This window comes from Perognathus longimembris, chromosome 3 (genome assembly GCF_023159225.1).
Source record: "Perognathus longimembris pacificus isolate PPM17 chromosome 3, ASM2315922v1, whole genome shotgun sequence".
NCBI classification, from domain to species: domain Eukaryota; kingdom Metazoa; phylum Chordata; class Mammalia; order Rodentia; family Heteromyidae; genus Perognathus; species Perognathus longimembris.
This window is the reverse complement of record NC_063163.1, coordinates 112,172,158-112,244,246: the sequence shown is the minus strand read 5'-3', so window position 1 is coordinate 112,244,246 and position 72,089 is coordinate 112,172,158. Positions and strand designations below refer to the sequence as shown.

General features: G+C 42.0%; 1 protein-coding gene across 1 annotated transcript; it reads left to right on the top strand.

Annotated features, from left to right (window-relative positions):
* The first annotated feature begins 16,139 nt into the window (after positions 1-16,139).
* Arhgap20 (Rho GTPase activating protein 20) lies at positions 16,140-71,630 on the top strand. The gene is made up of 15 exons (XM_048343804.1): positions 16,140-16,455; positions 29,592-29,674; positions 42,136-42,300; positions 46,021-46,170; positions 49,054-49,095; positions 50,096-50,180; positions 53,159-53,236; positions 55,059-55,125; positions 58,122-58,310; positions 60,068-60,246; positions 60,653-60,814; positions 63,731-63,840; positions 66,062-66,251; positions 68,225-68,339; positions 69,662-71,630. Exons 1-15 carry the CDS (start codon positions 16,351-16,353, stop codon positions 71,470-71,472), a joined length of 3,531 nt encoding a protein of 1,176 aa, XP_048199761.1. The 5' UTR covers positions 16,140-16,350; the 3' UTR covers positions 71,473-71,630.
* Positions 71,631-72,089: the final 459 nt, after the last annotated feature.

The following is a 72,089-nucleotide window of genomic DNA, read 5'->3' as shown; positions in this document are numbered from 1 at the left end:
ACAGATCCTATGCTTTCATTAGGAGCAAATATTATTTTAATTCCAAGAGGCAGCATCTCATTTAATTATAAAAGGCACCATAATTTTTTTTTAATGGATCTCCTTTACCTAGCCCAGTGCCCTTGAAGACTATAAACACTTAAGAGTCCAGGGGCCTTGCTTGCATGAGACTGGGTTAGAACACTAGGTGTGAGTGAAATATTCCTCATGGATAAAAGACTGGACTTGTGCCAGGGGATGGTGGCTTTCGATTGTAATCCTAGCTACTCAGGAGGCCGAGATCTGAGGATTGTGATTTGAAGCCAGACTGGGCAGGAAGATCTTATTCCCAATAAGTACCAAGATGTCAGAAGTGGAGCTATGGCTCACATGGTAGAACCCTGGCCTTGAGCAAAAGAAGCTCAGGGACAGTGCATATGTCTTGAGATCTGAACATTAGGACCTACACACATATAAAAAACAAAAAACTGGACTTAGTTACAATAAAAAGCAGCTCTGTAACCATGGTAACCAAATCAGATGCACCTACTAATGGTAAGCAAAAACAATTGGCTGTTTGCCTAGGAATCACTTAGAAGCATTAGCTTTTCCTGAGGTGAGTGCTGGGAATCAAACGCCTGCAGAATGGCCATTCAAGAATGCTTATGTTCAGATGCATTTCCTTGTTCTCCCTGAGAAAAACCACATCCCTGACAGGGGACAGATGCCCCCTGGGACTTATTGGTGTGGAAGGATATTATGAGGTCAAGGTCCAGAACCCTGGGACTAATTTCTGAGATGTCATACCTCGTTCTCATTCATTGTTATAAGAATAAAAGTATAAGCCGGGTACCAGTGGCTCCCATCTGTAATCCTCCCTCTTTGGGAGACTGTTCATTATTGAGAGGATTAGATTCCCAGTCTGTCTCAGGCACCGAAGTTCTCCGTCCATAGCTGGGCATTGTGGCATAGGCCTGTCATGTGACATGGGAGGCTGAAATTGGGAGAATAGTGAAATAGTAAAATTCACATCTCCATCTCCATGGAGAAAAACTAAATGTGGTGGGCATCTGTGATTCCAGAAACTACAAGAAGCCTAAAGCAGGTGGATCACGGCTCAAGCAACCCCAGGTGGGAAGCAAGACTTTACCTCAAACATAACCAGCAGAAAAACAGAACTGGGGGTGTGACTGAAGTGGCAGAGAATCGCCAGCCAAAAAAGTACGAGATTCTGGGTTTAAACCTACTCCGAGCTTAAAACTGTAGCATGGCTCCAGTTACCTCTTGCCCCTCCCTTTTAACTGAAGGAATTTGCAGACATGGACAGGTCTTGGAGCCAGAAGCTCCATCCATGTGTCAGAACATCAGGGCAGAGTGAAAGTGTTCTGCAGGCTCATCGTCCCATCCCAGGGGCTCTGAACCACTCATTAGTGAGATGTTTGCCTGCTTCCTGCCAATCATACCAGCAAGCAGAGGGAAAATCGAAATCAAGTCCCTTTGGGCATTTCTAGGGGTTAAATCTTCTTGACTTTGCAATTGTGTCATGCTTCATTATCTCCCATGAGTATTGCTTTTGTGGCCAGCGTGGCTGCAGGTATTACAGTGCTCCTGGCCCAAAGTAAGTCCTGGAGTGATGACTGTGTCTTCTGAAATGGCAGGTTAATCGTAGCTGCTCTTATGTACTTTGCACTACAAAATGTGAGCAATTCAATCTTTTAAAAACAGGGGTCACAAAGGAACATGGACTCTATGGTCTCCCTCATAGGGAATAAGTAGCACAGATTTAGGCAAGTCACAGCAGAGGATCACAAGAGCCCAATAGCTATACCCTTATGAACACATAAGATGATGCTAAGTGAAATGAACTCCATGTTATGGAAACGATTGTTATATCACTGTTGTAACTACTTTCAACGTGTTATGTGTAACTGTAGCTTCTATTATTGATGATCTTCTCGTATCACCTTCCTGTGGTTGTACCTACACTATCTCTGTATCTTATATGAATATATTGGAAACCGTGTATACTGTTATTAGAACTAGGAAATTGAAAGGGAATACCAAAATTGAGAGACACAGGGTAAAAAAGACAAACAACTACAAAAGCAATACTTGCAAAACTGTCTGGTGTAAATGAACTGAACAACTCATGGGGGAAAGGGTAAGGGGGAGGGGGGGGAATGAGGGATGAAGTAACAAACAGTACAAGAAATGTATCCAATGCCTAACATATGAAACTGTAACCTCTCTGTACATCAGTTTGATAATAAAAACTTAAAAATAAAAACAAGAGTCATAATATTAGCAAACATCCCTAAAAACTCTTGTGGTATGAAGCACCATTCCAATCTATTTCAATGTCATGAATTTTTAGTTCATTCACTCACTAGCTCTGCAAGCTAGGTGCTTGTGATACACTATTTAAATAACTTATTCAAAATCATGTGTCTTTGTAGCAGAGCCACCAGCATCTAAATCCAGGTAGTAAGTCTGGTTATATGCTCTTAATTAATTATTAGACTATTGTTATAAAGGGACAACACACACAAATTCCCAGATCTTATTATTTGCGAATGATTTCACACATTTTCTTCTCCTTCATGATGAAAAGTTTCACTACCTAGATTTCTTTTCTCCTTCCATCTCAGGAATAGTCAACAGTCAAATGATTAACAGAGGGAAATAGAATTCTCCTCCCTCCCTTCTTATACATATTCCATGCTTATTTGCTAGGAATTGACCTCAAAGTACAATAGGAACATAAAAACATTGCCATGTAGTTCACAACCTACAGAGGGAAACAGACATATATAACTATCAGTTTTAAGTATTTTAACTAGCAGTTCTAAATATTCTAATAGAAGAGTGAACTTGTTCAAAGAATACTGGGTGCATTTATAGGATGATCACAGTGAAATCCCCTGGTACTATTAAGGTATACTAGAAAAATAGCATTGAATAAAGGAAAAGAATTTCCTCCGTTCCACCTTCCACAGGATCTTTAACGAAGTATCATCAATTTTGACCAGGAAGACAGAAAAAGACAATTTGGGAAAAGGATTTGGGAAAAGTACAGAATTTAGTTACTAATGAATTCCCAGTGAGTGAAAGTCATTTCAATAGCTTTTTATAGAGAATATACAGTGCGTTTAAGCATTATATTAAGGGCCCAAAGTAGATGCATACAATCAAGAAGCATACAATCTCATTAAGAAAATGAAATTTGCCAGGCGCGAGTGGCTACTACTAACCACTACTAGGGAGGCTGAGATCTGAGGATCACAGCTCGAAGCCAGCCCAGGCTGGAAAGTCTATCTATGAGACTCTTATCTCTAACAAATCAGCAAAATGCCAGAAATGGAGGGGTGGCTCAAGTGGTAGGGCATCAACCCCTCCAGCAAAAAAATTCAAGGACAGCACCCAGTCCAAGAGTCCAAGCCCCAGTACTGGCACAAAACAAATTTAAAATTTGTACCCATAAAATCATTAGAGATGTGTGATAAAATATGTGATAGAAGAAAATGACATCTGTACCCATAAAATTATTAGAAATGTGTGATAAAATATATGAGCTACTTCATAAATCATACATGGAGGCCTCCGTTTCCTCATTTGTCAGTTGATATTTCCTGGGTTTTCCTTATGCATATTTCTACTCACACCACACTTTTTTTTTTCTCTTTTGTAGCTTAAGTGTATATTAGCTTTTTGCCAGCCAGATCAATCTTTGGCTAAAAGAAAGTTTCTAGCCAACTAAAACTTCCAGACATTTTTTCCAACATAAATCATTATTTATTTAAGGACTCAATCTCGTGCTGTGCAATTCAATTTTAATGTTTTTTTATTTATTTTATAGGCTAAACATTCCTAACTTTTTGAGCACCAGTACAATATCACAAATAGAAAGTTCCACACCGATCCCATTCAGTCAAAACACAAGCACACCAAAATAGTGCATAAAATTAACTTCAGAAAGGCTTGCATAAGGGGTATAGGAGACATAAATTTGGTATTTTGACATGGGGTCTGTGGCTAAAAATATGAGAATATTCTAAAAAAAAAATCTAAACTCTGAAACACTTCTTGTCTCAAGCACCTCAAGTAAGGGCTACTCAATCTGTATTTCAAAGCACTTGCATGAAGCTCAGCATCCCAATGTGGTAGCATTGCTTTAAATCTTAAGTACCAGATGCACATAGCTATTGAGCCTTTGTGATCCTCTCCTAAGAATATCTTCCTTTGGTCTCTGTGTGTGTGAGTGCCAAGAGACTTGTATAATTAATCATGTCCCTATGTATTCTTTTTTTCTTTTACCATCCAGTATATTTACTTGTAGATTTATAGGAACATTCTAGCTACCACAAATGAGGGAAAACAAAATAATATTTGTCAAAACGAACTCCAGAAAATGGAAACAAGAGTTCTTTTTTCTTCTTTGTTTCTGTTTTCTTTTCCTTTTGTCTTATTTGTTCATTTATCTGTCTTTGGGGAGATAAGGAGAACACAGAGATGGTGGGACAAGGGGTGAACAATGCAGCAGTGGTGCTCACTAGACACGATGTTGAAAATGAACTATCCAACTTGTGTGTAGGGATGGGGGTGAGGAACTGGGGAAGAGCTAAGGAAACAGAGACATTATCCATAAGGAAATGTACTCTTTATCTGACTTATGTAACTATAACCCCTCTGTACATCACCATTACAATAAAAACAAGCAACAACTTTTTTAAAATGTCTTAAGTATCATCTCTAGCCCTCCGTTTCCTCCCAATGTTTGATACATTTGTAAATTCGGTGGCCATGCCTTCCACATTTTCACCAAGGACTGGTCCTCATACCACCCCAAAACACATCCATTCGTGTTATGATTTAGGAAATTATCACCATTTTGTTATTTAACCAACTGAAACTTTTATTTCATAGTCATATTTCAGCTTTTCAGCTTTGCTGACCAGACATTTTACAAGGGTATCACCTTCGGTAATGAGAGACTATATTGTTTTGTTAAAAATCAAGATGTATTCCCCTAGATCTATTAAACACACAGCTGGATCAAAGACTGGAATTAAATCCTTTTGAAATTTTAATTCCTAACAACCACCTTGTGTGCCCTACGACTACCCCACCTGTTCAACTTCTCCACTACCGACCTCATGGGCTCCACCAGGTCAGACACGTAACTTGATGTCTATACTTCCTGGAATGTGACAGAGGATCAATACATTTTCATGGAACAAATGAATGGAACCATCTGTTCTATTTGGTTTAGAGTCAAACTTTATATGAAACATTCTTTTGCAAAGTGTAGTAACAATTCCAGGCCAACTATGTGATCACACTTTGGAATGTATGGACTTAGGGGTTATGTTATTAATACTAGTAATTGTTGGTATTCATGTAAGGATGGTGGCATCATATAAATGGTTAACAAAGAGAAAACAGAGCTCTATTTCTGCTTTACTTCTACTCATTCATGGAAAGTTAACAGCTGTGTTGAAAGGAGGTAAAAATAAAATGGGTGAGATCCATAGAGAAATCACCTGTCTGCTCTTAACAAGCTCAGGTTTCTCCATAGATTAAAACTGGGGAATTTAGAAATACTGCAAAGAAAACCATTGTATCCATCACAGTGGTTTGTAATACGATGTTGACAAGAGGGTCTTAGAAAACTAGAATGAGTAAAGTTTAAGCAGCATTGGAGTTTTCTAAAGGAAGTAATTCTGTAACCGGAAGTGATCCAAGGACTGTTGAACACCTAGAATAGATGGGATGATGTCCAGAGAGCCTCCATCAATTCCTCTCATTTTTTCTCTGATGGTGTCACTGGACTGACCTGACTGTTGTTCAGCAATTGCTGAACTGAATTCTGTGTCAGACACTGTCAACTGCTGGGACTTCAACTGTCAGCAGGGCAAGGCGACCCTTCCCACCCCATCTTGACAGCAAGGATTCTGACATTGACTCACAAGCCATTAGTACCAAGAAAACATTAGGCTGATAGAGTAGTTGTATTCAGTTGCCACATTAAGTTGGAATTTACTGTGATCATCTAGATTCCTTGCTTATTTTAAGGTAAAGGGAAAGCTAAAGACTATAACCTCAAAGAAATGGACTTTCTTAAACAGTTATCTGTTCAGGCTTCAAAGGTACCATCAATCCGTTCAGTGATTTAAATGGCACCAGCCTAAGAACTGTCTAGAAAACCTCCCCAGGGAGCAGTGCCTCAGGCCTGTAATCCCAGCCATGTGGAGCTATATATAGAATTGCGGTGTGGCTCACATAGTACAGCAGCTGCCTCACAAGCGCCAAGCTCTGAATTCAAAACTCAATATTGACAAATAAATAACAAAGATAAATCTCAGCCAGGCACCAGTGGCTCACGCCTGTAATTCCAGCTATTCAGGAGGCTAAGCTCTGAGGATTGTGGTTCAAAGCCAGCCCAGGCAGGAAAGCCCATGAGTCTTTTATCTCCAATTAGCCACCAGAAAACCACAAGTGGCTCTTGTGGCTCAAGTGGTAGAGCACTAGCTGAAGAGCTCAGAAACAGCACCCAGAGCCAGAGTTCAAGCCCCATAACCATTGAGAGAGAGGGGGGGGGGGAGAGAGAGAAAGAGAGAGATCACAATAATTTCAGTGACTCCATGCAGCCTCAGAGGAAAGGAGAAATTTCTGATTCAAGCTTCCTCATCAGGCAGGGGATAAATAATTCTGTCCCCAAGGGACTATGTGAATGCCAAGAATGTTCTAAGCATGGTGATGAGTTCTTGATTGATCATACCCTTATAACAAGTTCACTTCTCAGCCTCAGCAACTGTTGACTGCTCTATTTAATAAGTATACTTCTTTTTAAAAATTTTATTGTAGGGGTGGTGTTCAGAGGGATTACAGTTACGTAAGTAGGGTAATGAGTACATTTCTTGTGGAACATTGTGACCCCCTCCCTTGCTTTCTCCCACTTTCCCTCCCCCTGACTCCCTCCCTCCAAGTTGTAAAGTTCATTTCCAACCTAGTGTCTTGTGAGTATTGCTGTTGCATTGGTTCACCCTTTGTCCTTTGTCCTTTGTTTCACCATTTTGTGATTCTGCTTCCCTTCCCCAAATCATATACATGTATATACAAGACCTAGGGTACCAAAATCAAAAACAGTGACAATAGGGGATAAACCAAAGGGGAAAAAAGAAAGAACTTCACACAGTATGCCTAGGACAGTCTGAGCAGAAGATCACAATAGTTCAATAGCCATGTACACATGACCATATAAAAGGATGCTAATTGAAATGAACACCAAGATATGCAAACAAGAGGGGTTTTGTTTTTGTTTTGTTTGTTTAATAAGCATACTTCTGAACATCCAAAGTTATACCAGGCGTGGTATGAGATGCCTTTAGGGACACAAGATGAACAAGTCACCCTGCCTGGGAGCAAGCTAAATGAAACATCTTCCCCATTAGGGGCTTTGATGCCTGCGGGGAGGGCAGCAGTTCTTGAGACATCCAGCCCCAAATGAGCTCATGAGCACTGACATTTCTGAGCACCGCAGGCCTAGGTGAGTCTCTTGCGAAGACCTCAGCAGAGCGAGGGGAGCAGTGCCCTGGAGCGTTTCTTCGGCTCTATTTGCCAATGTGTCTATGGCCAAAGTTCCCACGTCACAAACGCATCGCCACCGCTACCACCACCACCACCACAACCGATGGCAATTTGTGGGAGATTCTGAATCTGAAGAAGAAAGCAAATATACACAGTAGAAAAGTGAAGATCCATTCTTCCCAAATAGCAAAAGTCCCAAGATATCCATACATGTTTTGTTATTATTTGACTATGTTACCTTTATACTAGTCTGTTTGTTTGATTGTTGAAATAATTCTTTGTTTTAAAACCCTATGAGAGGCTTCTGGTATGACAGTAGTTGCCACGGTTTGGGGGAGAAGAGAATGGGGGTTTATCATAGAATATGTGCAGAGTTCAAGTTTTGCGAGATGAGAAGAGTTCTGAGGAAAGGTAGTGGTGGCACAGTGATATGAATGTACTTGTACCACTGAACTGTACACTTAAATTTTTCCTTGAGTGTGATTATGTCGTTTGTGATAAATTACCCTGAAGGGATAATAGCATATGAATATTTGGGGGATGGGCTATTTATTCAGCTTGGTTTAATGCCTTACCCCCTTTCTTATTATATATATTAAATTATACACTATTCGTAGATTTCATGGTGACAATTTCATATGTGCCTGGTAGCCTGGTACGTACGTGGATTCTATTCATCGCTATCATCTTACCTCCTTACCCGACTGCCGCCTGATCCCCATCCTGGTCCCTATAGCCCCCTTTTACTTTCATGCTCCCCCCACCCCCCGAATCCACACAAGAGACTCTTGTCCACTAAATTTGGAATTCATCTGCTCAATTCACTTAACATGATGATCTTCAGTTCCATCCACTTTCCTATAAAATTGGACATGATTTTATTCTTTTTTTGCTAATACTCCATTTCCTTGAATAATACTCCATTGTGCATCTATCTACACCGCATTTCATTTATCCATTCATGCATTGATGGCAACCGAGGCTGATTCCATAGCTCGGCTACTGTGAAGGGTGTCACAGTAAACATGGATATGCAGGTATCTGTTATATTCGGACTTTGATTCTTATGGGTATTTACCAAGTAACAGTATACTTGCATTATATGTTCTGTTTTTTAGGGTTTTTTTCTGATGATGATGATTATTATTATTATTATTATTTTTGCTGGTCCTGGGGCTTGAACTCAGGGCTTGGGCACTGTCTCTGAACCTCTTTGTGCTTAAGGTTAGGGCTCTACCACTTAGCCACAGTGTCACTTCTGGCTTTTCTCTGAGTAGTTTATTGGAGATAAGAATTTCACAGACTTTCCTGTGCCAGCTGGCTTTGAACTGTGATTCTCAGAACTCAGCCTTCTGAGTAGCTAGGATTACAGGCGTGAGCCACTGATGCCCAGCTAGTTTGGGTTGTTGTTGTTGTTTTTCAATGAACCACCATACTATTTCCATAGTTACTGCATTAATTTATATCCCCATCAAATGTGTATAATAATTCCATCACCCCACAGATTCACCAAGATTTGTTGGTGTTATATTGTTGTTGTTGTTTGCTTTCTTGGTTATAGACATTCTGACTGGGCTGAGATGCCTTCTCAGTGCAGTTTTGATTTGCATTTCTTTTATGGCTACAGATGCCATTTTTCACATTGTAGTTGAATATAAAGCAAGAGAGAGGAAGATGTTGCCCAAGTTTACACCTCTGAGTGATTGACAGAAAGGGCAGATGAGAGAAAGAAAAGCACTCTAGTGAGAATGAGGAAGTGCTCTGTGGACATTTTTGTATCTTTTAAGGGAATGATATACACCTGGAGGAAATGTGATTGCTAAAATATGTAGTGGAAAATACCTGAGTGGCTTACATCAGTGGCCCAACCCTCCTTGAGAACTGACTTTGCTTATGCAAGGCCTATGTAGAGGTGAGCAGCACTAGGCCACAGTGGAAGGACAATACAAAACTAAACTTACTTCTCATCGTTCCCACTTCCAGACCCGAGGTCTGCTTGAAGAAAAGCTCTGAGAAACAATCAAACATTACAACATGCTTTTCAAGAAATAAAATGGACCAGAAATTAGATTATACAATATACCAGATAGACTTGTAAAGCAAATAGGGCAATCTTGTACAGACCAGACCACAATTTCAAGAGTGATATGTCAATGTATTTCTCTGAAGTGAAGGCAGAGTATCATTCTTTTCCAGATATGGTGATAAGTAATTTTTAATAGCAGAGATCTATCAGAGGCATTCAAATCCTATCAGTCCATATGATAAAGACTCTAGGAGACAATCTTATGGACAGGGCTTCTTCTGTTATATATTCCATCTGTAGTGGGGGAAAACTCTGTGGTTTTTTTTTTTAAATTTAATTATGAGGAGCCTCTCTCTTGGGCTCTTTTAAGCCATTAAGCAATTTGTCTGCTATAGATTTCCTTTTTTAGGAAAAGGTGGCCACAGGAGTTACAAAGGGTATTGCAATCAAATTGCACAATGTACTAACAGAAGAAGGTTTAAAGCAGTTGATCATGTTACTTCTCTACTATAGGCTGTTAGCCATACAATTGAAGGTCTGTTTTCTACCTTGCAGCCTTAGGCCAAGCCTTGGCAAGTTTGGCAAACCAGTGCTTTAATCTAATTCCTTCCCTTTCTTCCTTCCTTGCTTCCTTCCTTTTTTTCTCCTTACATATATTTCCCCTTCTCTTCCTTCTTTTCCTCATTCCTCTTTCTTCTACTCCCCACTTCCTTCCTCCCTCTTCCCCTTCTCCTAGCTCCCCTCCATTTCTAAATACAGATCTAAAGTTTTAAAAGACAGCACCTTGACAATGACAGTTCATGAGACATCATCCCGTGGAGACTCAATCTTGTGTTCTAGCACAGACCAAGATATTTGTGTAAAGCCTCAGTCAGTGAAATAGTTAAATTCCTATTTCCTCAGTTGCTCTCCTTGGGTTTTATTAACATCGAGGATGAATGCTAATATTTGGTTAAGTGAAGACCTGCCGATGCTCTTTTCAAAGGAATATAAAAAAGGTAATACCTACTGTAATTTTACCTAATCTTCTCTGAACATCCCTGCACAGAGCAGTAATGTGGCCATATCCATAGTCCATGAGGCAGTGGGTATGTCTTCGTTTGCTATTCTCTTTCTACCAAGCATCATCCTTTTCACTTTGTTCTTGGGTTCACTGGAGATAACACCTAATAATTCTTCCTCACCAAAAGACTCAGAAGATGATGTATTATTGCTTTAATGTACCCGCCCAAAACAAATCTGCATTTCTTTCCCTTCCCTGCCACACACAGTGATGCACACCAGAGGTTTCGCCTGATCGCCTGACTGAGGTTTCTGGCTAGCCCTTAAGCAATGCCATTTGCCTAAGCACATTTCTGTGGAATTTAATTTGCTAAAAACCCCATTAAAGATTCATGTAGAGCCTATTTCCTTCCATTCTTTGATGACTACTAAAGCATTTCTGGCTATCAACATAAGCACTTTCTTTTCTCATCTGTCGCCTCTTTCTGCTCTGTTCTTTGAATTATGAAAGCACTCAGCACGCACTGAATGGCGCGCTATCTCAGCATCATTGGAGATGGCCTCCTGTGTCTTAATGATCAGCTGACACAGGAAAGGAATGTATGCTAGGGTTTCATGACTGGGGAAGTGATTTCTTACCGTTTCATCCTGATTTCATATTCTGATTTTGGAAGGCCCCTATGCATTGCTTAGGAAAGATGCACATGCAAGGGCCTGTCTTTTCTCTCTTCTTCCTTCTCTCCTCTCATTATTCCTTCCTCTTTCCAGAACATAGATTGTGCCTGTTCCCAGGACTTGGGAACAAACTTGTAAAGCTCTAGGACAACCACTAAAATTCTTGAGAAGGACATGGTGGTACACTTCTATAATCCTAGCTACTCCCGTAGAAATAGGGAGGACTGTGGTTCAAGGTCAGCCTGGGAGGGGAGAGAGGGGCTAGTGAGATCCCTATCTCAACAAAGAAATTGGTCCTGGTAGTATGTGATTATAATTCAAGCTATGTAAAAGGCATAGGTAGGAAGACCACAATCCAAGGCCAGCCAGAGCAAAAGGGGTGAGGCCCTATCTTAAAAAGAACAAAAAGGACTGGGTGCCAGTGGCTCACACCTGTAATCCTAGCTACTCAGGAGGTGGAGATCTAAAGTTCTCCGTGGGAAGCTAACCTGGGCAGGCAAGTCCATGAGATTCTAATCTCCAGTTAACCACCAGAAAACCAGGAGTGGTGCTGTGGCTCAAAGTACTAGCCTTGAGCAAAAAAGCTCAGGGACAGCACGAAGGCCCTGAGTTCAAGCCCATAACCACCAAAAAAACCAAGAGGAGTAAGGGGTCTATCTCAAGTAGTTAAGCATTGGCCTAGCAAGCTCAAGGTCCTAAGTTCAACCCCTAGTATAATAAATAAATAAAAGCTATATAGCAAAAGATATGCTAAGAGAGAGAGAGAGACAGAGACAGAGAGAGACAGAGAGAGAACAAATAAAATCATATGAAATGCTCATTTAAAACCAAACAAGTCAGAAAAAAGAGTCAAAGACAAAAAATGAGGACCAAAGTAATAAATAGAAAATACATAGTCTGGAACTTAATCCAATGATAGCAATAATCTTTTTCAACAATTGTGCAGATGCACCAGTTGAAAAGACAACTAGAAAGCAAGGAATCCATCTTAACAAACTTGTGAGAATGAGCACCAGACACATGTCTATTCTCAGACCCACAGTATAGTTAAACAAGAACTCAATAACAGAAGAATGAGCAGAAAAATAATCATATTCTCCCAGAATAGGATGAAATAATGCACAAGTCAAAGAAGAACTCTCAAGAGAACTTTTCAAATATTTTAAGCTAAAGACAAATGTAAAAGAATGTCAAAATTTGTGAGATACAACAAAAACAGCTCTAGCATTGCTGCAAGCAAATAACTGAATATAATAAAAATATTCACTACTTAGCACTGTCAGTTGATATTGAATACAAATATTTAGAGAAGAGGAACATCTACAATCAACAATAACCCTCTGCCTTAGGAAGCTATACATAGAAGAATAAGTTAATCCAAGTGAAGAAGAAACAGTAAGAATCAGTACAAAAGAAATCAACCAAATTGATGAGGGAAAATTAATTTTAAAAATACTGTAATAACTAATTGATAAATGAGTACTCATTAATTTGGCCTAGGTCAGAGAACAATCTAAACTGGGATGAAAAACATATTTCTCCTCCACCCTATTTATAGTGGAAATATCAACTTGGCTTTTGTAAAACATATTTTAAGTGAGTAAGTTATTAAGTCAGCCATCAGGTTGACTATAATCTAAGTAGTAATTTGAGGTCCTATCTAGTTTTATCTCATGTGAAAATGGATAGAGCACAATTCACGGAAGTCTCTTGGTATAAGAAATGAAAAGAGGATTGTACCATCAGGGCTTGCGTCTGGCTCCTGCTTTCCACAGCTATATGGTGTGTGCGTGTGTGTGTGCGTGTGCGTGTGTGTGTGTGTTCAAGTTTGAAGTCAGGTCCTTGTGCTATTGCTCAACATTTATGCTTGTCGATGATACTCTACTATTTGAGTCTTACATCCAGCCTGGTATTTTGCTGATGAATTGGAAATGGAATCATACAAGCTTTTCTGCCCAGGCTGTTTCAAGCCAAGCCTGCCTCAGTAGAATAAGTACTTTAATATTTCTCAACACCAAGCTCTTCGTCTATATAGTAAGCACTAAAAAATACAAGCCATTAGGATTGTTTTGAATAGTACAATCGTATGTGAAGTATTTGCCCCAATGACTGGGCCCCAAATCTCGTTTCCATCCCATCCATTCCAATGTCTCTCATTTCTGTGTCACCCCTAATGTCTTCCCTTCCCTTCAGTATTTAAAAAATACTCCTATCTATAGTTCCACCCCGTGGATGTCTTTAAAGTCCCTATGTCTCTCCCCAGTGGCTTCTTTCTCTTTCCTAGCATAATCATACTTCCTAGAGGATTGGGCACAACCCATATTCTCTTCATCTTTGCTCATCAGTTTCCAACCCACTCATTTCCCTCAGCTGTTCTAGATAACATTAATGACTTCCTGGCTGATAAGAACAGTAGTTTTCAGTCTTTGTTTTTTCTTTGCATTATTGATCACTTTCTCTTCTTTGAAACACACTTCTTTCTGTTTGTTGTGTTCTGTTGGTCCACATGAAGATGAACAGCTCTCTCTTGTCCGATCTTTAATAGCTCTGCTTCTTGCTTTAGTAACAAAACAGACCCACTTCCTCTAGTCGAGACTGCTTTTGCTCATCAACGTGTCCAGCTAAGCTTCCTCAGTAGGTAGCCTCAACATTTCCCCTTTCATTTGCACTTTAGTCTCTTTACCAGCTATATCTCTTGTAGCATAAGACCCAATCAACAATTTCTCTTTTCACACACACACGCACACGCACACGCACGTTATTAGGTTGACTCTTTTTGTGAATGTGTGCTGGTCCTGGAACTTGAACTCAGGGCCTAGACACATCCTCTGAGCTTTGGTGTTCAAAGTTAGTGTTCTACCACTTGAGCCACAGCTCCACTTCCAGCTTCTTTTTTTAACTGTTTGCATGGAGATAAGATTCTCTTGGACTTTGCTACCCAGCAGGGTTCAAACCCATATCCTCAGGTCTCAGCCTCCTGAGTAGCTAGCTACACTTACCTGTAATTGCCTGTAATCTTTTAAGTGACAAATATTTATTGTGTCAGACACTGCTTTAGGTATTGGAATTCAACAGTGAATAGAAACAACAACAAAGACAACAGAGCTGGGTGCTGGTGGCTCACACCTGTAATCCTAGCTACTCAGGAAGCTGAGATCAGAGTCTTGGTTCCAAGACAGCCAGAGCAGGAAAGTCTATGAGATTCTTATCTCCTCTGATTAAGCATCAAAAAAGCTGGCGAAGGTGGAGCTGTGGCTGAAAGTGGTGAAGTGCTGGCCTTGAGAAAAAGAGTTCAGGGATCTGCGCCCAGGCCTTGAATTCAAGTCCCACTACAGACAAAAACAAAAACAAAAGACAAAAAAATTCCTGCCCACTTGAAGCTTACATTTCTCTGATATACACATAATAGAGACTAAATATAATAAGTTACCTGAAATGTTGGGAGACAAATATCATTGGAATTAAAATGGAAAACTGGAAGTATCTATTCATGAGGGACCTTAACTTTCAGGTCATAAGACGATGATTTCAACAATAAATAAAAGGCATAGCAGAGCCCTTTTCAGTGTACCATCGTGATAAACTCAGGCCAGTACAAAGTTCCCGGGCCTCACGAGCTGGTCCCATCTGAGAGATGAGTTCCCCTTGAAGAAACGATGTGTGTGGTTGCACAAACTTGTAAACGAAACTCATGAACCCTGCTTTAAAAAAGGTCAAGTGCACCAGGCTTGCAACAAGGAGCGGGAACCCCAGGGTTTGGTGATGGCGGAGCTAGCCCTGCGCTTTGTTTTGGACAGCACCCACTCCCCTGCTTTGGAATGGAGCTGGCCAGAGTCCTATTCGTCTGTGACCTGTCCCAATAACAGCTCACTGGCAGTCCCCTCCACGGATCCCCCCAAACAAACTAACCTCACACGCCCAACCCAGTATCCTAGAGCCGGGGCCTTCCTCATCAATCTGCCTCCTGACTCCAGGGGAAGAATGCCACCTACCGAATCCTGCGCACGCAGCCAGCCCTGCAAAGCGCAGCCATGCGGGGCGATCGCCCCGACTGGCTCCAAATTCCCTCCCCCCCCCACACACCCCCCAAAAGGAAAGAAAAGAAAAGGCCACTATGTGGACAGACAGGAAGTTATGTTCTCCCGGGCAGATATCTGACAAACACTCCCACGTGTTGTAATCTTCTCCAAAGCCAGGCCACATTCAGCGTCCCCTCCCCTCCGCAATGGCCTTCAGTGCTCTTGTTCCCGCGGCTCCCAGCCTCTGCAGCGAGCTGACAGCAGGAAGCTCTGGTGCAAAGGAGCCAGGCAGGGGCTGCTGCCCTCCCCTCCCCGCCCCCCTCCCGCCCCTCCCCCCCGATGGTGGGGGTCACCCAGACCAGCTCGCTAGGTCGCGATTGCACAAGAGGGTCGGGGCTTCCAAATGTGCACAGCCCGGGCTGGGCCAAGTCCAACCCATCCCCAGGCCTCAGGCGAAGGGAAGAGGGGTGTCGCGGATTGGGGGGTGGGGGGGCTCCCCCAGCAATCACAGCCACTCTGGCTTTCTAGCTGTGGTCTCCGTGGGTAGCGCCGGTGCCTCGGCCCCACCCCCTGCGCGCGCGGGCGGGCGCGGGCAAGGGTGCGCGGTGCGGTTGAGGGGGACCCGAGGAGACCCCGTGTGTGACACCGCCCGAGGGCCCTGGTGACCTGGGATCTCGCACGGTGGATCTGCGCTGGAGCCCCGCGGGGCGGGCCCGGGCGGGAGGCGGCGGGCGGCGCGGGGCGCGGGGCGGGCCCGGGCGGCGCGGAGGGGCGGGGCCCGGGGCGGGGCGGACGCCCGGCCGGTGCTGCAGTCGTCCGCTGCAGCCCGCGGGGCGGTGCGGAGTGAGCGGAGCGGAGCCCGGCGCCGGCTGCGGTTCATGGCCCCGACGGGAGGCGCAGCCTCTGCACCCCGTAGCTCGGTTCCGTGCCTGAGCTGAACGCCCCGGGGACCGAGCCTTGCGGCCTCCGATCGCGCGTCCTCGGCCCCGCAGCCTCCGCTCCAGCCGCTGGACATGACCGCGTAGCCCTCTACTGGCTGGGATTTGCTTGCAGATTTTCTTCATGGAAGCGATGTCCCCCCAGCAGGATGCTCTAGGGGGGCAGCCGGGGCGCTCCTCTTCCCTGACGGGCGTATCTCAGCTCGCGGGAGGACCGGGCACCAGGAAGGTGAGGGCGCGGAGCGAGCGGAGGCCTTGTGTCCCCCACCCCACCCCGCATCCCCGCAGGACCCCCGCATCCACGCACGACCCCCCGCCCGACTCCTGCACGACCCCCGCATCCCCGCAAGCCCTCATCCCCGCGGGACTCCCGCATCCCCGCACAGCCCCCGCATCCCCGCACAGCCTCCCGCATCCCCGCACGACCCCTGCCTCCCCGCACGAGCCCCGCATTCCCGCACAATCCGCACAGACCCACACACACACGCACCCCGCACGATCTCCTCCCGACCCCCGCATCCCCACCCGGCCTCCCGCATTCCCACGCTACCCCCCCCCGTCTCCCACGCCCCCTCCCGAGGCCTCCTCCACCACCCACGAGCCCCGCGGGCGAGCACTGGAGGTAACCGTCCTGCCGGGCCCCTCACGTTCCCGCTTTCCCCGCTCCCCCATCCCAAGGGGGCTCCCCATCTTCCTGCTCTCCGGGGTCCCTGGCGTCTGGGCGGGGTGGGGAGGGCGCACCGCCCCCACCCCGCTTCCAGGGTCCCCCAAGGCGGCCTTGGCTGGGGCTGCGGCCGAGCCGCCTCACCTGGCCACTCGCGCGCCCTGATCCAGGGTCCCCGGCGGATGCGGGATTTGGGGAGCGCGGGCGGGGGGCGCTAACGACCCCCGCTCTGGGGCACCGACCAGCCTGGCGCTGGGCTGTGGGGGGGGGGGGGGTGGAGGCGGCGGGGCGCCTTGACCCCAGCTGGTTCCGGGACTCGGTGTGGGTGTGAGCGCGGGGACGGCGCCCCGGGTCCGGGCAGCCGACGGATGAGGATGCAGGGACAACTTGTAGCGTTTGCTGGGGGTCAAGGCGGCCGCGGCGGTGCTGGGAGGAGATGGGGTAGATGGGTGTCCGGTTTCTTTGGCAGGATTCCCAGAGCAAGTGCAGCTAGCCTTGGCTTGGAGTAGTCCTCTTGGGAACTGCTTTGGGGGGTTCTGGCCCCCTTCTGCCGTCCTCTCCTCCTCTCCCTCTGCTCCTGCTCCTCCTTTTCTTCTCCTTCTTCCCCCTCCTCCTCCTCCAGCTCAAGACCTTCGTGATATTTGGCTCATTTTGTTGTTGCTGTTGTTGCTGATTATGGTGGTGGCCTTTCCAGATTCTCTGATAACCAAGTTGGGGTGATTAAAGAATCACCTAGCTCTTCCTTAGGAAATATTTGAAGACGTGGCATTGCTATAGTTAGAGGGTTACACAGGCTCCCTTGCTCGTTCAGATTTTACAGCCTGTCATAAATCTTCCCACCAGGCAGATTGGTGGCTTGGCTGAGGGTCACATGAAGGGAGGCTAGAAAGGTGGGCGGGGGGTGGGGGGGGGGAACGAGGGGCTGGCAAGTGTGCTGGGAGTGTGGAAACGCACACTGCCAGCAGCCCAACAACCTTGACCTTGAGGCAAAGCCATCTAGGAGTGTGTGTGAACTTGATGAATGGGTTGTTGTTCCGGCTCTCAGTGTTTGATGTATTGAGGCTGCTGATGGTCTGTCCCTCCCTTCAGAGATGGGGTGTGTGTGTGTGTGTGTGTGTGTGTGTGTGTGTGTGTGTGTGTGTGTGTGTGTGATATCAGGGGTTCCCAAATAAACCCTGAATTTACCAGGGTGTCATTATCTTTAGGATGGCAAGTGAAGATGCCATAATTGATATTGATTCTTAAAGCATTGTTTATTTAGATCCACTTAAGGAATTGGAAAGAAAAAAAATGAAAGGATTATCTTCCTGAGCAGTAACTAAACATGTAACTAAATGTAACTAAAAAGCATGCAGGCACAAGGAGAAAGCACTGGAGAGCAGCTACATCCTCTGCCACCATAAATGAAGACTTAGGTAGCCTCCTTCCCTTGTCCTTGCTATGAAGAGAGCTCCTGTCTCTAAGATGGCACCACTCATCATAAAGCATAATGGGTTGATGCTTTACCAAACCAGTGCCTACTTTTGCCAAGATGACTGAGTAAAGCAAATGAGAAATTGAAAGGATTAGTATTATTGAAATGGCTTAGGCTAAGCCAAACCACCACCAATGCTGGCTTTGCAGAAATCACTTGTCTCTCTCTCTGACACCTCTCTTGTCCTTCCTATGACCCAGTCCCCATTTAGTTGCACCAATGCAATCTGTGAAAATGGGAATTGAGCTAGTCACGTGGTACACGCATACAATCTCTGCCCTCTGGAGTCGTTTGAAGAGGTTTTGTGTTTTGTTTTGTTTGTTTGAAGTTCAGGCTAACCTGGGCTGCATTGTGAGAACCTGTCTCAAACAAACCAACAACAACCACCACAACAAAATGTAAATTGATCATGTTACTTACCTGCTTAAAATTCTGATGCAACTTGACATCCCATTGATGATAAAATTTAGACTTCTTGGCCCTGTCTCCTGCCCCTTTCCTCCCTTCCCTCCTCCTGTGTATTAGCCAGCCCTATGGACCTTCTTTCTCAGAATCAAGTCATCATATCCCTTCCTGTTTTGAGAGATCAGTGTTTCCAGATACCCCTACACCTGCCCCAGTTGTTGACTCTCTCAGACCTTACAGCCTCTCCCTGGGAAGTTCTTACTTACCTAAAAGGGGGTCACCCAGCCAGTTGTGCCGCCATTCTTACTGTCCTCTAATTGTTGCATGTTACCTGTGGTTTTCTTACTTGTTTCTTATCTGTTACCTGCACCAGAGTATGAGAACCATGAAGAGAGAGGCTCTTTATCCTAGGCTTCCAATTTGTCACCTCAGTGTTTAGGCAATTCATGGGCATTGTCTGGGTTAATTGTAGAGCAGTCACCAGGACAGGTATGGTCTCTGCCCTCAGAATTTATGGTTCACTGCAGGCCTCATGGTCTCAGATGCAGCTATTTTAGCTTTGCCTAAAGCAACAGTAACAAGATGTACATGAATGGGCCTAGCTGTGTACCAATAAAACTTTACTTAGAAAAACACATTGTGGGACCCTGTGGGCAGCTTCCTGACCCCTAGTTTGTAGCAGTGTTGTTGAGGAGGACTTTGATGGTGAAACTTTATCTGCAATGTCTTGTTCAGTAGCCACTAGCTACATGTGCCTGTTGAACTCTTGCATTGTGGCTGGTGCACCTGAAGAGTTGATATTTGTTAATAGCTTCACTGAGGTATAATTGATGTACAATAAACACATATTGAAAGTATATGAATCTTAAGGCCATACCACCCTGAACGCGCCCGATCTCGTCTGAAAATATATGAATCTAGAGGGTTTGATACGAACCTATGAAATCAGATCTGCATTCTGAGGCAATCACTAGCCCAAGGTCTGTCACTGTCGATTACATTTTCAGTTTAAAGACTTTGTGTGGGTATGTGTGCCAGTCCTGGGGCTTGAACTTGAGGCCTGAGCACTGTTCCTGAGCTTTGTTGGGGTTTTTTTGCTCAAGACTGGAGCTCTATCACTTAAGCCAAAGCTACACCTCCAGCCTTTCTCACAGACTCCTTGACTGGCTTTGACCCTCAAGCCTCCGATCTGAGCCTCCTGAGCTAAGATGACAGGTGTGAACCATGGGGCCTGGCCTATAAAGGACTTTTATAAATAGAATCTAGTTTATTTTCTTTTCTGTCTCCCTTCCTGCACTCAATATAATTATTTTGATTTTCACAGTGGATTCGGCAGTGCCCTTGACCATTGAGTAATTGATTTTACTTTATCTACAGTGCTTGGGACTAGAAGAATTTCAGATTTGGAGGTATTTGCCTATGGAGAATGAGATATGTCAGGGATGCCACTCAAGTCATGGCATGAAACTCATTTGCACATCCCCTGGAGGTCATTTTAGACGGTGTTGCCCACTTGCCTATGTTAGGACTGTCACGTGAGATCTGGATTCAAATTTTTCCTTATGACATATCGTCCCTTGGAAAATTTCAGCATCTGGAGCATTTGGGATTTCATGCTTCCAGTTTAGGGATGCTCCACTTGCAGATGACAGTTCATTTATCCATTCACCTCTTGGTGACCATTTGGATTATTTCCAGTTTTTCGGTGCTGTAAACATTCACTTGTACATCTTGAGCAGAAGAGCTCACTGACAGCGCCCAGGCCCATGACTGGAAGAAAGAAAAGACTCTGGGGTGTCCAGAGTGCCCCCTGTTTATCATACATGCATGGTTGAATGAGTGCAATCATCTCGCATGGTCACCATGGGAGAAGGTGTAGGAGGTCTGCCCTGTTGGGGATTATTAGGCAAGGAGCATCCCCTTGGCCCTTGGCCCATGCCCTTGAGTATTATTGAAAGGGAATCATGACCAAATCTTGAGTCTGGTCGCCAGACTGAAGAATAAGATCCAACTAATCCAAAGGTCCATAGGGATAGGGCAGAGATACAGAAAGAGGGACAAAGAAGAATGCAAAAGGGACATTTCAATGGTCTATGCATAGTATGTATAAGTATGTTACATTGTCATAGTGCTTTTCATTCCAGAGACTTCTCATATGCAGTTTTCCCTCGGCTTCCTTCTGGTGGGTAGGGCAGGGATCATAATCACTTTAGGGAGAATCTGAGAAGTTATCCTGCAGAACTGAGGCCCAGTAGTTAGGTCCCACTGTCTGCTAGCCCTGGGGCCACTCTTACACTACATAGTTTTGTATGCTCGTGATTACATTTCAGAGTGATTGTTGTCATGTGGGAAGAGGAAATAGCTACAAGAATCATCTGTTTCTTCTTTAACCTCAGAAGGAATTTGAATCCTCTCTCTGTAGTCTGTATTTTGATAATGCATGTTTTAGGTAGATGCACAAACTGATTCTGGATAGGATGGCTGATGAACAAATAAATGTAAGACTATATTTAGCTGAGCATAGTGGCACCCATCTCTAAACCCAGCACTCGGGAGGCTGATGGAAGAAGACCGTGAGTTCAGGGCCAGCCTTGGCTATATAATGAGTTGAAGACCAGCTCCTAGGCTACATAGTATACCTTCCCAAAAGATTACTTTTATCACAGGCCAAATTGACAATGAGAAGCTTCGGTTTGCTGAGTGGTCCAAATATTGTTATCATAGAACAGAAGTGAGGTAATACTTTTGAATGGTAGAGCTAATATTTTTGAACTAGGACTGTGCAATGGCTTGAGTATAACTCCACAAAAGATTGCTACAGGCCTGAAAGAAAGGTAAGAGAATGAGTACATTTTCACCACAGTGTACCAACTAGCCTCTAAAGGAAGAAGAGTCAAATTTGCAGAAACTGGTTTGTAAATTTGATGATTCGATTCCATATTTCTCTAGCCTTGAAACTATAGATTTCTCTTAAAGTCTTTCCTCAGAGCCCTTATTTTAATGCTCAGCTTATTTCATGTTAAATGCTTGAAAGTCACTTCCGCTCCCATCTCACTTAAATTTGACTGAAGTGTGTAGATTCTGATTCTAGACAAACCATGAAAAATTGCCATTGACCTCTGACTTCAGTCTCCTATCTGTTACTTTGATACACTTTATTTGTCTTTAATTGCTGTGAGAACTAAGGAGGATTTAGGTTCACAATGATTTAGAAGCTGTAAAAAAAACACACAAACAAAAACAAACAAACAAAAAAACCCATGATGGTATGTCTCTGGGTTCTTAAGTTAGAACCTAATTCTATCCTCAGTTTTTATATTAAAAGTTTTTCTCTGAATTGTTAGCAATAAAAACAGAGAGCTTATTTCCTCAGGTTACATGTTTACAACTTCATTCTTCCTACATACTTGCACCTGGGTTGCCTCCTTAAAATACAACATGCTATCCTTTCATTTGCTTACTGCACTATTTTTTAACAATTTTACATAGTTATACAAAGGAATTGCCATTCGCCAAAGCAGTTTATGAACACAGTACATCTTGATCAATGTTATCCCCTTTCAACATTCTCCCCCGCCCTTTCTCTTACTTATCTTAATTTTAGGTCATGAACTGAATTTCTTGCCTGCCACTGAACAAAGCATTTATATGTACGATACTGTTTGATCTATATCTGCTCATGAGAATTTTCCACATGCTACCCTTGAGTAGGGCTGGAAGAGATGGTGCAGGGTAGCCAGGCAGGTAAATCCCTAAAATCTCTGAGGAATTCAACTAAGAGAACAACTGACACATGATGTGATGCAAACATGGGTAGGCAGAAAGCAAAGAAGAGATTCTGCACTTTCCTATGCTATACTTTGTAAGAAAGTATACTTTATAAGGAATAAGGGGACTGGGAATATGGCTTAGTGGTAGAGCCCTGAGTTCGATTCATGAGCACCACATAAACAGAAAAGGCCAGAAGTGGCAAGAAGCCAAGGACAATGCTCAGGCCCTGAGTCCAAGCCCCAAGACTAGCAGAAGAAGGAGAAGGAGAAGGAGAAGGAGAAGGAGAAGGAGAAGGAAAAGGAGGAGGAGAAGGAGGAGGAGGAGGAGGAGGAGGAGGAGGAGGAGGAGGAGGAGGAGGAGGAGGAGGAGGAGGAGGAGGCAGCTTACAACTTATAGTTTGACTATAAACAAGTTTGCTGGAACAGAAGCCAGTGGTTTGGGAGTTAAGTAGTGAAAAATTGTTGTTGTTGTTTTTAGCAGGTATAATTCATATATTAAACAGTTCACTCCCTTACACTTGAATGGGTTTTCGAGTCATTGCAGAATTCCTCAATTTGTTTTAGAGCTATACCTCAAAAATGGACACCATACATCCTGGTCATTGGTTCCCAAACCTCCAGCCCCACCCCCACCCCCAAACCACAGAAAGACACGAGTCAATGTTAGGTCTATAGATTCAATTATCCTGAATAGTTTATATAAATGGACTCACACAATATATGGTCTCTTAAGACTGTTTTCTCTAAACGATTGTAATATTTTTCAAAGTTCAACTGTGTTGTAGTACATATTCATTCATCTTTTATCAGCATTAATATTTTGTTGCATAAATATGCCATTGTTTATCCATTCATTGGTTGTCAGACTTGGTTCTGCTTTCTGCTTTCTGTCTATTATGAGTAATGCTGTTCTGTACATTTGTATTCAAAGTACTGGGTGGAAGTAGCTCTTTATTTCTCTTAAATATGGAATTAGGAGTAGAATTGCAAGATCCTACATGGCAACTCTCTGTGTGACCATTTGAAGAACTGCCAAGGGGGGTTGCAAAGTAGCTGTACCCACTTATGTGCCCACTAGCACTATATGGCCATCCCATTTCTCCACTGCCACACCAGTGAATTACTTCACTTCTTTATTATCATCATCTGAATGTGTATGTCGGTATGTGATTGTGGTGTCCATTTGCACTCCTTGTGGTGAACAAATCTTCATGTGCAGTTTGGAGTTCTTCTTTGGAGAATTGCCTTTTCAGATCCTTGGCCTGCTTTTATTGCCTGCATATTGAGTTGTCATATTCGTTTGGCTTCTCCTAGGCTTCACTTACCGGGCCCAAGGTATGCGATCTGTGTATCTTTCACTCTCTTCATGGTATACATCTCTTGAAGCATGGAAGTTTTCCATCTTGCCAGGGTCCAACTTGTCTGTTTAATTGTTGTTGTTGTTGCTGCTGCTGCTGTTTGGGTGCTGCACCTAGAATCCTATCGATTGCCGCATCCAAGGTGACCTACCAGTGGCCTCTGTTTTTGCTATGATTTTCTTCCTTCCTTTCCTCCTTCTTTCCTTCCCTCTCTCCTTCCCTCCCTCCCTTCTTCCTTCCTGTCCTCTCTCTCTTTTCCTCTTTCTCCTTCCTTCCCCTCTTCCCTTTATTCTTTACTCCTCCTTCATTCCCTCTTTCCCTCCCTCCCTTCCTCTCTCCCTTCTTCTAGCCCTCCTTTCTTCCCTCCCCACTCCCTCCTTCCCTTCTTTCCTTTCTTCTTTACTTCTTTCCTTCCTGTCTGTGTGTTGGCACTGGGACTTGAACTCAGAGCCTCTCTCTATTGTTGACCTTTATCCACTCAAGGCTGGTACTCTACTACTGGTGTCACCGCTTTATTTCCAGCTTTCGCTGGTTAATTGGAGATAAGAATCTCTCAGCTTTGTCTGCCTGGGCTGGCTTTGAACTGTGATCCTTAGATCTCAGCCTTCTGAATAGCAAGGACTAACAGGCTTGAGCCACTGGCACCCAGCTTGCTAAGATTTTCATCATTTCAAACTACAACTTTTAGGTCACAATCAATTTTGAATTCATTTGTGTGTGTGAGGCAAGCAAGAAGCCCAGCTCTGTTCCTTTGCATACAGTCATCTGTTATCCTAGCGCCATTTGTTGTTGAGTGATTGGCTGTTAGTATCTCATCAGATAGTTGTTTACAATGCCAACACTATGTTTAAATAATGTAATTTTCATTGCACAAGCTTGTCACTTGCCACCTTAACAACTGACTATATTTTACTTAAAGATTCCTTCCCAGCAGAGCCCCTTAGAGATTTGTTTTGTTTTTCTGTGTGTGTGTTGGGGATGGTTGGTATTGGTAGAGTGGATGGACTGGTTTCTTGCCCATCTAAACCCCCCATTTATTGGGTTTGTAGTTTGTGCCAGACATTAAACTAAGCCTTAAGAGGTGGTTGTTGTTGTTTTTTTTTAATACAGATTCCAAGTTCTGTTTGTATATAACCTTATTCTTCTACTTTTTGAAAGGTTAATTTTTGTTTCTATATTTAAAGCCCTTGTATTATTAGTCAATGATTCATGTTCAGCATTATTGGAACCATTTGCCACTACAGAAAGAGAAATACTTATTTATGTTTTAATAAAACTGGTGTAGGAACATCAATTAAAAAGAGTTTTTTAAAAAAATATTGTGGAAGAAAAGGAGAAATTTTGAGACAGAGTCTCTGCCCTCTTGAAAGGAGCAGAAAAAATAAATAATATAACAAAAACTATTGAGCCATACTATATGAAGGATGACAGGAGTTGAGTGTGTGATAGATATTGATATAAGTATAGAGATAGGTAGATAGGTAGAGATAGAATGATAGATAGATGATAGACTTCTAGTTGCTTAAAAATGACTTCAGTAGCACTTTGCAGATTTATTGACAGTCTTGCTACACTTTGTGTTATTATTGAAATATAAACAAAAAATGAATTATAGGCTTTTACTTCTTATGTTTAGTTTAGGCCTCTGTTTGCTCTTGGACTTTTTGATCTTCAAAACGGAATATAACTTTAGAGGAAATAGTACAGAAAATTGACAACCTAATTTCTCTCTAATGTCAATACCATATTTTCTTAATAAATGGCTGTTTGTAGTAAAGAAAAGAAAAAGACAACAGTTTTTTTTCATTTTAATTACCATATTCTTATTCTCTGTTACAAGTTCTTCCTTACCTTTTACCTTGTAGAGGAATAGACAGATACAACTTTATGATTGCTTATTTGTTAATTAGAGCACATGCAATTTTACTTAATTAATTAGGCTTTTAGAGACAAGGTCTCACTATATAATCCAGGCTGGCCTTGAACTCAAAATCCTCATATGTCAGCCTTCTGAGTGCTGGGATTATAGACACATGCCTGTTTAATTTGGGAGGATGGGTTGCTCCCTACCAGGTAAATCACACATTATCAAAATCATCTCCAAAAGATTAATGCAGGGCTGGGGATATAGCCTAGTGGCAAGAGTGCCTGCCTTGGATACACGAGGCCCTAGGTTCGATTCCCCAGCACCACATATACAGAAAACGGCCAGAAGCGGCGCTGTGGCTCAAGTGGCAGAGTGCTAGCAGCCTTGAGCGGGAAGAAGCCAGGGACAGTGCTCAGGCCCTGAGTCCAAGGCCCAGGACTGGCCAAAAAAAAAAAAAAAGATTAATGCAGTTGGTTCTTTTTTTTCTTTCCTTAGCTGGATGTAAATAATTTTCTCAAGTTCATCTTTTTAAAAATATTGCCTTTCTGAATGTATATAATTTTCTCAAGTTCATCTTTTTTTAAAATATTGCCTTTCTGGACAGCATCCATGGTTTATTCTGTATCATCTAGATACACACATCAGGCAGGCACTTATGAATGCTGTAACCGAGAATGGAACAACACAGTGGAGAGTGATATTTTTAAGCTAACAAAGGAAATAGACATGATTTGAAGTTCACCTTTTCTTTACCTGTGAGGCAAAGCTTCATAATGAGCCATGTCACAGAACAACTGGAAAAAAATCTGTTGTTTGGTGCTAGCACACACATACCCTCGCCCTGTCCTGACAAGTCCGCACTATTGTGCAGTTATAAGACAATCAGTAGTCATGTTCTCTTTGATGTATTATATTTCATGTAGTTGTTAGAAACATACAGACACTCCAAGTCCTTATTGTCTAAGTGAAGACAGTGAATTTATTTGAAAGCTTCCCCTTGGCTTTTTACCACATGAGCAGTAGAGACCTGTATATTTTGAATGAATTAATAGCAAAATCTCTATGCTAAACTTCAGTGCTATGGGCTGATGCTATGAGTTTTCATTACCTATAAACAACATAAGTTATGTGAATCCTAAATGCATGGTGCATATAATGCATATTTTCTTGCACACACAGGGAAAATATTAGAGTTAGAAAACGACTAAGAAAGTCTACAGTCCATATTTTCCCATTTTGTAGACAAGGAAAAATGCCCAGAGAAGTGATTGAATATCTTACTTGGAATCGCATTAGTAGCTGAGTAAGTCTGTTTACAAATAAAAGGACGTGGAATGAAAAGAATAGTCTTCCTGTAGTTTGACTGCATGCTTGCTCATGAATCCAGCTGCATGGAGCAGATACCATCAGTGCTTGACCTTTTTGCACATCTGTTTTATGACTGAGGAAACAGTCTAATTGTAGTGTGTCTAAGTGACCTTCTAGCATTAGGTTCCTGTAAGAAAGTGGTAGTGAAAGCACTTTTTACCAGCTGGGCACTGGTGCATCCTACCTGCTCTCCTAGCCGTGTAAGAGGCTGAGTCAGAAGGATCATGATTTGAAGCCAGCTTTCTCCCTTCTACCTCTCCTCAAGATGCCAGATTCTTGCGAATTCTGTTTGTGAGGGGTGTGGCTGAGCCGTTACAAAGAGTAAGAGGCTACTGAAATCACTCGTCCTGGGAAGACTTAGACTCAGCTAATAATCTGATGACAACTGTAAACCATTTCTCTGTGAGAAAAGCCCCAAATGCACATAGTACAGAAAATTTAATTTTTTCTTGTTAAATCTGTAACCTGGAACTGAAACTGGTGCCTGGAATGATACCTGTCTAAGGTTTTTGGTTTTTGGTTTTTGGTTTTTATTTGTTTCCTGGCCTAGGCATGTTTTCTGTAATTGTTCCAGCTGACTAAGTTGATTTGGGCCTATAGTTTCCAATTTATGAACCAGAGATTGAGGAGGGCAACACCAGTACGGAGTAAAGATGTGACCAATAATTGGGAGAGATCCCTGGGAACACAGTGAGTTTGTGGGAAAAGAAATGTGCCAAGGCTATTTGGGGTTGAATAAGGTTGATATCCTTGATATGCACTAAGGAAAGAGAACCACGGCACCTGCTGGAATTGTTTTAAGAAGCAATGAGGGCAATGAGAGAGAGCGATGGCGTGGAGGTGAATTGGATCAAGACATACTGCATGCATGCAGGCAATGTTTAAAAAAAGAAAATGTGCCAAGGAAGTGCAGTATGTCTATCTCTGATTCCTAGTCAAATCCATACTAAGTGGTAGACTGTATTTACTCCCTGAGAAGTAGTTCTTTTGTGACTTCTGTGATGGGATACTGACACAGAGCCAGCTGGTTAGTTTTGAATATTGAATATTCCTATTAGAACACAATGTGATTCTCAAGCATGGCTTGCCTGGGTCCTTGGGCAGTGAGCAAAACCTCTGGCCATGAGCAGGTGAGAGGGTATGGTGGGAAGAATGGCTTTGATGACAGCCATGGACAGCCTATATGGTTAAATATACCCATCTGTCTCTTCAAGGTAGGCCCTTCAGCTATATCTAGAGTTGTTAAAATATGTAAGCCTGAATTTAGAGAGTAAATACCTAGATCATTCAAGTTGAATAAAACTTCATTTGCCAAAAATAGGAGGTCATTGAAAGTGAATACAGAGGTACCTACCAGTTTGTCTTCTATTTAGATGTTGCCTAAAAGAAGACACTGTATTTTTCCCCTACATTAGAAAAAACACGTCTATTTGGAAGAAGGTATTCCTGAAGGTATAAATATTGAAATTTAAAATAAAATGTTAAGGTCCATTGCATGTGTTTGTAAGAATCTAATCTATAGCTGGGCACCAGTGGCTCACACCTGTAATCCTAGCTACTCAGGGGGCTGAGATTTGAGGGCTGTGGTTCAAAGCCAGTCCGGACAAGAGAGTCTACAGGACTCTTAATTCCAATTAACTTCCAGAAACCAGAAGTGGTGCTGTGGCTCAAAGTGGTAGAGTGCTTCTAGCCTTGAGCTGAAGAGCTCAGCGACATCACCCATGCTCAGAGTTCAAGCTCCACGACTTACACAAAAAACAAAAACAAAAAACCAAGAATCTAGTCTATGAGTTGGCTTTAGTAGTTGTCCTCTTTCCTCTACTTGACCTCCTAATGTCTTCTCTTTTATAGCAACCCAGCTAAGGACATACTCTTCCTATGAAATAGAGTTAGTAGTATATTTCCTGGTGACAGATTGGGGTATGTATGAGATAATAATTCACATTTAAGCCAGGTGGTTCACACCTAAAATATTCGCTACTCAGGAGGCTAAGATCTGAGGATGGAGGTTCACAGTCAGCCCAGGCAGGAAAGTCCCTATGAGTCTCTTACCTCCAATTAACCACTCCAAAACCAGAAGTGATGCTGTGGTTCAAGTGGTAGAGTGCTAGCCTGGAGCAAAGAGCTCAGGGACAGTGCCCAAGCCCTGAGTTCAAGCCCTACAATGAACTAATGATGAAAATACCTATTTCACCTTTAGCATAGTACCTGACAATAATACACAATGCCAAAAGTTACCATTACACCTTTCCCAGATATTCCCTTCATCCCCTGGTGTGAGATATACTGCCTCTGTAGTGTATCATACCGTCCTACTTAAATGTGATCGTTTCGTAATCCATGATGCAATTGTAGGCTCCTTCGTAGGCAAAACCAAACATGTGGAATTAGATTGGAAGCCAACCATTCCTTCCCTCCCAAGCCATCTGGTCTTCATGTGTGCAATGTTTCCTCCACAGAAAATGAAAACCCTCGCTGAGAGGAGGAGGAGTGCCCCATCTCTTGTCCTGGATAAAGCCCTGCAGAAGCGGCCCAGCACCAAGTGAGTACAGAGCTCAGAGCACTGGGCTGGGAGGTGCTGGGGACCTGGGATTGTGTGAAGGTTTCCCAGGTGTAGGGTCATTGGTTTATAAGCGCCAATGGTGTCTGCTGAGTTTTGTTTGCTGGTTTGGATTTTTCTCAGGACTCTAGCAAGCAGCACACAGATGATGTGAGCCATGAAACATCTTGTGTATTTAATCCAAAAGTATTTAATTCCCATATCACTTGCAAAAGTCCTGTGTCCAGTATATCTGTAAAAAAGAGGGGGAGGGGAAACACTATCTAATTATTCATGCCTATTATCATTTTCTAGATAACACACAAGTCGTTTTGTACATTTTAATGGGTGCTACATTTTATAGAAGCACAGCTGGATTTGCTCTGTTTAAAGCCATTTCCAAAAATCACTCGGCTGTACATTATTTTGTGCACTTGTCACAATGAGCAGCTTCTTACCATCTTAAATTTAAATATAGCATGTATACTGATTATAAGGAGATCATACATCTGACCACTTCATCATCATTCAATGTATTCATGTCTAAACGCACACACACACACACACACACACACACACACTGAAATGCATCATTTATTATTCTTTTTTTTTTTAGGTTGGAAATGCCATGAAATATAAAGCAACAAGATAGTTTATTGCCATGGAAAATGCATATAACATGTCTAGTTAAGAGGGTTTTTTGATGAATTTATTTTTTATTTTTTTTAATTTTTATTATCAAACTGATGTACAGAGAGATTACAGTTTCATATGTTAGGCATTGGATACATTTCTTGTACTGCTTGTTACCTCATCCCTCATTCCCCCTCCCCCCCTTTCCCTTCCCCCCCCCCATGAGTTGTTCAGTTCATTTACACCAAACAGTTTTGCAAGTATTGCGTTTGTAGTTGTTTGTCTTTTTTTATCCTGTGTCTCTCGATTTTGGTATTCCCTTTCAATATCCTAGTTCTAATACCAGTATACACGGTTTCCAATATACTCAGATAAGATACAGAGATAGTGTAGGTACAACCACAGGAAGGGGATATAAGAAGATCATCAATAATAGAAGCTACAGTTACACATAGCACGTTGAAAGTAGTTACAACAGTGATATAACAGTTGTTTCCATAACACAGAGTTCAATTCACTTAGCATCATCTTATGTGTTCATAAGGGTATAGTTATTGGGCTCTTGAGAGTGTCTCCACAGTTTATATGTTGGACAGTTGAATTCACTCATTCATATATTAGTGATACTTAGGGTGGAACCCTTTAGAAGGTAATTGTGGATAGGTACAGTCAGGAAGGTAAGGTGTCCATTATGATATTAATGGCTTTATGAGTAGAAGGAAATACACTTGAACATTCCAGATTCTGTCATAAATAGTCCTTCGCACTGTCATGACGTAGCAAGGAGACCCTCACATAGCAAGAAGCTGCCAGTGACGACATCTTCAGAGTGTCAGAAAATGAAGTAAATAAATCACTGGTTTTTTTCACGTTTTTCAAGGATTTTTTAATAAATTTGTAACCTATAGAGACAGCTGTTCTGTAATTTTACAATTCAGTTAAGCTATTAATTAAATATTTTCAAGATTTCTATGTGGAAAGAAAAATTCTGACTGCCTAGATTCTGAATTAGCATAGTAGTTCATCATTTATTATTCATTTTATCGTTCCTTTATATTATTGTTAGTGTTTTCCTTGTATTTCTTTCTTTCTTTTTTACCAGTCTTGGAGCTTGAATTCAAGACCTGGGAACTATCCCTTAGCATTTTGTTGCTCTACCACTTGAGCCACAACACCACTTCTGGCTTTTCCTGTTTATGTGGTACTGAGGAATTGAACCCAGGGCTTCATGCATGCTAATCAAGCATTCTACCACTAAGCCACATTCCCAGCCCTCGTATTTCTTAAATTATGTTAAAAACCTGTGAATTCCAGAATATCGGTGGCGACATTAAAACATATGTGTATGTATATACCTTCATAGAACAAAAAGGAATTGGGTGCAGACATGGAGAACCACTAATGTAAGGGTGGTGCCATGCTGACAGAAATGCTAACTTGCAAGTAACTGGAACGCCCCATTTACCATTGCTTTGGCTCAGAGAAGCAATATACTACATGGTCCCCCCAGGCCCCCCCCAAACACGTCTGCAATATTTGGTGCTTCTATTAGAGCCACTTCCTTCTATAGGCTCAGATTCCTTCTACAGTAGTTTAGGATGCATTATTATTTTAATAGACATTTTGTTATTTTACTACACATCGTTTTGTATTGTTCTTGTAAAGGTGAGGTACAGTGGGGTTACAATTGCATAAGTCAGGCAATGAGTCCATTTCTTTTTGAACAATGCCACCTCTTCCCTCATTTTCTCCCAGTGTTTCCCTCCCCACCCCTCTCTCCCACAAGTCGTATAATTCAACACAGTGTCTAGTGAGTATCACTGCAGCATTTGTTCACCCTTTGTCCCAAAGAAACATAGGTTGCATGGTTTCCCTTATTTTACTAGAATGTGACTATAAATCTACAAATAAACATACTGGATGGTAAAAGAGAGAAGGATACACTGGGACATGATAAATTATACAAGACTCTAGACATTCACACAGTGAGACTAAAGGAGGATATTCTTAGGAGAGGATCACAAAGGCTCAATAGTTTTGTATATGTTTTAAATCAGTTAATCTCCTATTTCTCTAGGGAAATAATATAAGTGTACAACAAGACCTGGGCCTGTAACAGTGATTAGGCTGAATATATACAGAATATTTGTAGTTATTAACTAGTTATTACTACCAACTAGTTATGCTGAGTAATTAGTAACTACTAATTATACTAACTAGTATAATTTGGGGATTTGTTCTTTCCAGTTTTTAGTCCTTGTCTTTTTTGTTTGTTTTTTTTTTAAATTAGAGATCAAGCCAGGTGCTGGTGGCTCCTGCCTACTAAGTCCTAGCTACTCAGGAGGCTGAGATCTGAATCACTGTTCAAAGCCATCCAGGGCCGACAAATCTGACAGACTCTTATCTCCAGTTAAGCAGCAAACAGCCAGAAGCAGAGGTGTGGTTTCAATCATAGCACGTCAGCCTTGAGCAAAATAGCCAAGTGAGAATGCAAGGCCCTGGGTTCAAGCCCCTGTAATGGAATAAAAATTAGTAAATAAATAAATTGGTGATCAAATCCCACTACATGACACATGCAAGAATGCCTGAATTTTGTCCACCATTATACAATGCATGTTCTCGAAAAGTTCCACAAGTCAGATTTTTATGACTTATCAGCAAATTGTTTTACTAAGGGATTTCACTACTGTTTGTCACAGGTGTCAAAAACAATACAGTTTTGCATTTCTATTTGTTGCATGCTGAAAACAAGAAACTTTTTTTCTAAAGTGCAAGATGATGGATGACTATTTCAGGTAGAACTCAATAGAGGAAAATCTAAGTACCTCCTTCCAAATCACGACTGTGTCTCTAGAAGCGAAAAGGGAACTATTCTTGTATAAGAATGACTTTGTCTGCAATGCAGAGAAGCCGTGTTCTTTCTATTGGTGTTTCATGCATCTTGACTTACACCCAGATTTGATCTGAGCCTTGAGGTAGAACTGAACTATTTCTACTGATACTGCCTGGTTCTTACTTCACAATTAATAACGCGTAGATGATTTAAAAAAAAAAACAACTTTTATCCAACTTCAAGCAGACATCTGCAGAGGATTTAAAAGGAGGCTTTCATCTGACAGCAGCTGCATCTCAATTTAAAACGAAAAAAGTTTATCGAACAAGCTGGATTTCAAGAAGAGGGAAGACTTAGCTGAGCTGCTGAGTTAACTGTTGGCGTCTTGAATGGTGTTTTTCCTTCCCAAGTTTCTTTGACAAACCAGGGAGTATAAAAGGGAAAAAAAGTTTCAGATTTTTAAGGTGGTTTTTTTTTTGCATGTGATCACTACTTAGAACAGCAGAAAGTCGTTCTCTGCATTGTTTTTAGACTGTGTGGTATAGCACATGACAGACATCTCATATATGAAGACATTGAAGGTTTTCTAAGGTGAGCTGGGGTGGCATCGTTCAGCATACCCGGATGCTTTAGTCTTCAGCACAGCAGTGTTGAGTTCTGGGCATACCCTTGCTTACGTACAGTGGTTCCCTGTGGTTCCTGACCCTCAGGACAGGTACAATAAAGGCATTTGTTTTCCTGAAAGGTAAATGAGTGTTGAACTATAGTAACTTGTTGAAATCTTTCTAATCCTACAGTGACATAATTGTTTGTCATAATTGTAGTTGCTCAATAATCATAGTCTGAATCCTAATTGCTGCTTCCTAAACACATAGCCTTTGAGCTCTGGCCAAATACTTCTCTCCTAGAGTCTCAGCAAAGATACAGAAAAATAGGGATGAGGTGAGCAGTCCGTGAGTCTCACATGAAACTAGCACAGCAGTTTACCTACCACTGTTAGTTAGGAAAGTGATGTTGGGAAAGCAAAGTTCGTGCAAATCCTCAGTAAAGCCTTCCAGGGTACAAATACTCTTCCTTCATTTGTAAGTGTAATTTATTGTTTACTTTGGGCTATTATTACAATTACGAGACTAATCTGGCAATGAAACCAGAAATAGAATGATGAGGGATTTGCACACAATAGAAAGGGAGATGGTCTGAACAGGAGTGTGTGTGTGTGTGTGTGTCTGTGTGTGTGGTCATTTACACAACAGGACCCTGCTGAGATCGAAGATAGTGGTTGTGACATAAGAGCACTTGGTTATAACTTAAAGAAAAAGCTAATTAAGAAGGGAAATGCTTAGAATTTCTTTTGGAACTCTGGGAAGTTTCTGTACCTAGATAGAGCTTTCCTGGGATAAGACATTTGAATAAGCTTCTTAGTTCAGAAGGAGTTTATAGTTTTATAATTGTGAAGGCCTTCTCAAAATGACACCGATGTATTACCTGAGGAAAGCCCCGCATTGGAACTATCCCTTGCACTGTGTCTCTTTGCATCCCTTCCAGTTGAAGTGGTAGAAAGTCTAGTTCCTACAGCTTTGGATAATGTGTTCTGAGGTTTCTCACGGAGAAACCCGTAGATGCTCCAAAGTCTTCAATGAGAACCCTTAAAAAATGCACTAAATTAGCATTTTCCCCTGTGAAGACGTGCACCCTGCGAAATCCCTTTTATCACTGCGATGACAGACTTTCTGAGTTGTGAAAGTCAAATGTAAAGGAAAGACACTTCATAAAAGTGGTAAAATGGGTCACATTATACCAAATGGAGTGAGTTTGGTTAGGCAAAAGGCTTTCTAGACACCCATAGTGCTTTTGATCCTTTTCAAACTACTTTTGATTCTTTTTCAAAATTTAGATTCTTCCAAAATGTCCAGATGTGTGTGTCTGTGTGTGTGTGTGTGTGCATGCGTGCACGTGTGTGCATGCTATTTCTTCAGTTACATGGAGGTCTTGAGGAGATTATATTAAGTTTTTCCCTGTCCTCCTGGACTTTAACAGGAACAAATTAGTTGTTTTTTTATATTTGCAGAACAGCACATCCATTTAATTTCTCCATTCCAACTCTAGCTTATTTTTTTTGCTAATTGCAGTCATGATTCAATTTTATCTTTCATTTTGGCACTGGGAAAGCGCTGGCTCATTAGTACATGCCTGTTTCCCTCCCTCGCCCTGGTCCAAAGGAACAGCAAGGCCATCCTAACATTCCATTACTGCCTTTATTGGGCTAGATTCTCCCTTCCCGGTGCAACTTGAAGGTTTTCCCAGAGTGCTTTTGGCACTTTACGATTGACTTTCCCTCAGAACCTTGAGAAAAAGACACGAAGAAAACAGAAGAACAGATGTTACAACTTAAGGAGGCGCTTCAGACTGTGGTGCTTCAGAAAAAGTGAACCCTGGGGCCAACTTTGGAGCGAGCATTGACCCTTCTGATTGGCTGTGAAGACTTTAATGAGTTACATTACTTTGGGGGGACTCTGCTCATCTCTAAAATGGGACTGACCCCATTCAAAGAGTGACTATCACACTCTATTTCGTATAGTTTTGTGGTTGGGTACATTTTTGTTGAATCTAATTATGAAAAATATGTAAAAATCAATATGGCCCCCCAGTTATCAAATGTTTAGTTATTGGAGGGTTATAGATTTATGTCTTGCCTTCCCAAGTTGATCGTCTGCTTCTAGAGTAAAGAAACCCTGAGAAGATGGAGAACCCATTCTTATCACAGCAGTTCCATGGCATTATGGCCTGGGTAGGATTGTGTATCCTTCCTGTAGCTGGGACTATTTCCTCCTCTGCCAACGATGTGACAACATTGGTGGAGTTGGGGGTAGGAGAGATGCAACTTTTGTAAGCCAGATCCTACAGCAGCCCTACAGGATTCCTTGTCTGGTGTGGTCTCATCGCTTGTGACCCTATATCAGAATCCATCTGTAAGCCATAAAATAAGTATGGTCACTTCTGGGGTTAGGTTATAAAAGACTGATCTTGCACCTGGAGTGCAGTCCCTCCCTCTTTCTCTGATCACTTGATGCGGGGATCCCTATCATGAACAGCCCACAGGACAGCTACAGTGGAAAGAGCCTGGGAAAGGCAAACTCCAGCTTTTAAGAGAATGCGCTCCTTTTCTTCCTAAAATGTCTGCTAGTAAACACCAGTGAAATTATCTAAGGGATAGGTTTGGTTTGGGAAGGTTTGGTTTTTTGTTGTTGTTATTGTTTTGTTTTTTTCCCCCTGTGGCAACTTTTTTCCTAGATAAAATGAAGAAATAATTGGGTCCTTTCCTGGGTCACTTTTAGTTATTTGGCCTTTCGATGGAATGAATACATAATATTCTTTTATGGGTTTGTGGTGGTGGTTGTTTCTTTGTCTTTAGGGGTGGTACTAGGGCTTGAACTCAAGGACTTATGCTTGCTAGGCAGGCATTCTAATGTTTAGCCATGGACTTTTTACAACTCTAACAATAACTCCGACTTTTCTGCCCAAGGCTGACCTGCAACCGCAACCCTCCCACTCCCAGACTCCGGTGACACTAGGGCAACAGACATAGCCACTGCACCCAGCTATGGATTCTAAAGGGGGTCTTAGGAATTTTTCTGCCAGAGCTGGATTCAAACCCTAATCCTGATCTCAGCCTCCCAAGTAGCTGGGATGATGACTATGAGGACTGAGCACCAGGCATTTGTTACGGTTTTACAGTATATGAGATCTCTTAATAAAGTTTCTCCTTGCATCTTTGATAGTAGTCATTTCCACCTTCTCTACTTTCTCCTAGATTAGTCTAGGCAGAGGCACATCAATTTTATTTAACGTGTCCGAGTACTGGGTTTTGATTTTGTTGCTTTTCTCTATGGTGTTTTTACTTTGTTTCATTCATTTCTTTTAAGTTCTTTTTATTAATCCTAGTTGTGTACAATAAAGCACACATATTTAAGCTTTACAGTATGATGTTTTTATGCTATATACCCATAAAACTAGCACTGCAGTCAAGACAATGAATAGTTCTCTCATTTCCAGATGTTTGCTAATTTGCCTTTGTAACTTGCCAGGGCTTGAACTCAGAGCCTAGGCTCTATCCCTGAGCCTCTTTGTGCTCAAGACTAGCTCTCTACCAGTTGGACCACAGCGCCACTTATGACTTTTTCTGGGTAGTTTATTGGCAATAAGAGTCTCACAGACTTTCCTGCCCAGGCTGGCTTCGAACCATGATCCTCAGATCTCAGCCTCCTGAGCAGCTAAGATTATAGGTGTGAGCCGCCAGCACCCGGCTCTCGTTGCTTTTTCTTTCTTTTTACATATTTATTTTTAGTAAGCAATAATAGATGAATGTTGATTTCATCTCAGTGGTTGAACTTATAGCCACATAGTTCTTCATAATATTCTTTTATCCATGTAATGATCTACAGAATCTGTATGAACATTTATTTTAAAAATGAATGTTGAAGACAACTGGGTGCCAATAGTTCACTCCTGTAATCCTAGCTACTCAGGAGGCTGAGATCTGAGGATCACAGTTTGAAGCCAGCCAGGGCAAGAAAGTCTGTGAGACTCTTATCTCCAATGAAATCACAAAGTCAGAAACGACCCAATGGCTCAAGTGTTAGCATGCTAGCCTTGAGCAAGAAGGAACTCAGGGATAGCACCCAAGCCCAGTGTTCAAGCCTCAAGACTAGCAAAAGCAAAAACACTATATCATCTTGAAGTATAATTTGGATCTGTTAATTCTGAGTGTTGTTGAATTTTTCTTAAACTGTGAACTGTGCCCAAATATTTCCATATCAAAATTACAGGAAGAAGTAAAATTGGACTACACTGGCAAATTCAACCCATTGGCTTTAAAGGGTTTTTACAGTGATCTTCTGGGTGTGAATTATTCCTTGTCTTCCTGCTTGTTTTTTTGTTCCCACTGCTTTTCTTTCCTCTTATGTTTTGGCTAGACACATGTTTTTCATTTATTATATAAAAATGAGTTTATGATTATGTTTGTGCACCTGGCCCCTAAAATAGGCTAATTCCTCTTGAACTTAATCCTATTGTCTATTTTTTTAATTAAAAGAAAAATAAGGTGGAGATGGGGGAAATAAGATGAAGGAATCAAGAAGAGATTTTCATGTTTTAACCTCCAGTAAGCATCAGGCAGATTGGATAACTCTTAACTGGAATTTCTGGTTCAACAATAGTGTTCTGATATATTTGTGTTAGAACTGTGCAGACTTCTGAGTCTCAAAAAAATCTGAGTGTAGAAATATGGACAGTGTTTTCACTGGGCTGACTTTGTTTTCATTCTGACAATTAGAGATAGCTTTATTTGGGGAGCTGACCTTCGATTGTTTTCTTACATTTTAATTACGGAATTTTTAAATATGAAGAAAATAATTTTATAAAATAGAACAGTAAGCACTCCTATCTCCCCTACCACTAATTAGCAAGTCATTATCACTAATTATTCCTGTAGCTGTTGACATGTTTCAGTGTGTGCCATATGAGTTTTTCCACTGGGTTGCTACCAACATAGCAGTCAACTTCTGCCATAGCAGATAAGGTAAGAGAAAGACACACACGCATACACTCATGCACACATTCTCCCTTCCCTCCTCTGTTGTCCTCCCTCTCCCCCTCCTCCTCTTCTTGTTCCTCCTCTTCCCACCATCCTCCCCCACAAAGATAAAATCTAGAACATCTTTTACAACATCATCTGAAAGAAGATTGGTTATTAACACCATGGAGAAGAATTCTCTCCAATACCTGAAAATGTCTCTCCTCTAACTATAAAAATGTTTTTACAGATTTTAACTCCATTTTATCTATGATGCTGGGAGAATGCCATGAGGGCTTTGTAAACAGTTCTACTCAATAATAGCAATACTAATTTGTTGGTACTTCCTTTTACTTAGAAAAGTTCTTTTGTGTGCTTCCAAATTTCTTTGGATATCTTTTTAGTAATTTTTTCCCAAAATGGAATCTGGTATCCTTGCAGAGTGATAAATTACCTAAAAAGTTGATATGAATGTTAATCCAGATTAGAATCATGTCTTCCTCAGTGTCTGTTCGTAACAACTGAGCTTTCCTTTGCCGTTAACTTCCTGAGTCTCTCCTTTCTTCCCTCATCTTCTGAGCTTCCAGATGGTTCATTCTATTTGGTTCCTTCCTCTCCTAAATTTTAGAAGTGTTAGAAGTACTCAGGCTTCAGCACTTGAACCAGTTCTCCATCTCTCCCATCTCCTTTGATGAACCAATCTCTTCCTTGAGATTTAAAACATTTGCTGTGAAGCCTAAGAGATATTTCAAACCTAACAGGTCAAAAATGAAATTCCATAGCTCTGCCTCCACCTGAGTTGTGGATATCAGAAATTTTTTACTGTCAAATCCTATTAAGTTCTGCCTTTGAAACATATCAAGAATAGAGCTATTTCTTCCAACCTTCATGGCTTCCATTTTTGCCGGCAAAATGACAAAACAAAATAGGACCAAGAACAGTGAGTTTCAATGTCTGCTAGAGACCAAGCTCAGAGACTATACCCAAAGTTTCCTGACAGTAGGAAGTAAATCTAGCTTATTTCTCCGCCACCTTCACTATTTAACACAATGCCTAGCAAACACAGGTAGGTGGCTCATGTAGATATTTGTTGGGTGAACAGTGAAAGTAAAGTAAATAGAAGCTAGATTCTTTTTCTCATGCTCAATTATGTCTCCTTCCTCTTACTACCTCAACCTACCCCCATCATGCACACAGTTAAATCATTTACAGATTTTGTCTCTATTGTCAGTAGTTCTTAATGTGTTTTGATCTATTCTTCCCTAATGGCTCTCCTTTCTTCTAAGTTGCCTTCCTCCTATATTTTCACATATTTCAGCATATTTCACATCACAGGGTCCTGCTTAAAAGCTTTAGAAAGTGACTTGAGTTTTTTGAAGTTTTTTGGGGGGAGGGGATGTTCTTTATCAGTTGTGTTTGTGTGGCTTGAACTCAGAGCCTGGGCGCTGTCCCTGACCATTTTTGCTCAAGGCTAGTGCTGTACCACTTGGAGCCATAGCTCTACTTCCAGTTTTCTGGTGGTTCATTGGAGATAAGAGTCTCATGGACTTTCCTGCCTGGGCTGGCTTTGAACCATGATTCTCAGATCTCCGCTTCCTGAGTAGCTAGGATTGCAGGCGTGAGCCACCAGCTGGCTGAGATACCCAAATATGGTAAGAAAACACCTGTGATCGAGCTCCATCCCTATCTACCCGGGCCTTTCCAGGCCCTCCTTACCTTAGGCTGCCTGAATTCCCAACAGTTAGGGAAACATGAGGTCCTATTTGTGCTGCCCCTTGCCCCTTCATTGATCTGTCTGTCCAGCCCTCAGACTTGGAGTCCTCTAAGAACCTGAAGTCATTCAGCCTCAGACAGGTGCCCTGTTTTCCTCCTCTTCGTGCTCCAGCCCTCTGTGGTTTATCACGTTTACTTACCTGATCCCCTTGGACTGCTAACTCCTGGAAGGCACGGGTCAAATCATGCCCCATGCCTGTGACATAGCAGGAGCCCAGCAGAGGCATCCTTTATTACAAGGAATTGATGACATGGGATGCTCAATAGATGGTGAATGAGAACTCTTAAGAGACAGGAGGAAGAAGATCATTCACACAAGACATTGACACGCAAAGATTTAATTGAGATAAAACTTTCATAGAAGAAATGGCATTTGGAATAGGCTTTGAAACAAGAAGGATGTTTTGGAAAGTAAATTGTATTCAGCTATTGAACAATTACAATTACTGAGTGGTGACTCTGTACTAGTTACTATGCCAGGCTCTGAAGTTGTCTGGATCCTATCTAGTGCTTTCCTCAGAATCTCTAACTGATTACTGTTTCTAAACAGCCGTTTCAAAGAGTTTTAGTTGACTTTCTTTGGTGATGTATAAGAAGCAATAGCATTATCACATTGATAGCAATAGTTTCCTGTTCCTATAGGAGGCTGAGATCTGAGGATCATGATTCAAAGCCAGCCAGGGCAGAAAAGTCCCCATAAGACTTAATTAACCACTCAAAAACTGGAAGTAGAACTGTGGCTCAAAGTGGAAGAGGGCTAGCCCTGAGCAAAAGAGCTCAGGGACAATGCCCAGGCCCCAAGTTCAAACCCCACAACCACAAAGAAAAGAAAAAAAAACTTCCTAAAAGTGAACTCCTTTTTAAAATTAAGCCTCAGTAATAACATCAAGAAAAATTACTCTGGTCAGGTTTCAAGGAAGCTGTTAGCTACTTTTTAACTAAAGTAAAAAAGAAACAAATACAGTCCTAAAATGCCTTACCTTCCAGAAATGGCTTCATTAACCCACTGGGAAAGGGAATGTTAATATATAAATAAGCGGCAGCAGAAGGTTCATTCTTAGCCTCTGCCTGCCATCTTGGTAAGATCATTTTAGAGCTGCGTTCACTAGAACTTGAAAATCCTCACCAGGTTGTATGAAGAGGCTACCTAGGTCCCTCATTTCCTGAAGCCCATCGCCATTGCATGCCAAATGAAAATGAATACTCCAGAGTCATGAGTCATCTTACTATGGAATATACTTGTACGCAGAAAGCATTGATTGGGATTACAACTTGAAAAGACAGGTTTTATTTCCTCCTATAAATGTGAGTGTTGAGACGTTTAGTGTGGCATATAACTTTTTTTAAGCCAAGTCTTAGCTTGCTAAAGTTTTGAAGTGTCTCTTATACATGTGGATATGTATCTGTGTATGTATGTATAATCAGTAAAGACATCAATATGGTATTTGAAAATGTATACTGTTCTATATTTCTTGGCCAGCTCTAAGCAACCATTTTATAAACCTTTGTCTTAGAGCCGACCATCTATTTCACTGGCTGATATGCGGCACGCACACTGTTCCAGGGACCAACTCTTTGAGCAGCGGTTTTCTCAACCTTTGTCTTGGCGTTGATCATTTGACTAACAGATCTGCACCGTGTGATCCGTTCCAGGGACAGCCCCTCGGCCAGCATTGACACGTGTGCATTCCTGTCATCATTTGTGTGCTCCAACAGGACGCTGCTGATTGATGGCCAGGTGGAACTCAAAAGAGGCCTGCAGAGGCAGGAACGCCACCTCTTCCTATTCAACGATCTGTTCGTGGCCACCAAAATCAAGTGAGTATACCACAGCCTCCTCTTCCAGTTATCATTGTAAAATTGCATCCCCACTAACAGATAGCATTCAGTGCCTACTCAAAGCATGCCTGGCCCTCTGCTATGATCGCCAATGCCTCGAGTTTTCTGTTAGTTTTGCTTTTGGAAAAAAAAATAGGGAGTTTCAATTATTTACTCATTCCATAGTGTGCTTCCAATTTTCTTGGCTATCTTTTTACATAATTTCCCCCTCAAAAAAGTATTGGGTTCCTATTTGTTCCAGGACCCAAATACATGTAAGGGGTAAAGAATGTCATGGACATGATCTTTCTCTTTTACAGCCTGACCTGTAATGCAGAGGCTTTGTAGTTTATGGAGAGTGGGGGGAGGGGGGCAGTTATTTCTTTTTTCTAAAATAAAACAACAATCAAGAAGAACACAGCCTCTACAATACCACGCCCGTGTCTGTCATGTCCCTTATCGTCCTTGACTGGAGGGGCAGTTGGAACCCTGGATCCTTGAATGTGCTGAAATAACTTGAGATGAGCACTTTGCACTTGCGGTGGCACGTCGAAGGGGACTTGGTATTTCATCAGCTCATCTTCAGACTTCCTGTGGCACCTGCTTTTCAGCCTTCAGGTTGAGCTTACAGGAACAAGCTCAAGGGGGAGAAATGATGACTCCCCGGCCCTTGCCACCTTGTTTTAAAATCTGAGTTAAGCTGGAGCCAGTGCATTGGAGAACGTGTGAGGTGCCCCTTGCACGGGCTCAGCTATGACATTTGCGCCATTCTGTGCTGGATGTTGACCGTATTTGCTGGAAATTGTTTCGAGTCTTGTCATTCTTTCCTGTATGAAATGAGAACACATATTAAAGCCAGATGGGAGCCTTCTCCACCATTCTTGATATTCATTAGAAAGATAAATAGTTTCTCCAATAAAATTAGGGCCTTTCATTTTTTTTTAATGATGGGATCTGTTTTATAAGCATTTAATTATTTAGAAGGCAGCTGGTATTCTCTGTTATGAGTCCCAGGCCAGCCTGAGACCATGATTCTCTTTCCTGTGCCTCCCATGTAGTTGGAATCGCCCTGCAAACCACCATACGCTCAGCTTCTTGGCTCTGATGGAATCTAGTTAACTTTTTGCCCAGACTGACCTCGAACTGTAATTACATCCCGGGTAGCTGGGATTATAAGCAGGAGCTGCCATGTCAGCTTGGTTCACCTAGTGTTATATACGTAAATGTTCCTAACATTTTTCTCCATAAAAAGCAAACAGTCTTATCAAGAAAGTCCATCATATTCTATGACATGAACTCCAAGAAAAGAAAACAAGAGACATTATTTTTAGTTATCATTGTTGCTGTTTTTGTTTTCTTTTCCTTTTGTTTGTTTGTATTTGGGAGGGTAAAGGGGGGCATATAAAAAGTGGAACAAGGATGATCCAATACAACAGTGGTACTCACTAGACCTATGTGGAAAATGAACTGGATATGTTGTGGGTGGGGAGGGGAGGGAAAAACTGAGAGCGAGTGACAGAAGGGGAGACATGGTTCACAAAGAACTGTACTCATTACCTGATTCATGTAACTGTAACACCTCTCTATATTAACTCTACAATAACATTTTTTTTTAAAGAAAGTCTTTAGCTCTCTGTGATAGGCAAGAAAGTAGACCAAAGTTACAAGATTGGGGAGGGGGGGAAGTGTAGTGATTCAGAACTGAGTGATTCAGAAGTCGGCTCCCTCTCCAGGTCTCTCCACATTGCAGCTCTGATACACTTAAGCTCTTTGGCTTTCAATACATTACTCTCTGTGGCTCCATTTCCTTATGTATAGAAGGTCCTAAATTTCCCTGAGTATTTTTTATTGTAACGCTTATCGGTGCTTTTTAACTCATTAAGTCTCAGGCCCATCATAAGTATGAAATATATCAATGAGGTCAAAAATATATGATGATTTCACAGCAGAGGGCCTAAGGGAGAAATTGTCAAAAAGCAATTTTACTGCTGACTAAAAGTAGGTCACTTCCAGGTCCCCAGAGATGAATGTTAATCACGCCAATTCCACTCTCCTTCTCTCTCTCTCTCTCTTTTTTAAATTTCTTTTCTTTCCTTTTTTTTTTTTTTTGCCAGTCCTGGAGCTTGAACTCTGGGCCTGGGCACTGTCCCTGAGCTTCTTTTGCTCAAGCACTCTGACACTTGAGCCACAGCGCCACTTCTGGCTTTTTCTGTTTAATGTGGTGCTGAGGAATCAAACCCAGGACTTCATGCATGCTAGGCAAGCACTCTACCACTAAACCACATTCCCAGCCTTTCTCTCTCTTTTTATTCTTTTCTAGTTTAGGCTCTGATTTTAGGTTACAGGGGTTTTTTGTTTTTGTTTTTGTTTGGGGGGGGGGTCCTTTTTGTCTTTTTTGCCAGAATACAAAGGAAAATGGCCAATCAAAAAAATTTTTACAAAATAAAGTTAAAATAACTTACTTTTCTAAAGGCTGGCATGTCTTGCTATGACTCAGTTCAAAGTGTATTGTAATTTCCTGTATTTCTAAGGGGTTCCTTTAATACATCTTTCATAAGATGGCAATTGTTTTCATCATGTCAATAAGTTGTACATTTTAATATCTAGCCACACAAGTATTTTTTAACATTTTATTTATTTATTTATTTATTTATTTTTATTTATTTGCCAGTCCTGGGCCTTGGACTCGGGGCCTGAGCACTGTCCCTGGCTTCTTTTTGCTCAAGGCTAACACTTGAGCCACAGTGCTACTTCCGGTTTTTTCTGTTTATGTGGTGCTGAGGAATCAAACCCAGGGCTTCGTGCATGCTATGAAAGCACTCTACCACTAAGCCACATTCCCAGCCCTCTTTCCTTGCCTTGCCTTTCTTTGCCTTGCCTTTTTCCTTTCCTTCTCTCTCTCTCTCTCTCTCTCTCTCTCTCTCTCTCTCTCTCTCTCTCTCTCTCTCTCTCTCTCTCTCTCTATCTCTATCTCTCTCTGTGCTGATCCTGGGGCTTGAACTCAGAGCCTAGGCACTGTCCCTGAGCTTCTTTTGCTCAAGGCCAGCACTCTACCACTTGAGCCATAGTTCTACCTCCAGCTTTTTTTGGTAGTTATTGGAAATAAGAGTCTCATAAACTTTTCTTCTCCCCAGGCTAGCTTTGAATCACAATCTTGAGATTTCAGCCTCCTGAGTAGCTAGGATTACAAGTGTGAGCCACTAGCAACTTGCTATCTTTAAGAAAAGCATATTTATTTGGAAGATGACATTATCAGCATGCTACTTGAGCAGCTGGGTTTTACAAGGAAATCCCTCTGGAAATCCCTCATTTGATGTCTTCCAAAATATATTCCCACACACCTTGTTCTGTCCTGAGACCTTAAATTTCAGCCTGCAGTGGGGCAGAAAGATGTTCCTGTCTTTGGAGGAAAGGCACCTTTCTAGGGGAGGGGTGGGTGAGAATATTGATCAAGAGATATCATATTCATAGACTGCTTTGTAAAATGACAGCTCCTTTGTATACCTACAGCATAATAATGGTAAAGATAGTGTAAGTAAAATAGTAAGGGATCATAATAAATACATAAATAATAACAATAATAAGTAATAGTAAAAGAAAGGCACCTTTCTTTTTTGCACACTTTTGATATAGAAACCGTAATCTGAAAAAAAAAAATCCTGCAATTATAATTTGTCCTTACAAATGAGCTCACAACTTGTTTTGCTTTCCTCTTCCTAGGTACAACAATAACTTTAAGATAAAAAACAAAATAAAATTGACTGACATGTGGACAGCCAACTGTGTGGATGAAGTGGGAGAAGGCCACACCAATGCCACCAAGTCCTTCGTGCTGGGCTGGCCCACGGTCAACTTCGTGGCTACTTTCTGGTAAGAACCACAGCTTGTCCTCTTCTTTGCTTGGATTGACTACACTTGAAACCAATTTTGTCCCACTAATCTTTTTTTAGAGAATAATCTTGTATTCTGATTAGGTATTTAAGCCAATTACTCCTGTGCCTTATTTTTTTCATCTATACCTTTTAATTAGAATATTTAAAAATAAATGATAAATACCAGGAACTTTTAGAGTTATTTCCTTGGTGTGGTTGGAAATATTGTTGTGCGTGGGTTCTACTAGAACAACTGGCATATGTGTGTGGAATTGAGTGGTCAGTTCTCCAGGAACCTCTCTGCTTAGTGCAGTGTCTAGGTATTTGTTTTATCTATTGGACCTTAAGCCTTATCCGTCTTTGCCAGCCACTGAAAGAAATCTTCACCCACGAAACTTTTGTAAAATAATCCAGTCTAAGTTTGAGGAATGGGCTTCCCCAGATAGTGCTCCTAGATTTTCCAAAGCAATAGTGTTGTGTTATGAAAATAGAATTAAATGTTGTGCCATTACAAGTTCCCTGAATTGTCTGTCTGACTCAGTGTCTGTAGAGATATGACCATCAGAAGCGAATTTATGAGGTTAAGGAGTAAAAATTAGTTTCCTAAGCCTCAGTCTGAAACCTGGAATGTGGCAGAGAGTAGATTCATGAAACCAGAATATGTGTCCTTTTAACTGGGAGGCGATTAGTTAGAATTTGTTGATTCACACCTATGGCTTCCAGCGATTGTGTCCATACTCCCATCTACATTTTACACTTCAAGGTAAATACACATGACTTGAGGCTTTTTGTTCTGCTTCTCTTTCCAGTACCAACGAACTATTCGGGCATCATCCTGAAACCAGACAACTAAAATATCTTCCTAGCTGTTAGTCTTTTAATAAGGGACAGGAATGCCATTAAATTCTTATGTACTACTGGCCTACCACAAGATTTTAAGAGCTTATTAGGGACAAGCATGTTATTGGGGGTCATTTTCTGCATATTTTTTGGTAAAAAGATTTCTACAGATATTATCACTTCCTGTTGTTTAATCTGTTTGGTGAAATGAGAAATTCCAAATGATCTTTTTTTTTTTTTTTTTTTTTGCCAGTCCTGGGGCTTGGACTCAGGGCCTGAGCACTGTCCCTGGCTTCTTTTTGCTCAAAGCTAGCACTCTGCCACTTGAGCCACAGCACCACTTCTGGGTGTTTTCTGTATATGTGGTGCTGGGGAATCGAACCCAGGGCCTCATGTATACGAGGCAGGCACTCTTGCCATTAGGCCATATCCCCAGCCCGCAAATGATCATTTTAATGAAAGAATTCCTATGCAGCTTCAAGAGGGAGAAATGTAGGAACAAGTTTTCCTCATACTGTGTGGTTCAAACTATGGTTCTTTAGCCAAGTAGTCATGACGCATCATCAGTAATGTCATAATGGTGACATGGACCCTTAATATAAAGTGATGAGGAGAGCAATTCACCTCCGTAGGGTTTCCCTCCCTGCAATGTTAAAAATAAATTTTTAAAAAAATCCTAGTCTAGCCCTGAGGAGACCCTATGCCAAACACAAATTGAAAAAGAATCTGTAAGATAGCTGACCAGTACTCCTCAAAACTGTGAAGAGCTAAACCCAAAACGGGAAAAACTGAGACACAGTCCTAGACCAGTCCTGAAGAGACATAATAGGTAAACATTACAGGGAGTTGGGTTGGCTTCAAGAACAGAAAAAGACTAGAAAAACTGACAAAATCCAAGTCATAGCAAGAATTTATTTTTAATGTGTGCCAATATTTAAGAATTGGATCATAAGAATGTAAAAGGACCTAAGAAACTCAGTGTATGAACTCTGTGACCATTCTTATCTAAAGAACAAAAGAGGATGTAAATAGGAGCATTGTATAATGTATACATGTCTTGACATAGCACCAAAAACAAGCCCATACTGTACAATTTGTGTGAACTAATAAAAAGTACTTTCTTTCAAAATCATAAATTTAATTTTAAAATGACTTTATCTCTCAAAGTAAACTGTTGAGGAATTCTGCCTCTGGGATGGCAGAGTACAATCCTAGCAAACTGACCAGCCTACAGGTAACAGCTCTCAAATCTGAGCAAAATACAAACAATTGAAATTCAGCAAAGGGTTCTGGAGAGGTGACAAAAGTTGGGTGTTTTGGGAGAAGAATTGGCACTTGGAAGTCGGGAAGGCAAGCTACAGTCGTGGGAGGATGAAGGGTTACTAAAACTCACAAGCCCCTGCAGGCTCTCTGGCCCAAAGAAGCAGAGTCAGAATCCACCAAGGTGAATGGAAAGCAAGAGGAATAAGAGAAAGGAAGCTCTGCTGTTCAGTGCACTGATTGCTGAACCCCTCACATTTATGAGATGGACTCAAAGCTTGAAGCTAAGACTTAAAAGAAGTGGTGAGACAGAGTTCATCACTCCACCCCACAAAATTAGTTGTCTGCTGAAACAAAAGCAGCAATACAGTCTGAATATAAAGTCAAGCACTGAGACTAATGTGCAGAAGACAACAGAAAATTCCTTGACACATAGAACAGACAAAGGGAGGAGATCATCAACAGAAACCCACCCTGAGGCGACTCGTCTCTGAAAATAATTTTTACAAGTACAAATAACATGCCAAAATAAAAAAGAATTCCAAATGAAATTAATGAAAAGATGGGAAATCTTGGCAGAGAAACACAATAGCCAAGAAAAAGCCAAATGAAAATTCTACAACCGAAACTTACAGAACATGTTAATTTGTCTTACAAATCGTGTAGCTTATTTACAGAATGGAAATGACAAGTGTTGGAGAATTTACTTGGGAAAAAATAAATCAAATGTTGGCATAAATTGTTTATGCTATTTAATCTTTCTTTTTCATTTTCTTTGTAGTTCTCCAGAACAAAAGGACACGTGGCTCTCTCTCCTTCAGAGGTAGTTTTTCTTCATTATACTGATTTTTAATCTTTAACCTGTGGCAAGTGAAATTAAAATCACATACTAAAGGGTTGTATCTCCAAACTCTTCCCTTTACCCTTACTAGAAATGATTCGCTTGCCCTCCAAAATATCATCTGTTGTTTAGATTGTATAGTTGTAACCACTGGCTGTAAATAATGTTCTCTCAATGTAAGTCTTTCTAGGAAGGAGAACACTGAGATCTGTTTTGGTCATTTTAGACAGAAATTAAGTCATCTCTCTTCTACCTCTTTCTGACATCCTCAAACTACCCATTGGTGCTAATAGTTTCCCTGAGATTTGTTGAAAGTGCATGCTTTTCTTCAGTCAGCCTCACAAATCAATTCTCCCTCCCATTAAGTATATAGACTGAAATGGCCAACTTCAGGTCCTCAGCTAAACCTCTAGCCCTTGCCCTGTCCTTTTTCCCCTCTGTAAGCAATGGGAGAGTTGAGATTTACATGCTGGTAGAAAGCTAAATGGGAAATGAAAAGTCATTGTTCTGGGTTGGCCTAGTAAAGTACTGAATGTATTCTCACACATAACGTATATGGGGCCAAACCTGTTCAGAGAAGGCAGAGAGACTTTAAGGAGAAATATATAAATGTATTTGTTATGTATAGCACTCACAGGTACCTTAAGCTGATTACGGTTCTCAAACCTCACTTAGCAAAATGCATGTCCCATTCTTGGTTTTGTGGGGGCTTTTTTGGTTTTGTTTTGTTTTTTTGGTTTTTCAGTTTTTGTGGTTTTTTTTTTTAATGCCCATGCCTAATGTCCTGAAGAAATTTTTATTTTTTTAATTTTCTTTCAACCCATATTGTAATCTGATTTGGCTGAGTCTCGTGTGTCTTTTTTTAAAAGTAGTACTTAAGCCGATTGCGAATGTGATCAAAAGCGATTGATTTTGTGAAGTAAGCCGCCAGCGAATTCCATCTGACTCAGTGTTGTCTTGGGTTGTCGTTGCATTTGATTAGATACATCAATCTAGAGAAAGAGAAGGACTACCCGAAGAGCATTCCCCTCAAAATCTTCACCAAGGACATTGGGAATTGTGCCTATGTAAGTGTTTCTCGGCCAGAAAATTCAATTCCAAGTCCCTGTCTAAGGGAGAAAGCACCATGGAGTCAAGGAGAGACAGACAGACAGATAACAGACAAAGTGTGCATGTGCTACTGAACTACCACAGTGGGGGGAAATGCTTTTTCCTGAGTCTGTGCAAATCTTTGTGTGCATGGAGGGGAAACCCTTGCGAGAAAGCAGCAAGAGGAATCTGTGTTCAGCATAGTATTTAACATTCACCCATGGAAAGATGACGGCCCGTAAGATGTATCTTTTCTCTCCTGGCACAAATGATACTGGGCGCTTTGTGTTAGCAAAGGGTAGTTAGTAAGAAATTTCCACAAGGAGATATTTCTTGTACAGGGAAGTATTCTTCAGGGTTCCCCTCCGTGCCCACCCCTCCAACTTGTTGCTTCTTCAGTCAAGAGTGCTCAAAAGTTCTTCATGCTTTGAGATTTGGGGGATTGAATCTCTCAGGTGAAGAAAAGGTGGGTCACCAGTGGAAGGTGGCATTGGTAAGGGATGGCATGCTTCCGCCTCCCATGCTCCGCTCTGGTATGGTCTTTAATACCAGCCTGTGCAGTGGGGGGTGCTGAAGTTATAGTTCAAGAGCAGAGATGTTGTGAACAAGTCCAAGACTTAGTGTGTGTTTGTGGGGGAGGGGCACACGTGTGCACACACACATGCGCTGGTACTAGGAACTTGAACTCAGAGTCTGGGTAAGCTGTTTTTTAGCTTTTTCACTCAAGGCTAGTACTCTTCCACTTAGCGCCATAGCTCCATTTCTGGCTTGGTGGGGAGGGGCGGGATGGTTAGGCTGGTTCCAAACACTGCTTACATCTAAGCCGCCTGAGTAGCTAGTATTACAGGCATGAAACACTGGTGCTTTGCTGGAAAATTCTATTTTTATGATGCTACGGACTGTCCATCTCAGCAGCCCTAGATCCCATGGAATAGTTCTTTGGGAAGTTACATAACTCTGAATGAGTTATGCTTTGGGCAAAAACCAATCCAGATATCTGGCTTCAATTCTTGAAGGAGATACTCATATGTTTATGGCATGAGACTACCCTGATGTGTTTGTTTGATAGAGTGGAGGGGTACTACAGTACATAAGAATTTTTGTGCAAAGTCCCCTGACTTATTTATCATTAAAAGCCAGGCTACTTCCAGGATGAAGTGACATGTGGCCAATGTCTTAGGGACCATTGCTTCTAGAAAGAGATCACCCCCAATAGAAGTAGTGTATGTGTGGGAAATAGGTTATCCTTGGCCTTTCCTGGTGCGAAGCCTGTCTGAATTCTGCTAATCTGGCATGGAATGGTCATGTCTTTGCATTTTCTGCTATTTGTTTACTTGCCAAAGCACTCACCCGCTGCCATTCATTTGTTCTGACTCCCAGAAAGACGTTCAGGGAAAAATATGTTCCCTGTAATTACTATGTGGACAGTAGATATCTAAAGTGCAGCAAAATTAGCTTAGTAGCCAGGTAATTGGAAAGATTGTGTACAAAAGACTTTATGAGAGAGTTTCTTTCAATTGAGTCGAGGAGTCTTGTAGACTTGAAGAACAAAAGCAGAAGCCAGGGGCTGGGAATATGGCCTAGTGGCAAGAGTGCTTGCCTCGTATACATGAAGCCCTGGGTTCGATTCCCCAGCACCACATATATAGAAAATGGTCAGAAGTGGCACTGTGGCTCAAGTGGTAGAGTGCTAGCCTTGAGCAAAAAAGAAGCCAGGGACAGTGCTCAGGCCCCGAGTCCAAGGCCCAGGACTGGCAAAAAAAAAAAAAGCAGAAGCCCTTTCTAAAACTGTGTTTGGGACAGTAAGAAGCACATTTTGAAATCCGTGCATTTGAAATGCTTAAAAAAAAAAAAAACCTAAAGTAAAATTCAACTAAAAAACAATTTGTCCCAACAAGTACCTGACCCACAGAAAAGGAAGACTTGAACAGAATAACAACTGATACAATTTCAGGGGAGTTCAAGCTTTACTTCTCTATTTTTAATTTCACTTTGTTTTTTCCATGCCACTTTTTTTGGTGTATCAAGTAATCCTTAGCAATAAATGCCAACTGCTGATTTATCTAATAATTATCCTGAGTAAAAACCTACCTGCATAGCAAAAGTGTTTTGATAGCATACATAGTCCTTCTTTTTTTTTTTTTATTGGTCGTGGGACTTGAACTCTGAGCCTGGGCACTGTCCCTCAGCTCTTCTGCTCAGGGTTAGCCCTCTACCACTTGAGCCACAGCACTCTTCCAGTTTTCTAGTGGTTCATTGGAGATAAGAGTCTCATGGACTTTCCTGCCTGGGCTGGCTTTCAACTATGATCCTGAGATCTCAGCCTCCTGAATAGCTAGGATTATAGGCACAAGCTACCAGTGCCCAGTTACATGGCCCTTTTTAAGTCTATTTCTACAGAGCAATTCCCACTGTAGTTTGCAGCAGAGAGCTATGATAGGTGTTCGTCTCAATGAAAGAGCTGGTGAGAGAATTGAGATTTCTAAAATGTTTAGTTTCACTGATTCTTAAGTCCTCTCATGAAAATCTTAGTAGCCACAAGTGCTAGACACATAGAACATACTTAGATACCAATGGGCTTCACATATATTTTGTAACCAGTTTCTATTCTGACTTCCTTTGCTAATTTTATACCAGGCAAAGACATAGAAGCCCATATTGTAAGTACAGAAAGAGAGACAAGCACCCTCTCCTTTCTTAGATTTCCCATTGCAAAATGCAAATGAGGCAGAGGGACACATCTACTAGCAAAAGAAATGTTGTAAAGGGCATAATATAGCAAGGGGTAAAAGTAACTTAGAATTAAGGGTCTGTGTCCTACTTTAAGTCTCATGCTTTATTCTGTTCGTGCTCAAAAGTAAGATTCACCTTTGGGTCGTCATTTGGCAATGATTATTTGTCTTTGATTTCCTTATGTGTAGATGTATCTCTTATTTCTTTTTTTTCTCCTCTACAGTCCAAAACTATAACAGTAATGAATTCAGATACAGCGAGTGAAGTTATCAACATGTCATTACAAATGCTAGGGATAACTGTAAGTTACTCTGCTATGTATTTTTTGTTTTGCCTCTACTTCCTAGATCCTAATTATAAAGAAACTTTTGATTTGGAGTAATATTTAGTAAACTCAGATGTAAATACTATGCCTTCTCTTACAAGGTAGCATATACATAAAGATATATGTCCTATTTAGTTTCCCAAATGAAGAAAATAAAGACAGGAGAACTTTACTGTAAGTGTAATATATATCTCTATTCACACACAAAAAATCTTTCTCAGAAGATTCTTCATAGAGTTTCAACCTCCTTTTCCCCTTCCTTCTTGGCATTATTTGACTGTCTTCCTCATAATTGGTCTTGGGATAATGACACATTCAGAATAATTTGTTCTAGAGTAGTTTTTTTTTACATCAAGGACAGTGGAAAGTTGGGGAGAAAAGAAGCGATGGTATTGGGGAGGAAGTGAATATGAATGTGTAAAAAAAATAGACTAATAATAAAGTATATTGAAATTTTCAATGGGGGATAAAAAGAATTATAGAGGGGTGAATTTGACCAAAGCACATCATCTGCATGTATGGAAAGAACACAGTGAACCCCCTCTGTATAATTAATACAAACTTTAAAAAAATAAAAAGAACACTCGTCATAGGCCCTATTGATTGGTTACAGGTCCTGATGATAAGATGGTTTATGGCTTATGAGATTCATAGGGGTTTGTAAGTGAATTGTGGTTCGGACTCTGTCATGAACTTGAAGTTCCTTAGTGGGAACACAGTCTTCCATGTTTTGCTTGTAGTTTCTGCCCTTTTGTTTTCTGAGGCAGAGGTGACTTTTGGAAATGTTACTAGTGGAAAAGATGGGCATATCCGAGCATAAGGTAGAAGATTAAGGATCGGGAGGTTTGTCCCGTGGTCTTCCTGCCAGCTATGTAAAGCCTGTGATGAGTACTTTACTTGAAGGCAAGGGCTTCTGAGGAACAAAAACAAGGAAAGAACCTGAACATGTCAGTCAAGGTTTCCATGAAAATACTCTTATGAAAATGATGCGGCCTCGCACGCCTAACATCTGCCTTAGTGTTATTGCTGTATTTAGATTTGCTCTTCACGGTGCTATGCTAAAAGAACTCAATGCGACCGCAAGTCAGAATGCACAATCTGATTTATTTGTAAAAATTTAGCAAAGTGGGTAACTCTGCATTGAGTTCCAACCTCCAGCAATAGATCTTAGAGAAGAGCAGTTTAAGGGGTAGGGAGGGAGATTAATACATGAATCTTTTTTTTTTATCTATACTTCCTTATGGTTTTTAGTCTGCTGTGCAGACAAAACTAAGTTTAATTTAGTTAGGAATGGGAGTTAACTTGGTTAATCCTGTTTTGAGGGATTCTTACAGTGTTTTCAATACTGCCTAAAAGGTAAAAGTTTTGTTAGATTGCTCTTACTCTCTGATGAAAGGATGGTAATGAGGAAGCGGATTCTTGGGTCAGGAAAGATGAGTTGTAGGAACTAGGAAAACCATCTTGAAAAACCATAACCACCCCAAGACCTTGTACTTTCTTTTTGCAAAGCATAAAAATGCCCCCCAATGGGGCTGGGGATATGGCCTAGTGGCGAGAGAGCTTGCCTCATATACATGAGGCCCTGGGTTCGATTCCCCAGCACCACATATACAGAAAACGGCCAGAAGTGGCGCTGTGGCTCAAGTGGCAGAGTGCTAGCCTTGAGCAAAAAGGAAGCCAGGGACAGTGCTCAGGCCCTGAGTCCAAGCCCCAGGACTGGCCAAAAAAAAAAAAAAAAATGCCCCCCAGTGTCAAATGTGAAAGATATATTGTGACTTTTAATTCTTTTATCTCCAAGGGCTCTGAAAAAGATTACCAGTTATGGGTTAATTCTGGGAAAGAAGCAGCACCGTACCCACTCATTGGTAAGTTTCTGGGGAAAGCTAAGCCGGCATTCTGTCATAACTATATTCTAAATGTCTTGGAAGTCATCCCAATCCACAATATACCTCTCTCAGGGGATATGCATTTAATACCTACTAATCATTTACTATGTGCCAGACAATTGTTTTTTCAACTCCACAAGCAAATGGTACAGTTAGGGAAAGAAATTTAAATGCTCACTCTGCCTTTTCACTTTGTAGGCAGAGCTGTCTTGTCACATTTTCTAGTCTTCTAGAAAAAGCATATGTATGAGAAAGCATATGTACCGGTATTCTTTTTCTCCCTATGTATGCTTTTATACTCACTTCTTGAAGTCCCTGTTCCCTTCCTTTCCTAATATGTTGCCTGCACAGGAAACCACCTGTAATCCATCATCAATGAGCAGCTAATCACCTTTTCTGTGCCCAGAACTTTTCCTAAGCCTCATAAAGAAAATGGTACAAATAACCCATGTTGATTCCTAAGAGTCTTTGGAGACTAATTTACAAACTAATGAACTATACTGTTTCTCTAGCCAAGTTTTCCAGCATTTGTTGTAAGGAATGCTATTTTAAGACAGAGGCTCACTAGGTAGCTTATGCTGGTCTTCAGCCCACATTCCTCCTGTTAGTAAGAATTATATAAATAGGTGACAACTCACATTATTTCAGGTACATAGCTTACAAAAAATAAGAGCACATCTTGATCAGCAATTTCATTCAGTGTAGCTGATAGATAAAGATTAGTTACAGACAGTGTCAAGAGCAGATTTGGAAATGATTGCTTACTACCTGCTGGGCTTTGTGTAAGGCAAGCAAATGCATTGACTCTGTAACCCTGTCACTACCTGAGTTATATAAGACCAAAGGTTCGTGCAAAATGTTTCTGTCTATTCTAATATAAAAGAGGAAGCTGGACAGTGGAGCTAAAGGCAAGACTGATTGCATTTCAGGTTTATTTTCTTTTGATGTCATTTTTTATTTAAAAAAAGTGAACGAACAATATAAGTTGTCATTATAGAATCAAGTGTCTAAAGTAACAACATAATGTAATTTATTTAAAAATCAATGAAAACTAGGGAGATGGTAACTTTTAGGGATAGCACCATTTAAAGCTCCTACTGCTACGTCTTCCTAATAAGATGGTGCTCAGGCCATGCCTGTAATCCACTGTAGGAGGCTGAGATCGTAGGATCAAGGCGTGAAGCCAGCTCAGGCAGGAAAGTCTGAGATTCTTACTTCCAGTTAACCACTAAAAAGGCTGGAAGTGGTGCTGCTCAAGTGGTAGAGCATCAGCCTTGAGCAAAATAGCTCAAAGACAGCACTCTGAGTTCAAGGGCTAGGACTGGTACACTAAGAAGAAAAGAAGAAATGATTGTGCCAAGATTTGGCAGAAGACTTTAGTTGTATATTTCAGTGTGCCTTGCAGTACAATTTGTATATTAGCTGCTAGCTATTTTGATAAATGAATTTTGTATTTATGTTTGTTATAAGAACGTTTTGGGACTGGGAATGTGGCTTAATGATAGAGTGCTTGCCTAGCACTCATAAAGCCCTGGGCTCAATTCCACAGTACCACATCAACAGAAAAAGCTAGAAGTAGCGCTGTGGCTCAAGTGGTAGAGTGCTAGCCTTGAGCAAAAGAAGCTCAGGGACAGTGTCAAGGCCTTGAGTTCAAGCCCCAGAACTGGCAAAAAGAGAGAGAGAACCTTTCGAGCCTCAAAAGTTTACCAAGTTCAATAATAAGTAAACTTACTCTCTGTGCTTAAAAATGGCATAGAATAATAGTATTTAGTGACTACACTAAGAGAATGGAAAAACTTACATTACTGCAGAGCAAAAATGCCATGTTCTAATCAGACGTCCAAGGTTTTTTCTGGTTTGTAAATTCCTTTTTGTATCCATTACTATGACTTTAATCTTCTATGGCCTGCCTTCTGATTATTGCCTATAAAACCCAATCTCAGTGAGACAAAGGAAAAAGGATGAAGCAATGCAACAGTGAAATTCACAAGACAATATGTTGGAAATTAACTGTACAACTTGAGGGGGGTTGGGGGAGAGAAAGGGGGATAAAAATGAGGGAGAGGGTAACAAGTTTGACTAGAAATGTACTCTACTGCCTTACGTATGTCACTGTAACCCCTGTACATCCGCTTGATAATAAATTAAATTTTTTTAAATCTCAGAAGTCAGTGGGAGGGAAGTATAAAACAACCACTCCCAATTGCATAACTAACAATATAACAATGTTCTTGAGCAGACAATTACGTAACTAATAAACAGTCATGAAACAGTGATGCTCCTTAAGCATCATTTTTGTCCTGGTCGTTAAATCATCTCAGCCACTAGCGTTTACTTATCTGAACCTTATAGTACTCACATATGACAGAGCGCATTATGCAGGGTAACTATTTTAAATCATGGATTGCCCAGAGGTTTTCAGATCTAGTGTCAAAGAAGAAACTAGAGTACCCTTAAAAATGTTCTTAGATGCCAATCTATGCACTCAACTCTGATGTATGCTATCATTCTAAGTAAAAAATTCTTTTTTTTTTTTTTTTGGCCAGTCCTGGGCTTGAACTCAGGGCCTGAGCACTGTCCCTGGCTTCTTTTTGCTCAAGGCTAGCACTCTACCACTTGAGCCACAGCGCCACTTCTGGCCGTTTTCTGTATACGTGGTGCCGGGGAATCGAACCCAGGGCTTCATGTATATGAGGCAAGCACTCTTGCCACTAGGCCATATCCCCAGCCCTAAAGTAAGAGATTCTTAAAAGATACTTTTTTTCCTTCCCTTTACCCCACCCCCGACATAATGACACTAACTTCCTGGCAGACCCCCTGAATTTGTGCAGTGGTTTCTAACTGGTTCAGGCAACCCAAGGATTCTCGACACCAAAAAGTCACAGGAATAAATGGTGACACCGTCCAGTTCGTAGTACACGTACTCACAAGGCTAACCAGCCCCACATCTGTGTTTGTGTTTTCTCTCTTGGTAGGGCATGAATTCCCCTATGGAATTAAAATGAGCCACCTTCGAGACACTGCCCTCCTGACACCAGGATCCAGGGACTCTGGCACTCCTCCAAACCTCCAAGAACCTTTCCTCATTGAGCCCCTTCCTCGAGACATGCAGTGCCAGTTCATCCTGAAGCCCAGCCGCCTGGCTCTAAGCCAGCAACTGAGCGGTGAGCTGCTCTCCCCCTCCATCAGCCAGCCTTAAGCACAAGCTTTCATTTCCCCCAGCACAAATGTAGCACCTAGGCCAGGACCCCAACGTCTGCCTGGAGCAGGTGCACTTTGTCCTTTGAAGTTGCTAATTCATAGGAGAGCGCTTTACAAGGTGATTTTATGAATCAGTAGCAAACATCACTGACTTGTATCCAACAGCGCTCATTTGCCCCATCTATCCTCGCCATTTTGTTCCCCTCCTTTAACCTTTCTCCCTGCAGGTGCTTCAATGCCTCCTTTGTACTTATCATCACCCTCCCCCCCCCACTGTGTGCTCCCTTATGATTACATTATAAAAAGAAAAGAGGCCTCAGTGCTGAATGTTAGAAGGCTGATCCTGCCTCACCTAGAACCTGTACTGATGAGCAAGCGGGAGGATGAATGGTTTCTGCAGAAACCGCTCTCCTTCCTTATTAGCCTTCTATTGTAACAGATTCTCTGTGAACGCAGATTTCTCTAGCCCCATAATAAAGGCTCTGGTATTAGCACAGTGGGTTGGACATAAAACCACCCAAACTTGCCCTGATCCAAATGAGAGGTTTAAGTATTTGAACCAACCAGGGGACCCAGAGAAGAGCAGCAGTGCCTTTGCAAATGAACCCACTTAGGAAGCACACCTCTCAAGAGAAGGCAGCGAGGCCTCCAGACCTCACCATAGCCCCGCCCTGCCGCTCGTACATCTGAGTGCCACATGCATTTCTCCAGCCGTGTCGATCCACGGGCAGAGCCTTAATGAAAAGAGGCATGGCCTTTGCATGTGTCCAGTATTTTCATTACCTTCTAGTAGCTGTACAAAAGAGTTGCCATTCGACAAAGCAGTGGATGAATACAATGCATCTTGTCCAATGTCACCCTTTCCAACATTCTCACCCAGGCCTGCTACCCACCCCTTCCCTCACTCTTCTTAATTTGTAGGATATACATTGGATTCTTCTCTGTCTCCCTTCTCCCCTTCATTTGTCTACCCCTTTCTCCTTGAATCATAAACCCCTGCTTTAGGTGTCAGCCAGGGATGTAGAACAAACTGACCTACAATACCTGGGGCTTCCAGGATCAGGCTTTCTCTTTCTAGCATTTTCCAGGGGTTCTGGGACTACCTCTGGTCTCTAGTTCTTCAAGCCAGTAAGAGTTCAGGTTACTTTCTAGAATTTATCACCAACTACCTGGGCCTGGAGGCTTCTCTCATGTTTGCATCTGGTGTATCCTGCCGTAAACATACTTTGTGAACTAAAAAGATACATGAGGGTTTTTGTAAAACATTAGCTTCCGTCTCAGTAACAGAGAGACAAATCAGGAAACAAGAGCATTCTAGAAAACAATGGATGCAAACTCCTCTCTCATTCCTGTTCTGCACTTTAATCTTGTTTTTGTCTTTGCCTCTTTCTCCTTCCTCTCTTCTTTCTCCTTTCCTGTCTTATAGTGAAAGGGGAAGTCGTGTTGGCATGAAGCACATTTTTCTTTAATAGAGCCTTCATTTTACCTTTGAATTCAGGACCAAAATTCTAAAAAGATATCCATTTCAGAGTCTCCGCTCTCCTCAATGGATAAAAACCCACACATGGGTCTTCCTTAATTTGTAAAGTATTATCATGGAATCTCATAGATTGTCTTGATAGAGCTTCCAGACACCATTTTCTATTTTCCGAGCCTTGGTAGAAAGGAATGAGGTGACATGAATTAAGCCACTTTCCCCAATTATCTCGCATCTTTTTAGATTCCAGTCAGAAGACGTATCGAAGGAGACGGTCTATCATCAACTGGGCCTTCTGGCGCGGCTCTAGCACTCACCTGGACAATTTGCCTATCTCACCAACATCCCCCATGCCAGGACAGCTCTTCGGAGTTCCTCTGCCAGATATCTGTGAGAACGAAAATCTGCCCAAACCTGTCTTGGTGAGACTCCTTTATACCTGTCAACTACTGACAAGGGACAGCTCTGGGAGGGCAACCTGGCCCCACATGGAAAAAATGACTTGCGCCTGCCCCCCTACTTCATAGGAAAGAATCTTCCTTCTTCAAATATAAATAAAAATATGATTTAGCTATTGAAAGATCTCAGAGAAGACATGGATCATCTAGTCTATCGATCTCCAAAGATGAAATAAATTAGAATTTGCTCTGTAGACAGAATCTCCATTGTCTCTCCCAAAGGGGCTTGGGTTCTTTGAGTCCCTCGCCCCAGCTCCCGGTCCTCCAAAGCTTCCACTGTTGCCTCTAGAAGCCAGGAAAGCCACGTACCTGCCCTCGTGGGTATGGGCTACATGCCAATGGCGGGTTTCCTGCCCTTGCTTCCTCACAGGCCATGCTGTGCTTTCTGAACCACAAAGGCCCGCTCACGAAAGGCATCTTCAGGCAATCGGCCAATGTGAAATCTTGCAGAGAGCTAAAAGAGAAACTGAATTCTGGAGTTGAAGTAAATCTCGACTGTGAATCTATTTTCGTGATAGCATCTGTCTTGAAGGTAGGAAAAGCTCCCCCTTTCTACCCACATTGGGCAGGCCTGCGGCACCAAACACGGTGTTTCATTATGAGCTTTATTCTTATCTGCAAAGAATCCTGATAAATTGGACTTTAAAAGCTACTGCCAGCCTCATTGGTGGTATCCACCTATAATCCCAGCACTTGAAGACTAAGGGACTAAACAGTGCAAGGCCAGCTAGGGCTGTATAAGGTGACTCTGTTGGGGAGGAAGGAGGAGGAGAGGGAGGAGAAGAGGGGAGCAATGAAGCGGCCATGGGTATAGGCAAGAGAGAGGTGAGAGGGGTAAGAGGGAGACTGAGAGGAAGAGAGGTGAGAAAGAGGGAGAGAGAGACAGAAAAGAGAATAGGGAAGTGAGAGAAGAGAGGCAGGGAAAGTTAGGAAGGTAAGAGAAGCACAAGGTGCGAGGGGGGGCAGGTAGAAAGAGGGAGGAAAGGAAAGGGGGGAAGTGGCCAAAGGCAAGAGAAATAAGGGGACAACAGGAAGGGAAAGAAGAAGAGAGAGAGAGAAAGGAGAGAAGAGGCAGACAGAGAGGGGGAGACATGCAAGGGAAAGAATGGGAGAGAGGAAGAGAGGCCAGAGAAAGACCACTCAAAGAGAAAGCGGAGAGAGGAAGGGGGAGAGCAAGCGAAGAAACGAGAAAGAGGTAAGAGAGAAAAGAGAAAGGAGAGAGTGCAGAGGTGAGGGGCAAGAAGAGGTGAGGGGCAAGGCAGGGAAGCAAGGCTAGGAGACGCAAAAGATAGAATGACAAGGAGATGAGGGAGACAGAAAGGAGCATAGAGAGACAGGAGAGAAAGAAAGGGGAGAGGATGATGGGTCTGAGAGACAGGTGCGAGAGGAGAAAGAGGCAAAAGAGAGCCCCGCGGGGGAGGGGGACAGGCTGAGAGAGAGGGGAAGAGAGTAATAGAAGCGAGGTAAAGAGCTGAGAGGGAGAAGAGAGGAGAGTTGGTTAAGGGGAGGCAGGGTGGGAAAGAAGTGGGAGAAAAGAGAGAGGATAGGAGTAGAAAGAGGAGGGAGAAGGAAAGTGTGGAAGAGGAGGAGGAGAAGAAAAGGACAGAAGGAGAAAGACTAGAGGAGGAGGAAAGGAAGAGAACAGGAAGAAAGGAGAACAGCAAAGGATAAAAAGGAGGAGAACAGGAAAGGAAGATGGAAGAGCAGGAGGAAAGAAATAAGAGGAGAGGAGGAAGAGGAGGAGGAAAAAGAAAGCAGAAGCATGAGGAAAGGAGGTGAAGAGGAGGAGGAGGATAAAGAAAGTGGAAGAAGGAAAAGGAAGATGGAGAACAAGGAGGAAAGGATGGGAGAGGGGCAGAGGAAAGCAAGAAGGAAAAAGAGTGGAGGAGGAGGGAAGAAGACAATGAGGAGGAAAAGAGAAAGGGGGGATGAGGAGAGGTGGAGGAGCAGAGGAGACATGAAGAGAAGAGATGGCGGGGGAGGAAGAGAAGGGAAGGAGGAAGAGAAGAGGACGAGGAAGAGGAGAGACTGGGAGGAGAGGAGGTGGAGTAAGAGAATGACAACAGGATGAGAGGGGCAATAAGAGGAGGGCATGGAGGAGGAGAAGCAGGCCAAGTAGGATGAGGAGGACCACGAGGATGAGGAAGATGAGGAGAAGAGGAAGGACAGGAGACTGAGGAGGAAGAAGGAGGAGGTGGAGGAGAGCAGGAGGAGTAGGAGAGTGGTGAAGTAGAATCCACAGGAAGAGATGCCTGAGAAAGAGATGCAGAGAGAGAAGTGGGAGATGGTCTGGGGGGGGGTGAGAAGCCAAACGGGAGCGTAGAAGAGGGACGGACAGACAGAGAGGCAGAGAGGGAGAGAGATGCCGATAGAGAAAGGCAAGGGAGAAGCTACAGTGGGGGGGGGGCATTAAGAGAGAGGGAAAGAAAAGAGAAAAAGAAATGGAAGTCTGTGGGAGACCACAGAAGGGTCTCTTCAAATCACCTTGAGAATTTGAACCAAAACTTTCGTTTACTTGTAAGCGTTTTGTAAGCAAAGACCACATGGCTTGCGTCATTGCTTAGACCCAACCCTCCACGCACACAGGGCTGACGGCAGGAAGGGGTGTGTTCATTATTTGTATAGCATGCTTATATCACTAATATAAAATTGATGTCAATTTATGATCATAGCTAATTAATTACAATTATAGGGACACCCTCTCCCCAACTGCAGGTGAGCTCCTCCAGGAGAGGTGAGGGCTAAGCCTCCATCCACATGAAATATATGAGAGCTCTCAGATGCAGAATACATAGAGACTATGTCTTAGCGCATTTGTGCACCAATATCACTAGAGAGAAGATCTTATGTCAGACAAAGTATCAATCAGTGGGTGAGCCGGAAGTACATGAAGAATGATTGGCACAGATACAGTGATACACATTTCCCTGAATTCACCATTTTAAGACAGAGAGTAAACTTCCAGAAGTTTCATCCACAGTAGACAGGCCTTCATTTTTCTGTACTATAATCCAGGTTTCAAATTACTTCCATGTTGGTTGTTGTTGTTAGAATGAAATCAAGTCATGTAGGATGCCAGTGGCTCATGCTTGTAAATCCAGCTACTCAGAGGCTAAGATCTGAGGATTGCAATTTGAAGCCAGCCTAGGCAGGAAAGTTTGTGAGACCCTTACCTCCACTTAACCACCAGAAAATTGGAAGTGGAGCTGTAGCTCAAAGTGGTAGAGCACTACCCTTGAGCAGAAGAGCTCAGTGACGGCCCAGGCCCTGAGTTCAAGCCCCATAACCAACAAAAAAAAAAAAGTCAAGAGTTGGCCAAGACATCTATGTACTACTTTGAAAAATAGACATTAACTATTCCAACAAAAATGTTTTGTAGTTTCTCCAATACATATTTTACGTGAGAAATAATGGTATCAAATATGTGTTTTGTTTTAATCTATGCAAGGACTTTCTACGAAACATTCCGGGAAGTATTTTTTCATCAGATCTCTACAGTCACTGGGTCTGTGTAATGGATCAAGGAAATGATGAAGAGAAGATAAATGTCATTCAAAGGTGAATTATCCTCTGTCTCAAAAATGCTTTTAAAACTCATGTGTTAAAAGCTTGTCCATGTCTGGGAATGTGGCCTAGTGGTACAGTGCTTGCCTAATATACATGAAGCCCTGGGTTCGATTCCTCAGCACCATATACATATAGAAAAAGCCAGAAGTGGCACAGTGACTCAAGTGGTAGAGTGCCAGCCTTGAGCAAAAAGAAGCCAGGGACAGTGCTCAGGCCCTAAGTTCAAGCCCCAGGACTGGCAAAATAATCCCCTCCCCCCAAAAAGCTTGTCCATTGAGGTTGTACTACATCTGTCACTGATGTTTTCTCCCTATTCTCTTAGGATGGGCTACTTACATCTTTTGAATCTCGTAGGTGCTGAAATCCATTAGTCCACTAGCTAGTCATTCATCTTAATCTGGGTGGAAATAGTCAGTTAGTAAGACAATTCCTTATTGATTTCATGCAGTGACTGAAATCATATAGAGAAAATCACCTGTTTCCTCCTCTTTAAGATGTCACAGGTCTGGTAGAGTGGCTAGGGGACTACAGTTAGATAAATGCCAATCATCTGTGCTATAGAAGATATTTGTCAAGTGCTTTGTGAACACAGCAGAAAGACGAGTGAAGAACTCGGGAAGTTGCAAAGTCTCAATCTGATAAGCAATGCGATGTTGATGCTCATGAACAGGGAGATTGCTGAGGAGAACTGGCCACTCCATATTCCCAAGTGCTCTCTGTACTATACGCAAATAGGAAAGAAATGTCTATTAACAAATGACAACATAGTCCCGGGGTTGGAGGTAGAGTGCTAACCAATAAGCAAAAAAGCATCAGGGTACTGAGCTTCACCAATAAAAAAGCAATACTTCAGTCTCTATGAAAACCTTTGCATCCCATTATTATTTAGTTGCTTGTGCTTGTTTAGTGGTTTTTTTTTTCCTAGAGCAGCTTTCAAATACCAATTATCTACAAATTGCTATTAACATACAGTGTTGGACTAATAATAGTCTAATTGGCAAATGTACCAGAAACCAAACACAGATAATCCAGTACTACCTCTATTTCCATTACAGATTTGATGTAAACCATTTGAAGAGAACATCAAATTCTATGCTTGGTTGCATATTGTCCAAAATCTTGTTTCCTATAGAGCGATGTTTGTGAAAAATGTAAGATGATGACATTGGTGCAAATAAACGTGTGAAAGTTTCCATTTAACTCATTAATGAACTGATAAGATGTTACAACCTATCCAAGGAGATTTCAAAGTACCAAAATGTAGATACACTGCTTGCTGTTCTCTATACCTTAGACATTTAAAATAATCCAAAGTCTTAGAATCCCAAATCAGAAAACACAAAATCACACATATGAGTGAGATCTTTTTCCACTGAATATACACAATAATCTCCTGATCTATTACAGCATTTTTCACAATTTCTCCTTATCAACCTGAAGTTGAAGAAAGGTCTGTGATTTGTTCAATCCGACTTCATCAAGATTCTCAGAGAAATAAAAACAACAGTCATAAGTACTAGCGTATCAACAGATCTAAGTGTGTGTTTTCAGCATGGTACTTAAAACTTATTTCTGTGAACGATCACTTTAAAATCCATATCAATTATAAAATAGTTCCAGTAGAGAACCTCCTGCTGTAGGCTTGACTTGTATGTGAGACCCAGATCCAGAACAGAATTGAATTGAAGCTGAGGGCCAGAGCAGATACAAGCTTTAGGAACGGATCTGGAAGTCTTAAGGTCTAAGATTGGGTTCTTAACAAGAGATAGCATTCTTATGTTGCTACTTGGAAATAAAGGAGCCATTGAAATTTTATCAGGAAGCTTCTGTTGGTTTTAATTGAGACTATTCCAGAATGTTGCAGGATTTGTCTAAGTTAAACACATTGTACCAACTTCAGGGAGATTCCTCAGGCAGCATTTTTAGTAGACATTTTCTGCATTCTTTTGCATTCTCATTGAGTTATAAAGACAATTTACAACATTTTTTTTAAACAAGAGCAATTTCCAAGTGCTTTTCTTGCTCTCTTTCTGTATCTTCAGTTCGCACTTTGCATGTTACCACATTAACTGAATGCCTGGCATGTCTGAGCTGTGTTCTTGATTTGTCTTTTCACTCTGCCTGGCTCCCTCTGGTAAGTGAGGGGTATCTGCCTTTAGTAGATTTTAAATTAAATGTTTTGCTTAAAAAGTCCTTTTCTTTCTGTCTTTAGGCTATTAGATCAACTTCCAAGAGCCAACGTCGTCTTCCTAAGGTATCTGTTTGGGGTGCTGTACAACATTCACCAACATTGTTCATCCAACCAGATGACTGCCTTTAACTTAGCAGTGTGTATCGCTCCAAGCATTCTTTGGCCTCCGACTTCCTCCAGCCCAACACTAGAAAATGAATTTACAAAAAAGGTAATGAAGGGCTCTATGTGTTCATGACTTAGAGGGTCTCTGTCCCCATTCTGAAGCAAATTCAGAGTATAATGAAAGCCATTTCTTAAACAGCTGGAGTGCACCTCCTTGCAGGTGGCACTTGTTAACAATCAGGGGTTTGATCCTATTCAGGAAGTGGTAGCCTCCTAGACTAAAAACCAAAGAGTAATAAGAAAGCAGAAGTAATAAGAAGACAAGTGCGATTCAGTTCTTAGCCCCGCCCCCTGCCAGACGTGCCGTGGTGGGAGACGTTATACAGACTCCATGTCCTCATCTGAAACAGTGAGGGGATGATGTACAGTGAATATAGAAAGTCACACCCCCAGTGTTCATTAGGAGATTCCACATAAAGGTCCCCTTTGCTCCAAGCATTTCTTCTGCCCCTTGGCCTCAGCTACTGGGACAAAGAAACTACAGATTGCTCTTGCCTCTTCCCTCAAGAGTATTCAATCAGTGAGCAGAGTTCTGGCAATGCATAGATAGAAGAGATTCATCAGGAAAAACCCAAGTTTTCTTTCTAAGCTGTCTCCTTCCCTCGTGGTATACCAACACAGGAGCCCAAGCTCCTGATAACAAAATATTTTTTTTTACCCCTAACACCCTGTGAAGAATACGTGATAGGACTCAAAATTTAAAAGACAGAGCCTCCAAAGGCTGGTGGCTCATACCTATAATCCTAGCTACTCAGGTGGCAGAGATCTGGGGATCACGATTCAAAGCCAGGCAAGAAAGGCCATGAGACTCTTATCTACAATTAGCCACCTAGAAATTAGAAGTGACACTGTGGCTCAAGGTGGCAGAGTGCTAGTTTTGAACAACAACAACAAAAACAAACACTCAGGAACAGCACCCCGGCCCTGAGTTCAAAGCCCACAAGTCACAATAAAGGACAGCGTGTTTTTTTGTAGCATTGTGGTGCCACAAACAGTAACTAGGAAACAGTAACTAGGAAACTGAAAGGGAATATCAAAATCAAGAGGCAAAGGATAAAAAGACAAACGACTACAAAAGCAATACTTGCAAAACTGTTTGGTGTAAACAACTCCTGGGGGGAGAGGGAAAGGAGAAGGGGGGAGGGAGGAGGTAACAAACAGTACAAGAAATGTACCCAAGGCCTAACATATGAAACTGTAACCTCTCTGTACATCACTTTGACAATAAATACGAAAAATAAAATAAATTTAAAGCCAAAAAAAAAGAATAAAAAGACTTAGACATAAAGTTAGAGTCTGGGTAAGAGGTGTAGTACTCTTTGAAAGGGGAAAAGGCAATGTTGTGTCTAGTGACTTGTGGGTCTGTAGAGAAGGGAAGATAAAGCAGTTGATATTTGAGGTGAAGTATACCAACTCAGAGATACTTTGTATGGCCAGTGGCACTAAGGACTGGCCTGTTTTTTTTTTTTTTTTGGCCAGTCCTGGGCCTTGGACTCAGGGCCTGAGCACTGTCCCTGGCTTCTTCCCGCTCAAGGCTAGCACTCTGCCACTTGAGCCACAGAGCTGCTTCTGGCCGTTTTCTGTATATGTGATGCTGGGGAATCGAACCTAGGGCCTCGTGTATCCGAGGCAGGCACTCTTGCCACTAGGCTATATCCCCAGCCCAGGACTGGCCTGTTTTGACCTCCTTCTTAGGACAAGAAGCATATCTTAGTATTGTTACCAAAGTATCCTGCTTGTATGAAATAGAAAGTTTACATCATTTAGTAACTTTACTTCATTAGACTCCACATTTCTTGGATTTGGTTTCAGCTGAACCTTAAATCCAGAAAAAAATAAAAAAACAGTAACTTCAGCCTACTGTTTAGAATGTCTGTGCTCAAACTACTCTTGAAAGTTATCACAGTTATTAAAGGATGCTTGTATTTTTTTCTTGGGATTTTTTCTGCACTTATTGGTCAAAATCATAATTTATATGTGAAAAGAGTATGTTAATTGTGTCCTTTTTTTTTTGCACAGGTTTCTCTGCTTATACAATTTCTGATTGAAAATTCCTGTAAGATATTTGGAGAAGAAATCACTTCCCTCTTAGGGGAAGTTTCGGTGAGCTGTGACTCGAGAGAGACTGCCTCAGGTATGGTGAAGAAGTCCCATAGCAAATAGGCATGTGTCTGTGAGTTGTTTGTCCAGGAGCCCATGGAGACAAGGAAGAAGGGAGCCACATCTGACCTGGGTCTGTGAGGCTTCTATTCCCTTCTACAATGCAGGCTATTTTGATGGAACATGTTCTCAGCATGGCAGGGTGGCTAAGAAGTATAGACAAAGAAGCCCGAGAAATTGGCTCTATACTATGCTATAGTATGATGATAGTTTGAATCTGTTAAAGATACTTTATAAGGAACTAAAGTATATATATATATATATTTATATATAAATACATATTTATATATAATAGCACTACATATATATAATAGCACTACAGTGGTTCAAACAATTGTAAAAAAAAATTAAAAGGTAATAGGGGAAGTCAAGTAGCATATATTTCTTCTTCTTTGTCCTAGTGGATACTGAAACTCTCCAGAATTTTAGTATGCTCTTAAATAGCTGGAACACAGCTGGCATCATTGGAGACAGGTTGTGGAATGGATTCTGGATTCAACAGCCTACAACCTATATAGAATACAAATTCCTAAGCCAGTAGTTATTTTTCTCTTTTGCCAGTTATTCTATGCCACTGAACATCAGTATCCTCATCAGTAAAATATAGATTACAACAATGTCTTTACTTTTCCATGCTATGGCTCTAAATCAGGGCCTAGTGCTCTTGCTTAGCTATTTTTGCCCACGTCTGGTGCTCTGTCATTGGAGCCACATCTTCATTTCCAGCTCTTTTCTGGTTCATTAGAGATAAGAGTCTCTCAGGTTCTTCTACCTGGACTACCTGGGGTTCTCAGATCTCAGCCTCAAGAGTAGCTAGGATTACAGGCGTGAGCCACTGGTGCCAGACTGACAATGTCTATTTTCTCTGGTTGTAATGATTAAAGAACTTTGTAAGAGAAATAGATAGGCTTAGTAAATGGTTGCACCAAGACTACAGATAATTCTGTGTGATGGCCAGCAGTACCACCCACAGTCCCAGGCAGAGTTTTACAACAGAGTTCATATTTGACATCCATTCCTTCATAAATGTTTCATCAACCCTCTTAGATTCAGGATGTATATTCATTGCCTTGAGAAAAATCAAAGTTATCTCTGTTCCTCCTTCGATAAGTAAAATATATCACAGTAGGATTTGGGGGGGTTGGGTGTGTTTTATTTTTTAATCTTCTGCACTTGGGAAAGCATTTTTTTTTTTTTGCCTTCTTGTGAATAGAACAGAAGTTTGGCTTTGAAAATATCATGGGCTATATTCATGGAAGCCAAAACATGAACCGAGGGTTTGATTTTTCTTGACAGATACATCTTGCTTCCAAATGAATGACTCCTCCTATGACAGCTTGGAAAATGAGTTGAATGAGGACGTTGATGCTCCAGGTCGTGACTTGATCAAGAAACTCGGCCAAGGGAGCCGAAGTATGGACTCAGTCTTAACCTTGAGCGACTACGACCTCGACCAGCCCGAGGTCGAAGGCCTGTTGACCCTCCATGATTTTGATTTGGACCACCCCAAAGAGGAGGACATTCGGATGCAACAGTCCATCCAGTCCAAGCTGCCGTACAGGAAAGATTCCCTGGGGGAGCATGCCAGGAACCCCTCTGGCCCGTGCACACCCACTTCCCAGTCAGTGGGTACAAACCACGCTCCCAAAACCCCACGGCGACACCGGCGCTGCTCCGAGCCTACTATCCACTACCTAGATTCCAAACTTTCCTATCTCAGGGAGTTTTACCAGAAAAAGATGCGCAAGTCCAGCTGTGATGTCGTCCTGTCTCAGAAAGATGAAGACTCCCTGAAGCAGCATCAGCCCCTCCACGAAGGGGGTCAGACGCGTTTGAAACACAGCTTAGTCACAGGCACGGACATTGGCAAGAAAAATGCCACTCATCAAAACACCAGGAAGAAACACACACCGGGTCCCCAAGGACATCACGCGGTGAAATTCCCCAAGTCCAAGCCAGTGGCTATTTCTGTGGCCTCTCTTGGTCACATGACTTTCCAGGACCATGGTGGCAATCAACCCTTTGGGACAGAGGCAGAAGGCTACTCTCCAGCGGACACCCTCAAGAGTTCGGGGACATGCCGGCGTTGTTCAGAGCCCAGCATCGATGACCAGAACTGCCAGCTGACCTATCTCAGGGGAATTTATTCCAAGAAACTGCACAAAACCAGCTGCGAAGCTGGTCTCTTGCATGCAGAGGAGGATTATCTCCAACGGCATAAATCTTTACAAATGGAGGGCCAAAAGCTGATTAATCAGAGTTTGGTCATGGGGATTGAGGTGGGCAAGAACAGCGCCACGAATCAAAGCACTGAGAAGGTTTTGCCTCCAAGACTCAACCTGTGTCCCAGGACTAGCTACTCCAGCTTATCTTCCCCAGGCACTTCCCCCTCTGGGTCTTCCGTGAGCTCCCAGGACAGTGCTTTTTCACAAATTTCTGAACACTCTGTGTTCACACCCACTGAAACGTCCTCTCCCATCGATTGCACTTTCCAGACCCCAAGCAAACAGGAAGCGCTTTCTTCTGAAGACTTTGTGGGCTCCAGCCTCCTTTCTGGAATGCCCGGTCCGTCCACAGAGCAAGCCGGCAGCCATCTGGCCTCAACAAGGAAAGACATTTTCGAGTGGTATTCACAAAGGCACTGTGTCACTCTTCACCCCAGCACATGGCTGAGAAGTGGCTTAGCCAGTTTGAAAAACTGGTCCCTCAAAAAGAAAGTCAAAACAGGCAGGCCAGAGGAAAAGAACATAGCTTCTCTCAAAGAACTGTCCGAGTCCCTGCCCCAGGCTTCTGATGGTCCAGAAGCCAGCTCTGTGCAACAGAGACCAGAAGACACACCCCTGAGGGCAGCTGAAGAGCTGGCCGCCACCGGGCAAGCAGCCCAGTGCGAGGGTTCTTATCCCTGTCAGGACACTCCATTCCACCTGGGGGAGAGCAGGCCCAGCGAGGGAGAAGAGGACCAAGAGCAGTGCCCTTCTGATCCTCCACCTCAGGAACAAGCCTCGTCCTGCTTGGTAGCTTCGGGTCATATGGCCAGCCCCAACCTCGAGGCAGGGCCTACTGTGGGTAGTGGTGATGGGGACAGACATTTAACCAAAGACATTTAACACAGAATCTCCCATCGTCTACGAGGACCGGAACTGAGCTACTAATAGCAAGACCACGGTGATGATGACTCTCCTGCCTGCCCACTTTTGTAATGCCAATACTGAGGACAAAAAGAATACTTGATTGAGATTCCTTGGCAAAGTCTTCAGGCTAAAAATAGAAAGAAAAAAAAAAAAGATGTCATCCCTTGAAAGCTTGGGGACTTTTCCTATGAATGCTGGGGATTGGTTGTTTTCTAATACTTTTCTTTCTTAGAGGTCCTAACAGATAGCGAGAAAACATGCTCTCTACCAGACTGTGTCAACGGGCTTTGAGATTGGTGTCCTGATTATGAACCAAGGAGAAGGGGAACAATACAGAGAAACTATCATCACACCTTAGGATACTCTTAAGAGGTAGACCAAGAAAATGGCCACTAATCAAAGCACTAGGAAGAAAGGTATATATGGTCATTAAGGACATGGCGTACAACCTTTCCCCCTAATTTAAGCCATTTCTCTAGCACTTTCTTACCCCTATGTCTTTACAATATCATTTTAGGATCCAGCTATAGTGGAGAGAATAGAGTTAACTCAAGAGCCATGAATGAATACCATGACACCATGTTGTTTTTAAT

What these genes read in the sequence shown, in the direction of transcription:
- Arhgap20 (XM_048343804.1), top strand. Translation starts at nt 16,351, where the DNA reads ATGGAAGCGATGTCCCCCCAGCAGGATGCTCTAGGGGGGCAGCCGGGG. An exon ending in TACAAATGCTAGGGATAACT is followed by an intron (nt 53,237 to 55,058) that starts GTAAGTTACTCT and finishes TTTATCTCCAAG; the next exon opens with GGCTCTGAAAAAGATTACCA. An exon ending in AAGATAAATGTCATTCAAAG is followed by an intron (nt 63,841 to 66,061) that starts GTGAATTATCCT and finishes TTCTGTCTTTAG; the next exon opens with GCTATTAGATCAACTTCCAA.